The 71722-nt window shown below is 37.2% G+C and overlaps 4 protein-coding genes across 10 annotated transcripts; all 4 read right to left on the bottom strand.

The window, feature by feature from the left end:
* Positions 1–11560: 11560 nt before the first annotated feature.
* Positions 11561–15511, bottom strand: LOC122025447 (vacuolar cation/proton exchanger 3-like). Of its 2 annotated transcripts, none has more exons than XR_006123714.1 (13): positions 15288–15511; positions 14860–14913; positions 14500–14751; positions 14336–14403; positions 14213–14241; positions 13849–14045; positions 13551–13763; positions 13228–13368; positions 12950–13066; positions 12816–12869; positions 12420–12514; positions 11843–11942; positions 11561–11772 (listed from the first exon to the last, which is right to left on the bottom strand). XR_006123714.1 is itself a non-coding variant. In XM_042584253.1 (13 exons), the coding sequence occupies exons 1-13, from the start codon at positions 15297–15299 to the stop codon at positions 11741–11743; spliced, it is 1386 nt and encodes a 461-aa protein (XP_042440187.1). In that variant the 5' UTR covers positions 15300–15509; the 3' UTR covers positions 11561–11740. The 2 variants fall into 2 exon arrangements, 1 of the variants encoding a protein (XP_042440187.1); XM_042584253.1 differs by having other exon boundaries at positions 12420–12536; positions 15288–15509.
* Positions 15512–17567: 2056 nt separating this feature from the next.
* LOC122023955 (50S ribosomal protein L27-like) lies at positions 17568–19555 on the bottom strand. Its single transcript, XM_042582403.1, has 4 exons — positions 19355–19555; positions 18315–18404; positions 18102–18226; positions 17568–18012 (listed from the first exon to the last, which is right to left on the bottom strand). The coding sequence occupies exons 2-4, from the start codon at positions 18391–18393 to the stop codon at positions 17782–17784; spliced, it is 435 nt and encodes a 144-aa protein (XP_042438337.1). The 5' UTR covers positions 18394–18404; positions 19355–19555; the 3' UTR covers positions 17568–17781.
* A 2151-nt stretch (positions 19556–21706) lies between these two features.
* Positions 21707–39844, bottom strand: LOC122025691 (histone acetyltransferase HAC1-like). 6 transcript variants are annotated; one of them, XM_042584531.1, is made up of 19 exons: positions 39452–39844; positions 38965–39144; positions 38584–38874; positions 34674–34779; positions 34125–34428; positions 33565–34032; positions 32649–32944; positions 31035–32567; positions 30101–30397; positions 29709–29987; positions 27455–27583; positions 27147–27347; positions 26902–27044; positions 26498–26810; positions 25383–25522; positions 23497–23575; positions 22981–23373; positions 22524–22741; positions 21707–22426 (listed from the first exon to the last, which is right to left on the bottom strand). In XM_042584531.1, exons 3-19 carry the CDS (start codon positions 38751–38753, stop codon positions 22324–22326), a joined length of 5172 nt encoding a protein of 1723 aa, XP_042440465.1. In that variant the 5' UTR covers positions 38754–38874; positions 38965–39144; positions 39452–39844; the 3' UTR covers positions 21707–22323. The 6 variants fall into 6 exon arrangements, with proteins under 6 accessions (XP_042440465.1, XP_042440462.1, XP_042440464.1 ...); XM_042584528.1 differs by having other exon boundaries at positions 31035–32944; XM_042584530.1 differs by having other exon boundaries at positions 31035–32944; positions 33565–33984.
* Positions 39845–41601: 1757 nt separating this feature from the next.
* LOC122024595 lies at positions 41602–48489 on the bottom strand. The gene is made up of 8 exons (XM_042583250.1): positions 48088–48489; positions 43764–43911; positions 43538–43688; positions 43035–43160; positions 42877–42957; positions 42584–42776; positions 42240–42507; positions 41602–42148 (listed from the first exon to the last, which is right to left on the bottom strand). Exons 1-8 carry the CDS (start codon positions 48319–48321, stop codon positions 41907–41909), a joined length of 1443 nt encoding a protein of 480 aa, XP_042439184.1. The 5' UTR covers positions 48322–48489; the 3' UTR covers positions 41602–41906.
* Positions 48490–71722: the final 23233 nt, after the last annotated feature.

Genomic DNA, 71722 nt, shown 5'->3' with positions numbered 1-71722 from the left:
TTTTAATTTTTAAAACTTTCCTTTTTTAACATCCACTTTAAGAAAGAGAGCTTGTAAAATTTTATAAGAGGATTTCTTCTTTTATAAAATTTTATAAAAATTATTTTTCCTTCTTGATGATGTGGTTGGCCGCCCTTGCTTGGTGCCCAAGAAAGGGCCGACCAATCAAGACAATCAAACCATGTTTGATGATTGAATCAATCAAGAGAAAAGAAAAGGAAAAATAAAAAGGAAAAACAAGAGGAAGATTTTAATTTTTGTAAAATATTTTCCCTTATTTGCCTTGGGCAAGTAATATAAAAGAAGGGGAGGGGAGGCCTCATGAGATAACAATTCTTATTCTCTTGTTGGTGCTCCTCTTGTGACCGGCCTCTCCCCTCTTTCTTTTCCCTTGCTCTCTTTTCCTTGGTGGTGGTGGTGGCCAAAACATAGAGGAGGAGAAGCTCTTTGGGTGGTGTTCATCTTGGAGGATCATTGCCCACACGACGTCCAAGGCGAGGCGAGGAATACGGCAGAAGATCTCAAGGTCATTAGCATATAAAGAGAAGGTATAATTAGTAATTTTCTTTCGCATCATGCTAGTTATTTTCTTTGTATGAATTCCAAACACAAGAGGCATTAGATTCTAGTTTTCGAATTTGTTATTCGTGTTTTTGTTTTTTTTTTCGAATTTGTGATTTGATTGTTCTTTTTGGTTAAACCTAGAGTTATATAAGGAAATTAAATATTAGCTTTCCTTAAAAGGCTTTGTCTAGGAAGTGGTGGTTGTTCTCATATCCAAGAAGGCCTAGTGTCTCACCATGTTTAACTTGGAAGCCAATTTTGTAAATTAATATATAATTGAATTTATAATGTAGGTGGATTTGGATCAATATTGTTAAGTTCTGCTTGCGATCCAAGTCTAAACCATTAAGAACAGATAAGTTAAATTTGGAATCAATAATGTTAAGTTTCGTTTGCGATTCCTAATTTAACTTCTAAAGAACACAATAGGTTATTTAGGAAAGGTTCGACACTTGTACAAAATTTTTGTACATTGGAACCGGTACGATCTTCCTAGGATTAACCAACACGGAAGAGAAGCAATTTGTTGTGCTGCCGATTATACTTTCGTTGTCGCCGACGAAGTGTTGCTCTACTCAGACAATTTCTGTGCTGCCGGAGAATGGTTTCTCCTCCCATCCATGTTGCTGCATCACCGGAAATCTATTCCGGCCGAGGTTTTGGTTGTTGAATAGCTTGTTTCGCTGCTGAAACTACTGTTCCGGCCAGCAACTCTTGTTGTTGGAACTCAGCCCTTGCCAAACCCACTGTCCCTTAATGGCAGTGGGGTTTTGCCTCCAAACAGCAGCATCCGATGTTGCCATTCATCATGTTTCGTGTCATTTGGTTATCTTGACCACCGAACACGAATCGAACCATGATCCCTCTCTCAGATCGAACCATCTCCCACCTCCAGTTAGTACCGAAGTGGAGACACGATTTGGACTTATTGAAGTCATCTTGAAGATAGCTTAGAGTTGATACAAGTAGAGGCGAGGCTCCTCGTCACTTGGTTGATCTCCTTCCTACTCCGAATCATCCGATGGAATCTTCTACGTATCATCCATCAAGTATACCTAGCGTAAATTTACTTTCCGTAAAATTTTAATTATGCAATCATGTCTGGCATATTGTATCCTTGTATGTGTGTGGTGTGTGTGATGTAATAATTAGGAATTATTATTGTTTTTATTTTTCGTGCACATGTTTACGAAACATGTTTTAGCACGCACCTACATCGGGTTACCCAACACAAGGGATGTTTCAGAATCTGGTTCGTCTATTTTTACCTTTAAGGTAATGTTGTGCTTTGACTCCTTCTTTAGATTTGCACATGTAGACTCATGAATTTTAAAAGTTAAAAAAATTCTTCTAAATTACTTACCTCTACGTACCTAGAGATAAAATATGCATCTACTAGGATTGACCATTTAGGAGTCCTAGGAAAAGTGTTAAGCACGTACCTTACCGAATCTTGGTTGATTACCTTTTCTCCAAGATTCGTGAGTCCGGTGATGAGTTCTTTGATCCTTGAGTGGAGGTGTGCGATGATTTCTCCTTCTTCTAACCGGAGGTTGCTGATCTGGTTCCAGAGTAAGTCTCATCTCGCGAGTTTAACCTCCGAGGTCCCTTGGTATAGTTCCAGGAGTTTCTCCTAGAGCTCCTTGGCTGACTCATAGGCTTCGATCCAGTTGACTTCTTGAGGCGTTAAAACTCTCAGCAAATGAAATTCTACCTTGTCATTTGCCACAACGTTGGCTTGCTCTTTTTCCGTCCATTGATGTTCTTCTTTATCTTTCCCTTGTTGATCCTTTGGTGCTACGAAACCATACTTCATTACTATTAATAATTCAAAGTCGGTTTTAAAGAATACCTCCATCTTCTTTTTCCAAATCGCGAACTCCCTCTCAAACTTAGGCAAGTAGATGCTCGATTCGACCATCGTCTTCTGTGCTTCAATCGACTGTTAGTCATTCTGAAACGGTTGGACTTTGATATCACTTGTTGATCTCTTGAGGCTGGCAAGAGGGGGGTGAATTGTCCTGCATAAAATAAAACAGGCAATACCTTTTCTTAACTCGATCGGGCTTTATCAATTACACACTTAAATAAAATATAAATCAATAAAACAAGTACGAGATAAAGGAATTTTTACTTGGTTGATAATCAGATGATTGCTACTCCAAGGAATATAATCTCACTATCAATATCTCTTTCTCGAACAGAATTTGGAGGCGGAGAAGTCTTGTACACGAAAATAATGTTTAGAAATGAAAATTTGAAAGAGAATTGAAGTACATAGTGTATTTTGCTCGACTTCTTGTGCTCCTAAGTTCTTGTACATTTTGACACAAGGATCAAACCACAACAGGACCTAACTTGACTTGATTGATTACATAAAAACTACCACGGAGTACTTATAGAAAGTTCTAGTTGTCGCTAGGTAATGAAGTCCTAGTAGGTTGGTTGGACCGAGGGGCAAGAAGACTTGATAGGTTAAGAATCGGGCGTCAAATGGATAGACTTTCCGCTTAAGGGGGGGGCCCTAATGTCCTTCATTTGAGGGGGGAGGGGGGAGGGGGGAGATTGTTGGGGTTACAATGTTACAAATATGGTCCTATATTGAAAACACATAGAAAGAATTATGGACTTATAAGGAAAAGATATTTTCATTGATATGAGGCATTTTGGGTATAGCCCAAAAATAAAACCATGAGGGCTTAGGCCTAAAGTGGATATTATCATACTATTGTGGAGATATCTTAATTCTTTTGGTACTAACAATTGGTGTAGGAAGCACCAGATGATCGAACCTAAGTTTTGATTATGACAAAGGGTTCAAAATTAAAGTTTCTTATTATCTAACAAGTTGAACTAAGTGTGCAGAAAAGTCCTAAGTGATCTTAGGCATAGGAAAGTTCTAATTGAGGCTAGGAAGGTGAAAAGCCCTAGCTGTAGTTAGGCAACAAAGTATTGGTCTGAAGGACTAGGTAAAGTCTTGGCGGATTGAGGACATTGGGAGAAATTCTAGGGTCAAGGATGCTAAGTAAAAATCCTGGGGGTCACGGACACCAGGTGGAAGATTGGATGGGTCAGGGATTGGATATCCAGTATGAAGTCCTGATGTCTTAGACGCTGAGCAAAAATTCAGACAGTCTAGAGGGATGGTCTGGAAAAAGATAATCTCTCGTAAGAGGAGTATGTGAGGGTGCATTCCCCGAAGAGGGAACAGTTGGCGTCGATCTAACCTAGAGTTTCAGTGAAACTCAAAGTCAGGATCGAACAATCTGAAGGCTATCAAAACTTATTATATTTCATATATTATTGCCTGAAGTAACTTTATTTTGTAGGAAGAAGAGGTTGTAAAACAAGTTGGTCCGAGCACCCCGAAGGGATCTGGGTGCCCAACAACCCTATTCGAATTCTTCTTTTATAGATTGCTGAAGACGCCTTCAACCCCATGGAAGGCTCTTCTAGCTGTAGATTTTATCCCCACAGTCTCGGACTCGATAACTTTCGTAATCTGTGAAGTTCATCCACCCGAAGGGGCCTTTAAGGCACCTTCGCTCCCAGCTCCAAGGCACCTTCAATCACATGGAAGACACATTCCAATACTGTTCATCCGAGCTTTGCTTTTGTGCTTCTTACTTCCTACAAGTCATGTTAGTCTAAATACCAAATATACTCTGTAAAACAAAGGTTAGCACAATAAAATAATATGATAATAAAATGTTTGACAACCTCTGGACTATTTTGTTCTAACTTTCAGATTTCCCGTGAAACCCTAGGTATAGTCCTCTCAACGGAGAATGCGTCCTCACCTACATCTCTTAGGAGATTATATTTTGAAAGACATGTATTTCAGACTGTCTGAACTTTTGCTCAACATCCCAGACATCAAGACTTTATGCTAGATGTATGATTCCCAATTATTCAGTCTTCCACTTGGTGTCAGCGACCCCCAGGATTTTCACCTAGCTTCCTCGACCCTATGATTTCGCCCCGTCCTCGACCTGCCAACACTTTGCCAGTCCCCTAGACCAAGACTTCGTCACCTATCCACAGCTAGGACTTTCCATCTTTTGCCTAGCGTCAACTCGGACTTTCTTTTCCCTAAGATCACTTAGGACTTTTCTTCACATTCAATTCAACTTATTTAAACAACAAGAAACCTTAACTTTGAACCATTTTCCATTATCAAAACTTAAGTTCGATCGTCTGGTGCTCCCTATACCAACAGTCTAAACATCATCTAAGTGAGCAAAAGCTAGAGAATGGTTAACACGAAAGTTGACTATTCCAGGTGCTTTGGATGACTCAAGGCACTCTAGATCCAGGTGACCCAAAATATCAAGGCACCCCAAATCCTTTAAAGATGTTAAGAAGCGGATAAAGATAGTATCTAGATCAGTGGAACTCGAGCCGCCTTCAGTGAACTCCATGTGCCTTCAATGTCGATAGATCGACATAAGACCATTGAGATGAGGATGACGACTCAGCTGATTAGAGGTGCCTCCAGTCATCTAAAGCACCTTAGATTTGCCACATTATAAAGCGGTTACTTCGAGTACAATGGCTATAAATAGGCCATGATGCTCAAGGTTTAAAGATAACACACTTGGTATTTCAATTTCCAAGAAATATACTTTCAATTTTCTTCCTTAAAAGTTGTAAGGGACTACTCTGCCTCTGACCTTGCTTGAAGAAGGAGATATTAGCGCACTTCCATTGCCTTGGATTAAGAACTATCTAGTTGCAAACCAAGTAATTCCATTGTCTCTTTTTATGCTATTTTATTCTAACTTATAGTATGTATCCTTGCTAACTCGGTTAGTAAGAGAAAAGTTAAATTTCACTTGCAGAGCTATTCACCGCCTCTAGCCATTCCACACGGTCTAACACAAATATCCTCTTATAGCTCACCCTCCCTTCGGTCGGAAGCTCACAAAATCTCGAATTAGTGGTGTCCAATAAATCTCCATGACTTTTTAGTCAGCTCTCTGATGAACCTTCGAACGTCTCTCATTGACTCCTTGATCGGAATTCTCTAAATACTTCCCAATCGAGAATCTCTGAACTATTCTCCTTCAAATATCTCCAACGACTTTTCGGTTGGCTCTCCAATGAACCTCCGAATGGCTCCCATCGACTCCTCAATTGAGATTCTCTAAAGACTTCCTATTCGGGAATCTCTGAACAGTTCTCCTTCTAAATTCTCCAATGACTTTTCTATCGGCTTTCCCATACTCGACCCTATGTAGCTGTCGAATAACGCCTTTGAAGCCTTGTTGTAACCTTACTTGGATACCTATCAAGTCAAAATACTCTTGCAACCACAAAAAGTACTTCTTGAAGATCGGTCATCGTTCTTTTTCTCATGCCTTGTAAGCTGCTAGCTCGGTCCTTGCGATCTCAAGCTAAATGGTCTCCTCTCCTCGACTCTTTATTTCTTAGTAGCCAGCGCCTACAGAGTTTCCGTGGCTTCTATGACCAAGTCAATTGACCCTCTAGATCGGCAACACCTTTTTCCAAACCCATGATTTTGTCTTCTTGTTTAGAGACTCGGGTCTCTTGCACCATCACTTGGGCCTCTAGCCGCTCATGTTCTGCCTCCAACAAGGTCACTCGGGTATGCAGAATCTCTTGCTCCTTGTTGGTGATCACCTCTAGAGTAGCCTCTAAAGTTATGATGTTCGCCCGAACTATTCAAGTTCCTCTCTCAGGTGAGATGATAGACCCTCTTGGAGTTGGGCTTCCTCTAGAGACAAAGCCGCCTCATCCTTAGCCATGCCCACCGCTCAGGTGGGTTTGGCTACCCGAGCCTCCAAGTCAACCAAGCCACCTGCTACTGTAGCGATTGTATATGCTTCACCAAGTGGGAGACTCAATGTGAATCTCCAAGTGCTTAACCAGAGTTGTAGGAAGGAGAAAATTATCTCGATAATACCAATTTCTACCGCTCATGTAGGTTTAGAATGCTTACCCGCATGATGGTTCCATTTGAGTAGTGAATAACCTCCAATGTATCGAGGATCTTCACCTCCTCAGCATAGTTGCTTTCTCTTATTTGGGATAGATGATTGGCCCAAAGCATGTTTTTATCCGCTCGCCTTGATTTAGAAGGTCTCAAATCTGAGGGCCTCAATTCTAAGGGAGGTTTCGTGGCCACTTTGAATGGCTCAAAGGTAACTTCCCTTCCATATAACATAACACTATGGCGAACTAGGGTTCTTGTCGACATCTCTTCTTGCACCCCAACCGGTAGGCTTGACCTTGGTGTGCTCGACCAATGTGGACTTGGCATTAGCAAAGGTGTAGCAGTTCAATTGGGGGATTCTCCCAAAATGATAACGGGCCTAAAGGCATAACTTGAACTTTGGGCGAGTAAACTCTCCAACTCGACATTGCTTGGCACTTTCGTTTCTTGAGCCATACGGGATCTTCAACGGCTGGAGTTGAAGTCATTTCTTCAATCTCTCCTCAATGGGAGTCATCATTTTATTCGCTCGTCGCCGTGAGGTAGCTCAAGCCAACTCCATCGTTTCATCCGCTCATCGTTGTGGGGTCACTCAAGCGGGCTCCATCACTTTGCCCACTTATTGCCTTGGAGTCATTGGGATGGGCTCTGTTCCTTCTCCTATGCTGCTAGAGGCTTCCACCTCAAAGCCCGCCCCCATGGTCTTTCATTCCGATCGCAGATTGGTTGAACTCTGCCCTATTACCGACATCTTTTGAAACTATAGGCGTGATCAACTCCATGGCCACTCGGCTCCATTTCACTTTTGGTTGATTAAGGCGTGTAACATGATGGAACCTACATTTGAAGGAAGCATAAATTAGTTTTCAGAAATGAAAAATGTGGTGAAAAATTTACTGAACGATTCAGTCAAATCGACAATATTCAGGCTCAATCGGGCTTGATATAGAAGCCCTTCATTCTTGGTAATATTTGTTGCGTCAAAGCGCATATCAATCAGGATCTTCAAGGCCCTCTTGTACTTAGGATCCTTCTTGTATCGATCGAGCGACAATTGAGTCGGCAGCTCCACTTGCCATGCGATTAGAAGGAAAAGGAGGTCGACGACTTCACGAAGATTCATATTCCTAATTGCAAACCCCCGATGGGAATCATGTTGGTGCAATTTTCCCTAAGTTAAAGTTGATCAGGTTGACTAAGCTTGAATTGGCTCAAGCTTGAATCTTGATGTTTGAGTTTTGATATCTGAGTTTTGATGTTTAACAATATATGCAGATTGCTGGTGTAATTGTCCATTTGGGAGATTGACGGTCAAAGGTTGACCAAAAGTCAAGTAGGTCAAGATTAACTGGATACTTGATTGGGAAGGTCTTAACTGGAGGTTAGTCATGGGAAAGACCAATCGAAAGGTTGGCAGAAGAAGGAGAATAGAAGTGGGTCAATGTTCATCAGATATTTGGTAGGAAAAAATCCTGGTGAGTGAAGTCAGGTGAAAAACTCTAGTGAGTGAAGATAGATAGTGAGAAAGTTCCAGTAGGGAAAAGTCCTAGTGAGTGAAGTCAGGTGAAAAGCCCTAGTAAATGAAGTCAGGTAGTGGGAAAAGTCCTAGTGAGTGAAACCAAGTGAAAAGCCCTAGTGAGTGAAGTTAGGCAGTGGGAAAAGTCTTGGTGAGTGAAACCAGGTGAAAAGTCCTAGTGAGTGAAGCTAAGTAATGAGAAAATCCTAGTGAGTGAAGTCATGTGTAAAAGTCCTAGTGAGTGAAACTAGGTAGTAAAAAGTCTTAGTGAGTGAAACTAAGCAGTGAGGAAGCCCTAGTGAGTAAAATCAGGCAGTGAAAATTTAGGTAAGTCAAGGTTTACTGGATATCTAGTGTTTAGAAGTCTAAGTGAATCATGGAGAACCTGACACTTGGCACGAGTGGAAATCTAGGTGGATCAAAGGATTGACCTGATATCTGGTGAGTGAAGTCTAAGTGGATCATGGAGGACTGAACACTTGGCATGAGGAGATAAAGTCCAAATGGGTCAAAGATTGATCAGACACTTGATGGTGAAATCCCAGTCGATCAAGGTTCACCGAATGTTGGGCAAGCGAATCTTAGACTTGATTAAGCTAGTCAAGGTTGGTCAATAGGTTGGGAAATCTATTGAGCTAGAGTCCCAATTGATTGATTAGGGAAGTGTCGCGAACATAGACAGTCCAATCGATCAACTGATCAATTAAAGATACGCTAATCAGTTAGTTGATTGATTGGAGGCTTTTCTTACGAGAGCACAGAATGTGGTTGGATCGATCGGTTGATTAAGTAAGCCACTCCAATCGATCAGGTGATTGATTGGGGCTGGTTTCTCGCGATGCACAAAAGGGAGGTTGAATCGATTAGGAAGGAGTCAAATCAATTCCAAAGTTTTCCGTGAGAACACAGAGGCGTTCTGGATTGATCAATAAATCGATTAAGCCTCCCCAATCGATTAATTAATCGATTGGGATATGATTGTTTTGCATGTTTAAATGGGAATCTGACACAACAATCAATTGGGATCGAACCCAATCGATTGGGAACCCTAAAGCGCACAGATAAAAGGTGTTTTCGTCGCAGCTCGACCTAATCTTTTCTTTGAGATCTTCTTCGTTATTATCGCCAGTTCTTGAAGCTTCTTGTAAAAAAATGTTGCTACACTTCCAAGTTTCAAGAGGTGTTTACAAGCTACAAGAGATCAAGTAAGAAGAGATTTTCCATTTATATTCTTGTATTTACTTCTTGTTTGAATTGTATTCTTGTTAAGAGCTTGTACGAGATTTCTCCACCTCTGGAGTGTTTCTGAGAAGGAGTTATTTTATAGTGGATGTGTGAGAGAGAGCCGTATCCTTGGATTAGTCACCTCATTAAGGTGGATACCAAATAAATCAAGGTGTTAGCATTTGCTTCAAGTTTTTCACTGCAAATCATCATCAACATAGTAATTGGAGCTAATCACCCCCCCCCCCCCTAGCTCCTGAAGTGTCCCAACAAAGCACGCCAAAGATTCATACTCCTAACACGTGGCAACACAAATATGACTGTCTCCCAACATAAATCATTTAGTCAGTCGGCCTTCCGCCTTGTTTGACTAGACACAAATGAGAGGCTTGTGATGTGGTGGATATGAGAAGCCCCCACGTGTCCACCAAAGGTTAAGTATTATACTTAGGTGGAGGGCAAAGTCAAGGTAGGCCAACAAAAGGAAGATCCGTTCAAGTAGTCTTTTGAGCCCTGATCGAACGCTCTCTGTCTCTTCCCGATTGATTATACCGATCGGACACTTCCGACTCTCCCTGGTCGGCCTTTATAGGGTAGATCCGCTCGGGTAGTCCCTTGGACCTCCAACCGAACACTCTCTGTCTCTCCTGAATCGGGCCTCACAAAGTATATATCCGCTCGGGTAGTTCCTTGAACCCTGATGGAACGATCTCCGTCTCTCCTTGGTCGATACTTCTCCTCGATCGGTCAAACCGATCGGACGTACTTCGCTCCTCGATAGGACACACCCTGTTATCCCCGATCGATTCGTCTAATTGGGTTTGCTCCATTATTCCTAGATGATCAAGCCGATCGGGGGTGCATTTCTTGTACCGACTGGACATGCCTTGCCCATTTCCATAAAGCCCTGAAAGTCTGGCGTTATTCAATTAAACAGGCCCCTAACCTCTAGCCCAACTATCCTATAGCTATGGGCCTTATGGACTAGCCTATCATGAAGAACGACGCATGTATTAATACGATATGTGAATTATTAGAGCATGTGTGGTATCATCTCATGTATCATGATCCGGAGGACTAGTAGATACGATAGGATATCCTCCTTACTGTAGTGTGATACACGTCCCATCCGTGATTAATACGTCATTAATACATAGAGATATCTAGTGGTAATATTATAAAAATGGGTCCAAAACGAGGACGGGGATATGTGATAATCTTTGACTATACTCATTTTCTTTGTTATTCTCCATATTCTATGTGTAAACTTAATCATCTTCTCTCTATTTTTCTCCTTACGAGGCTTGGCGTATTCTTCATTGGATCTCTCCTTCCTAACAATCAACGACTCTAGTCCACATCGCCACTGACTCACCGATGGCTTATCCTTTGAGGTCTCGAAGCAAGAACAGTGTTGTAATTGGAGCCGCAGCGATTCATAGTCGGTCGTCCGGGAGCTAGACGAGGGCTTTGTCCAAGAGGCCCTCATAACCAAGGTCGTCGACCACGCCAGCGAAGATCATCTAGAGAGGGGAGAGGGCCTCCTTGAGTCGACGGAGTCAGAGGCGGTCCGCTGCCTTGGTGCGCTCGACAGTCTCCTGGAGGTGCTGCACGACGAGCTCGCAGTCAGTAGTCGAGGAGAGTACGGGGCCAAAGGCTGAGGAGATGGTGTGGTCGATGCGTAAGTCGAGGGGGCAGGCAATCACTGGAGCGGGGAAACAGCTTCAGAGACGGACTAGAGTGCGACGACGCAGGCATCGAAGTTGGAGAGCAAGGCTTGCATGCGGGAGGCGAGGCCGGACCCGGATCACGAGGCGTGTGGTGTTAGGCCAGCACGACGGTGGAGACGTCCCCTGCCATCTCAGACTGTCGATTAACTGAATCAACGAGGGGAATCGAAGGCGGAGAGGTCGACGGCGACAATCAACGACGAGAAGGCCAAGGAAGGAAACGGTCAGCCGAGGCTTCGAAACGCCATTTGCCGCTTTATTCTGTTCTGTCAAGTCTCAAGGTTTAACTTTTCAATTTGCCCCCACAATTATCTTAATTTGAATATGCCTTAAAATTTTACAATCAACACCCTGCCCCTCCCTAACCTATCCATAAGTCATAGTTCTATAACTCACATATTATTCACTCCTTACAAATATTTGAAGATAAGAGTTGCTCCAAACTAGTGTTTTCAACTAGATCAACCTCACTAATCCATAATCCATCATAATCAAATCAATTACAAGGATTTAGAATATTAAAGATTTTGAGAAAGAAACAAAATCAATTAATCAAATACAAGGAGATCATAGCATAACTCTCATTGAAGGATATATATATTTTTTTTCAATCTATTAATTTACATGTAATAAATAAAGTGTGCCTAAAACCCTCCCACAATGTCTCCTATTACGCCAAAATGGGCCACTCTCTACTTCACCAAGAGGATGGCTCCTTGTATGCAATTAAACTTTGTTATAACAATGAGTTTAGTGACTTCCATTTCCTGGCTCTTTATCTTCTGCATAATTAATTTTCACATAAATTAAAATGACCATATATATATTATTGATTTTTCTTTAAGAACTCACCATTGGCAAGAGAAGGATCGACATGTACAAAAAAGCTTGCAGCTACAATTAGATAGCAAAGGATCAGCATTAAACCTTTGAAATAGTTTGAAGTTCCATCCTGCAGTAAATGCATAAGGTTAGGGTGTATCGTAAAAAGACACTTTTGAAAATAAGTGGACTCATTAGTTTAAGTCATTCATTCTACGCTAAATAATGGAATAGTCTGAATTTCATATGAAAAGTTGCAGACTAATAAACGGCTTATAGAATGGGACGAATGAACAAAGGTTAACTTGAACAAAAGGGTTTTGGATTAGCAGTCATGTTTAATAAGTTTTGGGTGGATTGTAATGGATATCCGATATTGCGAAGGCTAAAATAGTTCAAATGGAAGTCTAATCCAACTTGAAATGTTAGACTTGACATTGTTTAGAAGTGAAAGATTGACTGGGGAGGAACAACTTAGTTGAAGGATTAGAACTGAAGGACGAATTCCTTCTTTCTTTGATAAAAGTGAGCAGCAACCATTAGAATCGAACTATTGTTCACTTGCATCATTTTTAAAAAATTAGCAGACGAATTGACATCTCAATACCTGGAGCATGAAGGTGACAACCAATACTGTTATAAACAAAGTCGCCGTCTCAAAAAGTTGAAAATTCAAGTCCATTGGTTGTCCCATGATCCATCCTACTACCACACAAAAAGGAATCTGCATCACAAATGAAGCACAAACAAAAAGAAAAAAAATACATGAGACGAATGATGAGTCGGCAAAAAACTACTATTGTTTCATGTGCCAACTAACAAGCAAAATGATAAGTTGCACCCTCCTCGGTTGACATGAAGCAATTTCTAAAACGATGAATGAAACAATTGAAGACCAATTATGAAATTTCATTGGAGTTCTACAAACTTTCTGAAAATTATGAGCAAAGAACAGTATGCAACTCAATGCTTGCATAGCTCATTGAAACTGAACTTGGCTTACCCCAAACATAGATATCTGAGTAGAGGACCCAATAGCAACTCCAAGAGAGATGTCCTGGAAAATGAAAATTATTATATTTGTACAGTAATTTAAGTTTATCGTGAAAGAAGATTACAAAGTGATAAGAATCATACGAGCTTGTCTTTCATGGCAAACATAATAGAACTTGCATGCTCGGCAGCATTACCGACAATTGGGAGCAAAATGACACTTATAAACGAAATAGGAATGTTCCAGGCAATTGAGGCACCCTGTGAAGTCAAATCCATTTAAGAGAGGTAGATGTTCGTGTTAGAGACAAAGATGATGAAATCATTAATAAAAAGGCAACTAATCTTGGATCAAAAAGAAAATCTTGAATGTTGATTTGAGGGAAAAAAACAAACAAGGTGATTGAAAGAAAAATAGGTACCTCAATTGCATCCACCAGGTAATCAGATAGCACTGAGATCCAAACTGTCAAAATTCCAAGCCATATGATGGCTTCCCATTTTGAAATCTCGGGGGCTTCATCTTCTTCATCTTTTGTGATCTCCCCATTTTCACATCCTTCCTTCAGAAAGCATGAAACGAAGCACATTATGTCAATTTCAAAGAAACATTCCTATCTGAACATCATAACAAACATAAACTCTCCTGAAATTAACATATAATTCTACACCAATAACTTGCATTGGGGAGATTTTGAACCATGAAAACTTATTTTGAATTGAAAGTTCTGGAAGTAGCACTAACCTCGCTTATGGGATCGTAGGATACATTACTGCTTTTTAATTGGAAAGCAAGGTAACAAGCATAGGCCAGAAGCATTATGCAACTGCTAAATCTAGAAAGAGCCATTTCTGATTTGCCATAATGTACTTCTGTATGTGTATAATGAAGAACAGCAGGGAAAAGTAGCCCCATTACTGCCATTAACAGCAATCCTGAGTTCACTGCAGCATCTGCCTGCCATAAACAAGACAACAAGCACTTTGATTGTCACTGGATCAACAATAATATTTAAGACTAGATGTTGGATAACAATATGTACCTTATCGAAAACTTGCTCTTTGTTCATGAAAACAATCCCTCCAAAGAAGAACGCACACCCAAGAACAAGCAACATGTTTGATAGAATAGATCCTAATAGTGACTGTTGAACGACTCGTACCATCCCACTTTGCAGTGCATGGACTGATATTATTAACTCGGTTGCATTTCCAAAAGTAGCATTCAAGAGGCCCCCCACTGCATTTGGAGTTTCAAACCTCAGATAAGGCGTTCAACCTTGAGAGGAATTCTTTCTTGATTATGCATTAAATTAGTAATATCATAAATAATTAATCTCTTTTTGTTTTTAATTTACTTCAAAGACAAAAAACTTTCTCAAGTAAATAAAGATAAAAAATGTTCACCTGTTGCTCCTGTGAAAAATACTAACTGCCTGCAATGAAGAACAAATCCAAATGTATCAGATATTAGGGCTGAAAATGCAGCATCAAGAAGCTGTTTCGACAACCTAAACTAAGTTTTCTTACTCAGTTGCGAAACCTAAGCGCTCTGCCAATGGAATGATGCCTAACAAACTGAAAAGGAATACCCATCCCTGCACAATGCCCAACAATAGAACCACACAAAAAATCAGAAGCTGCTCCTGCTAAAAGAATTGACCGAAGAAGGCTTTATAGACGAACCGACTAACTTTATCATCAGTCATGTAGCTGATAAGGACTGCTAGAGGTCCAAAAGGAATCAATACATTTATCTTGGCTGTGAATAATATTATTTTCAAGCTCCTCCAGAAGTTAGTCTTCATGATACTATCCGTTCGTTCAATGGCAGAAATAGAACCATGCTGAACTCCATTCATGCCGATAGACTTCGTTGGAAGATCCAGACTGACAAGGCTTTCATCCTCGAAATCATGTTCTGATCCACCAGACGGAGGACCAATCTTTGTAATCAACCAAAAGAAAGAAAGAAAGAAAGTGTAAGCAACAACAATTTTCTGGTTTGATAAACAAAAACAAATTGGGAAAAAGTCTAACTCAGGAGAACTCACTTCGAAGGAGGCAGGAATTATCGCAAGCTGAGTTTTTGTATCGCCTTCATGCATCTGCAAAGAAAGATTGGTTGAGAAATCCAAAGACAACAACTCTAGATTTCTCACGATGGCAATTAGGCAAAGTAGTTGAAACCTATGGTAATACATCGAGCAACCCTAACCGATCCGATAGCCCAAGAGCGAATACGAGATCGAAAGATGAATTACACAAACACATTCCTTTCACCCTCTACCAAAACGTAACCCACATTCCCATAAGTCGATATATTTTACCCCTACAATGTTCGAAAGTGCGCAAAGACTTCATATCAATTTTTTCGCCATACAAGACCATAAAAGCAAAGGAAACAAAAACAAAAACAAAAACAAAAACAAAAACAAAAAAATACTTCCGGAGATGATTGAGGATCGAAATTGAATCGCACCTGTCCGGCCATTTCTCTGTTCGATTTCCGCCAGCCCAAGCATCCAGGCGATCTAGGAAGCGATTAGAAGAAGAAGAAGAAGAAGCCGATTGAAACTGCTTAACCGATAGGAACGACGAAAGGAAGAGGAAGAGGAAAAGGTGGAAGTTAACTGGATTGAAGGCATTGGCTTTGTTTGGGAAGCCATGAACTCGCTTACTTTAATGGACGGCCAGCGAGAAGAGAGATACGCCTCTTTTCGTGCGTACCAACAAAAAAATCGATAATAATATTAAATACTAAAATACTAAAATAATAATTTGAAAATCTTTTTTTAATGGGTACTAATTTGGTGAGTTTGATAAAAAAAAATAATAATAATAACCCTAATTCCAACTCCCCTTCCACGGACCTTGATTAACGGTAGTTCAACGGGATGATTTAATGACTAATACATAAGATATTATCATCATAAATTTTGAGATTCGAATCTTGATATATCTGAGATAAATATCTCACTTATGTACTAGTCACTATTCTCAGTACTAGTAATCGTCCGTTATTTACCTCCTTTATATTGCTCCTGAGATGAATTAATGGGGATACTAGGACAAACATATTTATCTTTTTATCACCTTGATTAATTGAGATACTTACAATTCAATCCTTAACTATATCACGAATTTATAGAAATTTTTAAATAAAAAAATTCTAAAAAGTGGACGGATCCTCTGCATATAGTTAATTCTACCGTAGAATATCAATTACTCTACACCTAGTAATTAAGTTGGTGTTCTGAGTACAGATAATCTTTGTTCAAAAAAATCAATTAGTTAACAAAAAATAATGGGCAAAAATTAGGCAGGCTCTGATTTTTTTTTTTTTTTAGAGTAACAGGCTCTGATTTTTATTATTGTTAAAAGCATATTTATTTTTTTTCCATTCTAAAATATCCTCACTATAATTAATTTTGATTATAAAATTATTATGAATATTATTATTGACTATGATAGAAATAAAAATAAATAATTTCCTTTTTTTAAAAAAAATAATTTTTTATTTAAAAAATTATAAAAGTGTAAAAATAGAGATAGAAAATACTTTTCAGAATTTTTTTCAATTTCCTTAAATAGCTTTTACCATGTTTTGTTTGACAAATTGCGTGCCCCTATAAATGTAATTATGTTCATTTAATTATAAAAAATATATAAAATAAATATTAGTGGGCAAGATTTTTTATGAATAAATTTATTTATTAATTTGTGTAAAATTAATTATTAAAAAGAACATATATACAAATATTTATGAATAATTTTATAGATTTTTTTTAAAAAAATCAAATTTAATATTTATAATATGTTAAAAATAAAAAATTAACAACTCAAGTTCAATAATTATATTTATGAAAATATCCGTGAAGAATATTTATCAACAATTTTGAATTCAACTTGGGCTTGATAAATAAAAAGCTTACTGACACGGGAAATATTAAAAGTGAAAAATTTTTGATTTAATAAAGTATAGACGTAATATATGAAATTTAAATTTAATAATATTATATGTAATAAAATGATTATTAAAATACGAGATGATTAGTTATCTAAGAGTTATAAATGAGAGTTTCAAGTAGAATTATTAAAATGAAAAAGATTATAAAATATCTTTAAAATTTAAAAGGAAAAAATTTAACAATGACAATTAGACTTATTATATTTATATGGAACTAAATATTAGACAATGACATGATCATATAAATAAAATATGAGAATTATATAGAGATGAGAATATTAAAATAGATATGTAGATATAAAAAAAAAATAGATAAATTAAGAAATAAAAATATTAAAGAAAAACTGAAGTTACATTGAGAAAAAATCTTGAGAGAAACATTTAAAATAATATAAATATGTACTTAAATAATTAATAAATATTTCAATTAAACGATATAAAATTATAACAAATACTCTAATTAGATGATACAATATTTATACTTAAACTACCCATATCAAACGACGAAAATCAAAAAAACATAATTAGTAAAAATAAAATAAATTAAAATTCATTTAAATATAAATAATAATATAATAAAAAATAAAACTCAATAACGAAAAAATCTATAATTAATCCCATATAAGGAGATAAAACTTAATTATTATTGTTTATAAAAAAACTTAATAATCTTTTACCTATCATCTCAAATCTCATAAACACCTATATTTTGCACAACATTTATATCCTTGATAGATCATTAAAACATTTTAATATCATAAAAAAAATTATGAATTAAATGAAAGAATCTAATTGAATCAAACAAAAGCATTCAATTCATCATGATTGAATGATTTTTCTCGAACAGTTTTTTGCTGCCAACGATCCCCTCAACAGTTTGTGCCTTTAGGGTTTCATCTATGAATTTAAAGGCAATTTTCAAATTATTCAAACATTAATATATCATGGCAAACACACAAAAAAAATGTAGAGTTGATACTTTCGTTGAATGTGTGCTTCATTGTCGCTAGCATAACTGGCCGGAAGGTTGATCGGCTTTAGTGTAGATGGGGTGAAGAATATGGCCATCTTTTGGATCAACATGCACCCACTTCCGGCCGCTAAGCTTATTGCGCTCAAACCGGACTTGGCCTTCTTTCAGCGCGTACAGAGTATGATCCTTTCCCATTCCAACGTAATCTCCAGGGTGGAACCGAGTACCTCGTTGACGAACGATTATATTGCCAGGAATCACCTTCTGCATAATATCCAAACAGATGTATTAAAGAGATCCAAACAAAGAAAAATTGGGTTCACATGTTGTGTAGTGAGATAAATTTTGCTAACCTCTCCTCCAAACTTCTTCACGCCAAGGTATTTGGGGTTTGAGTCGCGCCCATTTTTTGTTGATCCTGCAGACTTTTTCGTGGCCCAGCGTCTGAAGACCAAGTTTAGTCCGCCGCCAGATGCCTCTGTATCGTAATGGATATAGAATGAAACGAAGAATTAAAACTACAAGCAAACAATGAAGATGCTGAATTTGCAACTAAGATAATTTACCAGTAGCCCCGGTGTATACAGTAGCATTTGCGATGAGATCCTTCAGGCCCACCCGTCTACACAAGCTTGAGAAAGACATTATGTACACTCCTGCAATAAACACAACCATTATTCATATTTCAAACTGTTAATCTACTCTAGCTGATGCTTGCTTTTCCAACGTTTGAATTACAATGTGGAAAAGGTATTCATTCCTACAACTGAGATAGTATTGGTTGCTGACAATCACCAAATGATTGTCGATCAGTGTACAAACCGCACGAGATGGTGGATGATCAATGTTCTGTGAAGATGTGAATAAGAAATGATTTTTCTTGAAATGAAATGAAATGCAGTGTATAATAATAAGATTTGGAAAAATATACATATATAACTCTTGGTCTAATTTTTCCATTATCATATCATAGCAACAACTTTTCATATTATGTCAAAGCTCTCAAACAAAAAGCCATCGCCCTCATCAAGCAGTCATCCAATTGTATCGTTCGATGGCAATATTTTTGCCACTGATTTTCCATAAAATGTTTTATTCTTCAGAAGAGTGGACTAATTTTTTTTTTCAATATTTCAAATGCAAGATGATTACCATAAGCTTCCTTTCGAAAAGTACTTAACATTTTTCCCATAGGCATTACGACTGCTAATCTCCATAACAAGTTTCATAAAATAATCGACAATAATTAAAGATAACAGCAGAATTGAACTGTTAACTAAACCTAATCAGTCGTGTTACCAATCCTAAGTCATCACAAAACACTATTAATGCACAGAAGGAAAGGTCAAATCCTCCACTTGAAGGACATGGAAAAATCATCACTAGGGTTCACTAAGAGAAATTTGATCCACCGTTTGCAGAAAATCCCTAAAAAGTTTTGCTTCCGTGCCCCTCTCAGGAAACATCCCCCGATCGACAAAATTCACATCCAAAAGGATGATACTCACATCCGACCAACCACAGCCAGCAATATGGAAGAAAAAAGCGACTAAATTACTCCATCATAAGCCACACGGTTTAGAAGAATGGATAGAGGATCTTGTACCTCCAAGAGATTTTTGTATTTTCCCAGAGCTCACAGCAGCTACACCACGGAAACGGAAGAAGAAGAAGCGATCAGCGGCTACCAGGAACGTCGACGAGTGGCGGAATGCACAAGGAAGGGAATAGAGGGAACAGGCGAAGGAGAGGCGTCGATCGAAGCTGAGGAGAGAAGAGAAGGGTCTGAATGGAGTCGGCGCTTAGGGTTTAGTCAAACTTGGCTCGGTCCAAATAACCAAATTAGCCCAAAATTACAACTAATTATTTTTTTTATAAAAAAAACAACGGAAAACATCTATTATATATGTATTAAAATAACACTTCACTTATAAGTTTTTTTATCCAAATTATGTCTTTATTCTCAAGACATTTAATATTAAAAATATAAAACGGCCAAAACAACTCTAAGATAGACTTTTTTTTTAATTAAAACAATTCCAAAATAAAGCATATATATATATATATATTAAAACAGGACTGTATTTATAATTTTCTATCTAAAATATCTCTATATTTTTCAATCGGTCTGATAGTAAAACATAAAGCATTAATTAAAACAACTCTAAAGTAAAATTTGTTAAAATCAAAAAAAAAAAACGACATCCCAAATCTGTTTTTTCAAAAAAAATCAGCATCACTCTCATCATTTTATTCTTCTGAAATTATCTCTTAATCCAACATTATTATACAAATTACTGAATAATTTCTATAACATATAGAAGTTACTCGATAGTTATTATTTACTTAGAGTGAATTTAGGATTTAGAATGATTAGAAGTTACTGGATAACTACTATAATGTATAAAAGTTATCTAGTAGTTGCTACAATGTGTTTAGGATGAGTTTAAGATTTAAAATTTATATCAGGTAGAAATTACCACTACAACCTACTCGGTAGCTGTTATAATATGTAGAAGGTATCCAGTAGTTGCTACAACCCAAAAGTTATCTAGTAACTGTTATAACATGTAAAAGCTACCCCAATAACTACTACAATATATAAAAGTTACCTAATTATTATTATAATGTGTAGAAGCTATTTAATAGTTGGTACATGTTTATTATTTAGTGTGGATTTAGGATTTAAGATATTTGAACACTATTATATTAAAATATTACAATTTGGTCAAAATTATTTATAGTTTATCAAAATAACTTTAAAACGATGGTAGAAATTATTTTAATATAATAATATTCAGATATTCAAATTTAAATCTTAAATTCTAAAGTTAGATTAATCACGCTATACATTATAAAAGTTATCGGATAAAATTATCCTGTGATGATTTGTAAAACCTAGAACGGTCTTTTAATTTTTTTCCCAAATTTCTTTAGTCAAAACAATTTCAAATTTTAGATATAAAATTATAGGTAGAGATAATCTTTTAATTATATGGATAAAAAAATATTTTTTTTATAAAATCACAATTAGAATATCCTCCTACTCAAAATTATTTAAATAAAATTAACACGGTAAATTATTCAAATTAAAGATCCCGTTTTGATTAATGGAAAATATAAATATTCTTTTAACGAGCAAATATCATAATAGACGTTTTGAGTCATATATATATATATATATATATATATATAGTTTTGATCTCCTGCGCGACGAACTGTGCTCGTCGCGCAGGAGATCAAGCTTTGTTTTTTATTTTTTATTTTATTTTTTAATATTTTAAATTAAAAAAATTAATATTTTTTTATATAAATTTTTAATACATTAATATATCCCCTCAACATATTACAATACTCAATAAATATTTAAATTAATTTTATTTTAATTTTTTTTAAAAACCAAACACTATAATCTAATTAAAAAACTTGAACCCTAGAGGTAAAATCTAAAAAACAAAATAGCTTTGATATTATAACCCAAAGCCTGAACTCTAGAGGTAAAATCTAAAAAATAATAACTTTGATACTATAACCCAAAGCCTGAACCCTAAATAACTTTGATACTATAACCCAAAGCCTGAACCCTAGAGGTAAAATAAAAAAAAAATAACTTTGATACTATAACCCAAAGCCTGAACCCTAAAAATAAATTTTTTAAAAAATATTTTAATTATTTTTTTAATTCAAAAATTTTTAAAAAAAATAAAAAGAGAAAAAAAAACACTGAAATCCTGTGTATATATATATATATATATATATATATATATATATATATATATATATATATATATATATATATATATATATAGGCAACAAACATTATCAACAGACACACTGAAGAGATTTATTATTAATTACTCATTATAACTATTGAGTTATATTATGTGTTCTAAATCCATCATATTTAAGCATAAATATTGACAAGGACTTCTAGATGATAGAATATGCAAGTAAAACATAACACAAACTCAAACTCTATTATTAAGCATAATCAATCAGATATCCAAACCCAAGTTGGATAGATTGTCAAGTATCTATTGTCATTCTATCAAAATATACAAAACCAACGAGCACTGGCTTTCATTATCAAACATAATTTACATGCTCTAACCTGACTTATATAGGTGGACTCATCACAATTACCCGATTTGATTCATCTCTAATCCTAAACAATTAAAGAGGCTACACAACAAACCAACCAACGAACATCTATGCAACTGCCAATCCAAATAAAATGAATTGGTTTTTTTTTTAATCTTTTGTCATATTCAAGTGAAACAAAAACTAAGGAGATGTGGGCAAAAAAATGCTTCACCCTTTCACCTCCCAAAATCCCTAGCCTAAAATATGTAAAATAAAGGGAAGAAAAATGAATAATGGGTGAATTAGGGACCGCTATCCTACACCTACAACCAAAGGAATGGGGTTATGAAGGATAAATCAAAGTGTTCCCCTTCATGGTGGGTTTCGGTTGAAGAATAAATTAGTTGATGTGAAGGCAGCATCCAATCTGCGGCTTCTTTGATTTCCCTTGATCTCCTAAGTGAAAATGGCTATTTACAGTTAACTGGAGTTTCAGGAAACTTCTGCAGCTCGCTGTCGCATCATTTCCATGACAGCAGCCCTTCGTCTTGATTCAGACTGTTGCTGTAGTCTTCTCAAGTGCTCTCTCAGATCTCTGGAAATGTTTGGAAAAGAAAGGACACCAGTTAACCCAGGCAGTAACCGCAAAGGGAGTGTTTGAAGGCAGTAAAAGAGGAAGAGATGTTTGGTACCTGCAGCGCGGCACGCTGCACTCGGATTTGTTACATGCTCGGGAATGGAGTTGGAGGAGATACCACATCCTTTTACATAAGAGGCAACCTCCTGAAGCGCGTGTTTTGCACTGTATTCCATGGCGGAAGAGGCTCTTAACTTTACGGCAGTTAGGATATTGGCACTGGGGGATCCGACACTGGGAGGCATGGACCAAGAGATCTAACATTTTCCTGAGCTGCAATAGATAAAAGAAGCAAATGAGATTAGTATAGCAAATAATTTGATGCATGTTATCTGTCAACAGAAAGCAAAGCAAGATCATCTTATTCAACTCGAATAGAAGAAAATGGCAAGTTTATCTATGAGAATGATAGCAAAAGGAAACATAAAAGGGGAATGGAAATAAATAAATAAATATATATATATATATATATATATATATATATATATATATATATATATATATAGGATTACCTGTAAAACACGGTTTTGTCGAGCTTCTTTGTTTTGTGCATCGCACTCAGCTGTCGATGGATGATTTGTTAACTTGTGGGGATGATCAATGCCACCTTCTTTCTGATAACATCCATTGCAGACATCAAAATCTGAACAAGTTTCACAATGCCAGCCTTGCCCAGTTTCGATGTCATGTTGGCAGACATTACAAGTCATGACAAAGGCTGGGGCAGTTGGATTATGGAGGTGATACAAAACCATCATTGAGGAATGCTTTGCTCGGCGAAGAGTGTCATATTGATAATGGTTCCCTTGACAAAGGCTCAAAAATGCCTGTCTGGTGTCAAAAAACTCACTCTCCAAGATCTCATCTTCATCCTTTGTATCCATCGTTACATCGTTTATTTCAATCTGAAAACATTATGTTACCAATATAAGTACCACGGGAATAAGCATAAGCAAACAAAACCACCAAATCAGCATGCACAAGAACATACCAAATGCAGTAAAAAGTACACAGGAAGAACAACTCACTGGACAAAGCACATGCTTGTCTTGAGAAGTTATTGGATGTCTTTCCCTTTCATCAAATCTCTGTTCCAATCCATTGCACCTAAATTCAAATCCATATAGTCAATTGAAGGATTTACAGAAACATCGAATTACATAAAAATCACTGAATCATATAAGACAATTTAACAAGATAAACAATGTAAATCATGTACAAGCTATTAGCCTGAAATACTAATAGACTAGATATAAATTTTGATTTGTAAGACTTGTACGCTCCCATCAAAACCATATTGGACAGCCTTGATCGAGTAAAAACCACCTTAATTAGACAGCCTTGATTGAGCAATATTCAAGTAATCAAAAGCCATAACAGCATCTGTTGCTCTATTTTGAGATTGGACATATTTTTCCATGAGAAATTTGAATTTTCAAGCCAAAGATAATTGATCAAGCATCTGAGTCCATTTGCAACCTAAAGCTTCTATATTGCTTTGCAGCATATAACTACTTGATAATATTTAAAGAAAAGAATTAAAAAGTGTTTGCAAGTGACATGTGATAGAGACATCCATAGTACAAGCGTTGTATGCGACCTCCTAGGTGCATGTATATGCAATTATGTTTAAATAAATATTTTAGGGGGTGCTTGGTTTGTGGAAGGGAATGGGATTAGGAATGAGATTCATTGAAGTAAGAATGGGAATGAGGAGTTTTGAATCCGTGGACCCCACCATTCCCATTCCCCCCATTTTACTTGGTAATGGCCAAATCCCATATTTGGGGGTTTGAATCCGTGGGCCCCACCATTCCCATTCCAAATATTAACATTCCAAACACTAACTTTCAATCCCTTTCCCATTCCTCATTTCCATTCCCTCCAACCAAGCACTCCCTTAGACTTTTCTATATCAAGAAATTTTTTTTTGAACAATTAATTAATATGTATTTTATGCCTGACCAAAGACATGGAATAATAAAGGCAAAGTGCCTAACATTCAATAGGGAAACAGGATTTATTGTACAAATGAGTTGAAGAGATATAACCAACAATAATTGTAGTTGTGAAGGATTACCATCATTGAATTACTTATAACGATCACATTACATGCTCTGTCACTAAGTTCTATTATAAACTATGAGTTTAGATTCATTTGCTCTCAAAGCTTTTAGAACTAAATTTAATGTTAAGAATGATCAAAATGTATCCTCCTATAAGATATCCATCATATAATCAAATTACATCAACCAATGAATCTTTCATTCTTGGTTTTTGGGTTCTTTGTGCTATGATTAAATGGAAAATAAACAGATTGCTTACCTTCTTCACGTCTAGTTATTTCAAAATATCTATTTAATTTGGATCAAACTAATATATTAGCTAGGTATACATTGCAAAATAAAATTAAAACAATATGTGACTGCTGAATTCATAGGTGGGCACATTGATATGGCAGCATCAGCCACATACAGTTTCATAAAACAATGGTTTGAAGAGTTTTGTGGGTCTCATAAGAATTTGGTTATGTTTCCAATAAGAGCAACTTAGGGTGAAACAATTCAGGTTTTACATTGTATGTAAACTCATGTAATTGTTTGACCCATAGGAGTTATCTTTCGGTACTATGATGACTCTTTTGGTACTAAAATAACAAACCACAAAAATGTAGCAATCTCCTACAGAAGCCTTTAGAAGATTCAAGCCTTTCAGAGTTTCAGTAGCATATAAATTGGTTACTCCAAGGTGTACATGAGGTCTAAATTGGTCACTCTTTGACAACATTGAAATTATATCAGTTCATTACAAAAAGTTGAAAAGTAAGCATCTGCAGCAAAAATAATATGTCAGGTATACCTTTGATTAATATACCAAGGAAACAAGTAAATGATGCTTCAAAGATGGCACTTACTTAGCACATAGTTGAAAATTTTTACATTGATTGCATACCCAGCGTGTCCCAGATACCATCAGTTCACAGCAATGCGTACAAGCATGCTGCAAATGAACCATGATAAAGTCTTCCTTCATAGGATATATGGTTTCACCAAGCTGCGTGAGAAAGAGAAGGAATAAATAGGATATTCACAACAATATTTAGTTTTTCAAAAGAAATGCAAGTTATCTGTGACAGAGATGAAAAGTTAAAAAAACAAAGTCCCACCACATTCTAATAATTAATCTAGGGTATGAAGAAGGTATAAAGCATTGACATGGGTATATGGCATGTATCTGATAAATAAATCTCAAATTGAGTGATACGGAAGTCAATTTGCTGCAGTAAAATTTTTGCCACCTAATTATACCAGACATTGGTCTATTGCAAATCACCATCATAAACATCAGTATAAATATCAAAATTCAATAAGCATTATGGAGATATTGAGATTAAACACAAGCAAAAAACCTGGAGCATCAGAAACAAGCAAGCAATAAATAAATAAGAACTCCATATGTGACAGAGAAACAGAGACATTATTGCTTTTTCGAGACATACTCTTCTAAAATTCTGATTGAAGCATTTGACATACATGTAGACCTCTCTAGCCAAATTAACAAATATAAAAGTTACTAAGTGCTTTAAAAATATACTGGAAAACTTAAAGTCAATGCGACTCTCAGACAAACCAACTAATATAAATGATAAACTTTGTATTACTTTTTTCATCAATATACCTGAAAAACAGGTATTCTCGCCTTGAATAATGTATTTGAACTATAGTCATATAGGTTAGTATTGCTGCTGGCAAATGAGTGCTTTTATCTCTGCACATTTTTGGCTATATTGACAAGTCGCCATTAAGAGATTCAGCAGTCGGGACAAGATTAGTAATTTATCTACTTTGCAACTGGACCATACAAGTTTCCTTGATGTTTAATCATATATGACCTTTAGAAAGTATGCTTTGAAGAAACAAGTACCATTACCTAAAGGGTATACTTTGAAGAAACAAGTACCGCGCATTGAAGAAACAAGTGCCACTACCTAAAATGATAGGCAACTAGCAAATAAGAGAAGCATAATACCTTTTGCATCAGCAAAGCATCCTTGGAAGCATTGCCAGAAAGGTCAATATGACCAGCAGCTTTCAAAGCCCTTTTTGATATGGTACTTTTAGTTTTCCCTTTCTTTTGTTGCTTCCTACTATCATCTTCTAGACAAAGTTGATTGATCATATCCTCTGCTGCACCAGGCCAGTAGTCTCCATCAAAATAAGGTAGACGAGCTGCTGTAACCTTAGTCTTGCACTCCCCAGTATTTACAAAGAAATGATCATATAAATTAGTGACATCAGCAACCACATTCTCCTTGGTAGCTTTCCGAAGCATTGCTAGATACCTGAGAAGACATAGTCAATGATGCATTAAGATTATCTCAAACAATACAATATTGGAAACATAATATTTTATTACAAAGCTTTAAACCATACCATTCACGTAGTTTGTCAGATTTTGGAGTCTTCTGAATCTCAGGGTGGCAATAAAGGATATAGTCTTCACCCTTAAGAGGAGGACAAGCCCAAATATAGCAACTGGTAAAACCACGTTTCTTACAATACTCAAGATATCCTATCTGATGTAAGAAGAGGAGAGGTTTCAATAATTGCATAATCAAATACATTTAATTATAAGAAAAAGTTGTAGGAAAATCATTAAAACAATTAGAATATAATACCAAAATTTCATGATAAACAACAGTGCGCAAAGCCTCTCCCGTCACTGATATCGTATCAGGTCTGAAATATTTCACTGAGTCTAGATATGAAAGATATACTCTCCGCTGGTTGGGGAAGGAACATTCTGAACCAAACTCTTGAACATACATGGCAAAGAGGCAAACTTCTACGCCTTCAATCTTCTGGAACAACAGTAGAGCCTGTACAAAATCTATGTGAGCACAACTCTACAAGTTGTCATGATATTTGAACTTATGCTGATGATAGGTGTAAAGATCATTTGAAATATTTAAAATATTGAACATACCTTGGATTTATAAGGAAATTCCTTTGGATAATTTTCTTCTTGAAATATCTCTAAAAACCGTCGCTTCACTTCCAGCTTTTTGTCAACTGATGAGACAACTCTAACTACAAGTCCTTCTGCACCCGGGACCTAGAATTTGCCACATATTTGAATTTTTTCAGGTAAAGAATTAAGAATAGGAATTGTTGTAAAAGAGAATTAACTATAAAAGGCAAACAAATTTAGAGAATGTTGTGATTACACTTACTAAAAGGTATACAAACAGATTGTTCCCCCAGCTCACGCTAATAAACATATCATCAAATTCAACTTAGGAATGACAAATTCTAACCAAGCATATAAACTTAAGTTGTTCCTTAGGCTTCACACATAAGCAAATAGGTCGATAATATAAAAAACATAAGCATTGCCTCTTCATCTTCTTCTATTGCTTTTTCTTCTTCGTCTCCTTCCCATTCATCCTCTTCTTTCCTCTCCATCACACCAAGTCCGCATAATCAACGTGTCAAGTTGTACGTCAGTATAAGTAAAAATTGGAGCAGAATCATCCCAAACGTGGGACCAAAATAGTAATAATTGTATAGATTGTGGCACAATCAAATACTTAATGTAAGCAATAAAACAAAATAAAAAGTAAATTACTCATTCCTTCTTTTCAGAGCTACAGTTGAGCAGCGATTGAAAATTGAAATGTTAAGATAGATGATGCAAATAAAAATAGGTCATTTTAAAATAATACCCCAATCCAATGTGTGGTTAAAGGTCTAAATTATATTTTATTTTGAATTTGGTTTGTCCTAAAATGAAATTTCATTTAATTTAAATTTTACTATTTCAGTCAAGTTTTAAAATCTCGAGACATGCCGGAGTTTCAATTTTTTACTGGAACAATAGTATTTCGGTATTTACTGGAACAATACATTTAGACTCTTTCACTCAGCATGGTACAAAATTTCAAACTATCATTCTAGTACATCTATCTTACTTTGTACGTTTTTAATAAAAACAAGTTATTAGAGCTAATAGTTTTTTACTTTGGTCTAAAATACAAAAAAAAATATTTTACTTATATTATTTCCATCACACCTAACCTAGTTAATATGAATTTTAATAAGAACAACCCATATTTTACTTTTACTATTTCTGAAAAAATCGAGCCTAGTCAGTATGAGTTTTAGTAAAAATAACTCATTGTAGAATGTGCAGCCTATATAAGGGCCTTCAACCCATGCTTCCATTGATTCAATAAATAGTTTAGAATTCCCTTTCATATTTCTTGTTTGTCTCGTAAGATTGCTAACTGAGACAAGAAATCCTATGAGATTGAGAAATGATGCATATAAATATTTTCTTGTCGTACACCAAGTAGTATCTACTATCGAGGGGTTGTGGATCAAAGTATTTGGACTATTAAGAACTAATAGGCACAAAGAAATGATAATGCTAAGACATTGCGTTAACTAGAAATGATAAAATAAAAATATCTAATAAATGATGAAATGAGAATATGGTAGCTGGTATATGGATATGCTTAAAGGAGAACAATATGACATATAGTTAGGAAGAATTGAATCTGTTAGAGTGAAGGAGTAAGGCAAACCAAATAAAACTTTAGTGTGATTTAATTGATTGGAATATTACTAATAACATAGATTTGCATAAACCTCAATGGGCAAGATTCGTGTAGATGACCCCAAATAATTGGGAACATACAGCTAGATGAAGACTATTATTGTTTTTATAAGATTTTTAGCTTGTAACAATCAAATATTTATATGATTATAATGAAATCATCACTGACTTGAGTGAGTAATTTAATTGATTGCACCTAATGAAATTAACTTCAATTCAAAAATTACTAATAGTGAATGGTGGATCTAGGATAAAAATGATTCTTTTTTGAAGGGGAGGCAATTTTCCTGAAATTTATATTTTTCAACTTCCACTCAGCAAAACCTTTCTCCTACTACTAAACAACAAAAAATAAGCCACCCTTATCCAAAATATGTTCAGTTAAATGCATGGAGTCTTAAGACATGTATATCAATAGCCACATGAACCTTCTTGATATAACTATTAAATTGATAAAAGAATTATTCAAATAAGATGGTAGTCTATCAATTGATGGGAAGATCAGGTTAATTAACATGTGACTGTATTCGGAGTCATAACTGCCAAGCATAAGACCCAGATACGGAAGGAGTTTTAGTAAAAAATAAAAAAGATAGAGTAGGGAATTAGTCATCGGAATAACCTCCTCTATGTTTTTGCCAAGCAGTCTAGCTCTATCCATTCTCTCTTGCTTGAGTCGCTTGAAGAGTCGTTGTTCTATGTGATCACTGAGGATTGTTGTTGGAAGATCTTTTGCACCGAGAACAGCACTCTGGGGTAAAGGTTTGTGTTCACCATTTTCTATCTCCTTTACATAACAATTTGGGCAAGTATATTCAGCTTGGCCTCTCTCATTTCTTCGGCCATTAAAGAGAGAGCATATTTGATGTTGCCAAGCTTCACATTTATCACATTGTACCCACTACATGAAACATCAGGAGATAAAGCATAATCACAAAAAGATAAAAGGAAGAACAAAATACATATTTTGAAAGAAAAATAAGAAAATCAAGATCTACGGTCTCAAGATTTTACCCATTCTTCTGTTTCCTCATCATTTTTCTTCTTTTCAAGCTTTGCCTTGAGAAGTGTAGAGCCTTCAACTGCTATAGTATCACTACGAGCCTCATTATAGCATGGGATGCAAAAGTAGTGACGGGTTTCACCACTTCCAACTGTGTAGTACATAGCATTCCGCTTTATCCTTGCACCACATATTGAACAATATAGTGGAGTTGGATCAAATGTAAGCTTTTCCACTGCACAAAGTTGACACGAATTCTCATTCATTGAGTGTCCTATTGCTTGATTCTTTTCAGCTTTAGCCTTACTCTGTGACAGCCAATTTTGAAGATATGAGAAAAAATTGCAAATAAATAAATAAATAATGCGGTAGAAATGTTTCTAATAGCTTTCATACTGTGGCATTATTTATCACACAGAAAGAATATAGTAGGTAAGCAACACAAGAAATTTAGCAGCTAAAAATGCTTCCAAGCAGCCTGATACCACCAACGAGAAATAGAAATGTGATTGGAAAGACAACTAGCCTAGTGTTTACTTCTACAAAGTAATGTCTATAACACAAGCAATGTGAAGATCCAACAATAACCATGAAAGATATAATGCATAACTAATCAAGTCCTCTCCTAATAAAGAAATTTTATAAGTGCAGAAAAATAAGAACAGGATATCCAGAGATTATTTTACTAATTTGTACAAATTCCTTTTGCTTTTTTGCATTCTTTTCTCAAGATAGCCTGAGCTAAAAAAAACTTTGTATCCAAACCCAAACAAGCATATCATATTTTGCTATGTAAAATATGCCAAAGATACATGATGGAGAAAACAACATTATAGTTTCTGAAAGCCCAAACAAATATAGTCTACTAATCATCATAATTTTGAGGAAGTAATTTGATAAAACTTTATGATGATAGCAACAGATTTTGATTGTTCAACAGCTAACCTGGCCATCCCATCGCCTCAGACTATGAATATGGTCCCTGATTTGTTCTGGAGTGAATAGCTCAGTTAAGGAAACACCTTTTATCTTTGGCTTCCCTGATTTACTTGCAGTTGCCTGATCAGTTGACTTCTCAAAGTTTTCCTGCTTGATATCATTTCTTGCCTGATCAATCTTCTCTTCAACCATCAAGGTTTCTTGCTTAACAATACACTTAACATGATTAGAAGCATTAGATTTCATATCAATTATTTTAATCTGGTTTTGTTCAATGCCACTTCCATTGGTTGTGAATTTTTCGTGTCCAGTGCTAATGAATTGTTCAGTCTTTGTATCAAAAGTTTCACATTTAACGGACATGACCATGTCAGTTTGTTTGCAATTCTGAAACTGTGCTTCCTGGAAGCCATATGAATTGTCCTTAGAAGAATGCAAGGCTGCAGATGATCCATTGTTAGTAACAAGAAGAGATGCATGCTGAATTTTCCTGCATTTAGCCAGCTTATCATCAGACAGTTCAGCAATCGCTCCATCTCTCTTGATCCTACCATTGTCAACATCCATCTGGCTTCCTGGTACAACATCAGCTAAAGCACAGGTAAGTTGCATCGTTGTGAACCTAGACTCCATATCACCAGTGATTTCATTAGAATCTCTTCCCTTGCTTGTAGTATTGGAGGCAACAGCCTGACTCTCTGAACCAGCATCAGATAAAGCACGAGCAGGTATTCTACAAGATGCCATAAGGCTATGAACCGACACACATACAGGGCAATTAGCTGCTCGGCAATAATGAAAATGATGAAGAAGGACCCTACTAGGCTTACAGCGGGCATATTCACATGAGTCACTATCGCAGCAGCGTATGTGAGTTATTAACTCTTGTACTCTTAAGCAATTAACTTCTGGGCATTGACCCTTTGGAGAAGGGCAACGCCGAGCATGGTGCAAAAACAACAACCACCTAATTTGCTTCAGATAATTCGATTTACCTACAGATTCCTCCAGGCCAGGAGCTAATCTGCTAGAAAAATGGGGCATCATTGTAGCAGCGCTGGCATTACATCCCTGAAGGGACATGTGAGGTTGCTGAACTTCATTTTTAACTGTGATTTTCTGATGAAATTCCGAAGGCTCTTCACTTGAAAGCTTATTCAGCACTTGTACCCCTCGTGAAGGTTGAAGTTGAAATTGGTCCCTTGTTTGGGATTCACTAGACTGGTTGTTGATACACCTTTGAAAATTATCAACCAAAACATTTGGGTGCAATGATTGTTGTGAACCCTGTGGAATCTGAACAAGAAAATCTTCAGACCCAGATAACGGGTTGACAAATTGTGCTCTAGAATGGACATCAAAAAAATTAGATTGTGATTCTGATGCTTGGATCTGCTGGGAAACTTGTGAATGCAATGCCCCAGAAGGGGTCATAAGTTCATGCCCTGGCATTTGCTCATCTAAAGAAGTTCCTGAAGTCTGTCTCAGTGTGTCAGGTGGTAACGATATTTGGTTTTGTTGACTTTGCTGCTGCTGTTGCTGTTGTAACAATAGCAGTTTAGTTTGGTTTTGAAAGAACTGAGGATAAGATGAACTAACTTGTTGCTGAGATTGCTGCACCTGTGATTGTGATTGCAATACCTCATTTGTCAATTGTGATGCATTTAGATTAAATTTTTGTGAAGGATCAATTGTGTGAGGCCTTATTTGTGTGTACTGTGGATTTAAATTTGTTTGATGGTGTAGCAAGCTTGGATTTGTTCCCACTCTTGTTTGCAAACTACCACTGTTGAGATTATTCATAGCAGATAATACAGATGAACCATGGCCATGATCATTATCAGATCCTGATATATCAGTTACTTTCATAGCATAAACATTGACTCCACTAGACAACATTTGCTCAGACAATGGCACTGCATACATTACAACAGTATTACAATTTATAAGGTACACTTCCAGAAACAAAGTAGGTGCAGCAAATTTGCATGAAGATTGTTGTATACGCATAAGAAAGTAAAATCACTGCCAGTCTGTTGACCCAAGATACAGGTAGATTCAGTTTAACATGGTGCTCAGTTGAACATAGAATCTCCTCCACGTAGTACCTCCAAGGTTAACAATAATGACATTAAAATTTATTTTTGCATTTACTATGTATCAAGAAATTGACAGAAAATTTAATAATATTGTTTGCTTTTTCCAGTATTCATAGGTAAATATATAACTGCATTAAAAAATCAGGTACTCAATTTCCTGATTGATTGTTGGACTCTAAGATTACTAACAAGGAGATAACATAAAAAACATGTTATGAACAAAAATGGGATATTGTTTAAGCACACATGCATAAATTAAGTCTAAAAACCACCATAGCATTCCACCACTTGATCCACACATAAATACAATATCACATAAACGATTAGATCCTGGATATGTACAATCTGATTACTAGTACGAAGACAGCATAAAAAATCAAAAGGTATCTGGAAAATGGAAAACTCAGGATAACAGATTCTCATACTGATAGCATTACCTGGCATTCTAGATTGGTGTATTTGCTGATCAAAGTGCTGTTGCATAGGCCCAGTCTTTATCAATCCCTCTAAATTAGTAGACCTGTTAAATTGCACGTTGCTCCCAACTGAATCCAGACCACTATTTATGACTCCATTTGGCATGCTATGCAGTAAAGTCTTCTGCAGATTATTTGACCTGATACCAGAATCAATCTGCCCTCCTAAACTATGTAATAAGTGGTTGCTTGGGTTTCCAACATTCCTTGTCTGTTGTAATTCCGAAGGTATTGTAGAATCACACCTGGAAAGATTAATTGCATTAGAAGATTCTGAGACTAAGGATACAGCCTGTGGATCTACATATCCTGGTGTTGGAATCATCTGACTAGATTGCCTTGGCATGCCAGTGGAGTTTGAATGCATTATATTTCTTACACCTGAACCAAGAGGAAAGTCAGTACCTTGTCTCCGATGGCAATTGGAAACTGCACAGAAGAAAAAGTCTCATCCCTGTACATATGAAACCAAAGAGAGGCAAACGGCAAATAAAAAAGATGGAATACGCAGACTGAATTACCATTAGCCAAATGAATTGAGGAATTGACATCAGTCAGACCATTCCCGGTTGGTTGCAAATTTCCCACACTTGTTGCTGGAGAACATTCAACACTTGAACTACTAATTTTGGGCTTCTCAACTGAACCAGATATTATTGATTGTACATTTCTATTTTGCTGTATCCTAGGCATTGGAATCATCATGCCAGGGGTAGAAGAAGATCTAACTTGCTGTGATGCACGTTGTTTTCTGTTAGAAATACTCCTTATAACGGCAAAGAAGCGATTTTCATCCGACTCCGTATACAAAGTCAAATACTCATCCTGGCCAAAGTTCAATGCGTATTGCAAAACTTGTAAGGGTTAGCATAGGAAAGAAAATGATGACTATACCGAATAAAATAAAAATAGAAAAAGGAGAGAAAGAGAGAACCTTTAGCATTAAAGTCAACAAAGAGGCCTGTGATAGACCTACTATACTTAAAAATACCATGGATTTGGACTTCAAGATATTGAGATAAATTGAAACTGTCAAGAAAATTAATATCTTCGTAAAGTAGAAATGATACCTTTGTTCCAGTATCTCTGAACATACATTCTTCCAAGCGTTTGACTATTTCTGGTAACTTATGCAGCCAGTCATTAGACTGGCTTCTTCTTTGAAGAATATTGTGACTGCAACAAGTGAAATATTTCTAAAACTAGTCACAACTTTTGACAATAGCAAATATTTGATTATCTAAATGAAATTTGTATAAATATTCCTAACATTAATAATTTAATATAATAATGCAAATCATGAACATCCATCCTGCATTAACTATAAACAGTTTTTTCATTTCAAGATTCCTACATCCTTGCATAATGATAACATTTTGTAAGGAAATTACTGTTGAAGAAAGTTGTAACCATTTAGCATTGCCTAACATGCTATGTGCTAGTCAAGGCAATCTTGCTCTGTTCGATTGAGATAACAAAATTGCATCCCTTTGTCCTCACATTATAGAGTAAGGTTACTTTAAAAAGACAATGATGACTAATCCAAGAGAATTTATTAGTATAAGCCATGGTTTAAAGTGTCGTGCCGAGACGATCGAAACGGGCGAAACATCTCGTTCCACTCGGCGACCGGCACTGACACGACCCCGACACCAGACCCACTACAGCTGCGACGTGTTGCGACCCCGTGGTCACAACAGAGGGGTCACTCGACCCCACAACAGCGGCAGAGGGGTCGCATAATCCTTCCACTGCCGCCGCGGAGGCATTGTGTGACCCTACAGTCGTTGTAGAGGGGTCGCACGGCCAACGCGGTCGCCCCGAAGGAGTCACGCAATCCCCGTGGCCATGGCTGAGGGGTCGTGCCACCCCGCGGCAGTGCCAAAGTCATGCAGGCTCGCGAGTGGTGTCGGATTTCAGAATTTTTTTAATTAAACTTAGGTTAATTATTTTAATCAACTCCTAGCTATGATGGAGATAATCTTAAGAGGTTTTATTAAACCCTAATAAAATTATCTAATTAATTTTATATTTCATTTATTTTAATTTAAAAATTATAATAAATTTTTTATTTATTTATTTATCTATTTTCATATCTTTTCCTTTCTTAAAAGATTATTTTTATATTGCTTATTTTTTAAATATTTATGTTAAATAGTTTAGTTTTTAATTAATATATTTTATATTTAAAAAATACCGAAACTATATCGGCACGGCATGACACGACACCGAAATCATATCGTTCCGATCTAGGACCGAAACCTCGGCACGGGTCGAAATTTTAAACCTTGGTATAAGCATACTATGGCTCTTTCACTACCAAGATCAACAAAAAAAAATAGTGAAAAAAAAACATTAGATATGTTAAACCTTTACTTTTTGGCATGTTAGTTTTATTTTATTTGTATTGCCACAACCTATGTGCTAATTAAGAAGGAAAAAATTAGAGGAAAATATGCTAAAGCATTGCAACATCAGCTTCCTGAATGAAGGTAAGGAAATTTAGTGAAAAAAATAAAGAGGGCAAAGAAACTGATAAAAGGTGTGCTAAAAAAGGAAGAGCAAGAAAGAGAAAAACAAGGAAGACAGTGATTATTATGTTGCTCACTGTCCATGTTCTACATTATCAATTCTAAAAAACCATCTATTTTAAGAAACAAAGAAGCATAAAACTTATTGCCTACTTTGGCATTGTTATAGTAGCAAAGATAGTCACTCGACTGATATGGGAGGTAGTTGAAATTGAACATTTTATAGAGGTAGTTTTAGGTGACGTTTGGTTCTCTCCTAGGAATCAGAATGAGAATAGGCATGAGCTTGGGTATCATTCTTAAAAATAATATTTGGTTAGTTGAATATTTTCAATCGGAATGAACCAAAATTTCCATTTTTACCCTTAAAGGAAAATAAGAGAAAAAATTATATGGAAGAGAAAGTTGAATGTGAGAGAAACATATGATGAGAGAGAATGATGAGAGAGAAAGTGTGATGGGAAAATGAAGAGAGAGAAAGTGTGATGAGAAAAAATGAGGAGAGAGAGCGTGATAGGAGAGATTGAAAAGAGAAAAAGTATGATGAGAGAGAAAGTGTGTTGAGAGAGAAAGAGTGATGGGAAAACTGAAGAGAGATAAAGTGTGATGAGAGAAAATGAGAGATTGAGGAGAGAAAGTATGATGAGAAAATGTGACGAGAGAGAAAGTGTGATGTGAAAAAATGAAGAGAGGGAAAGTGTGATGAGAGAAAATGAGGAGAGAGTGTGTGATGGAAGAAAATGAAGAGAGAGAAAGTTTGATGAGAGAAAATACGGAGAGAGAGTATGATAGGAGAGATTGAGGAGAGAGAAAATATGATGAAAAAATAAGGAGAGAATGAAGAGAGAGAAAATAATGAGAGAGTATGTATGATGAGAGAGAATACCGAGAGAAAATGGTAGAGAATGTGTGTTGAGAGAGAGTGTGATGGAAGAAAATGAAGAGAGAGAAAGTGTGATGAGATAAAATATAGAGAGAGAGTATGGTAAGAGAGATTGAGGAGAGAGAAAAAAAAAAGGACAGCTCGGTGCACGAAACTCCCGCTATGCGGAGTCCCGGGGAAGGATCCATTGTACGCAGCCTTGCCCTGCCTTTTGCAAGAGGTCGTTTCTAGGATTCGAACCCGTGACCTTTTGGTCACAAAACAACAACTTTACCGTTGCTCCAAGGCTCCCCTTCATTAAGGAGAGAGAAAGTATAATGAAAAAAATAAGGAGAGAGAAATAATGAGAGAGAGTGTATGATGAGAGAGAATACAGAGAGAAAATGGTAGAGAATATGTGATGATAGAATGAGGAGAGAGAAAGTATGATGAGAGAGAACAAGGAGAGAGAGTGAAATGAAAGAAAAATTGAACAAATATACTAAGGGTATTTTCGTCCCAAACTTAATTCTTATTCTCATTCTATCAAAATCCAAGGGAGAGGGTGGGTTTCATACATACCCAAGTTTTTGGATTTCATTCCAAAATTTTGATTCCATTCCCATCAACTAAACACAAGGTTTGGGAATGAATCCATTCCCTCATTCCTAAACCTCTAAACCAAACGCCACCTTAATTCTAATTTGCAAGGAATGAACATCTAGGCAAAACTTGAACATTACTAATAATATAGCAAAATAGCCTTAAATTGAGTTCACTGGCGGATAAATTCATGCATCAACTGCCAGATAGTTGTAAGTTGGAACAAATGCCTTTTTGCCACTGTGAGCGCCTTGAAAATGCTCACCTAGAAGTTCTTATCGGATGCTCAACTAGGTGGCAATGGAATGTAGTGGTCTTGACAATCCTTAAGTGATTTGAGTTGCAACCTTGAGTTGCATGTACTAGTGCCTTTTGATATTGTTGGACAAAAATTGATATAGTCAAGTTGCAATCATTTAGATATGCCTGCACATGCTTATTTGTGTGCAAGAGCCAGTTGCCTCCAACCAGACATGATTCGCCCAAAATGACCATAGCTCAGCTGAAGTGCCGTGACTTGTGGAAATGTCCACTCCAGAAGTAGTAGATCATGAGATCTTTAGGTAAGTACAGGTAGAACTTTAAGTACTCTACCCATGTTTTAAGCAAGAGATTGTGTGCCAATATGCTGATGTCCCACTGCATGGCATCTGCACCTAACAGACCTGTGCCTCTTCCCTATTGGCTAAATGATGTAGCAGGTATGCAAACTGATTTTTGCAATAGCCAAAAAAGACTATCATGAAGAGTTAAACATTAACTGCCTATACATTACCATCCCTTTTAGATATGCTCCATGGGTTGAATTTAAATCCTTCAGGTTCATTATAATTCAAATTCTAGAGTTTAATAAACCGATAGTAGAATTATAATTACTTGCAATTTGAACGTGAACATGTGTAAGTACATTCATTGCGTCAGTTGCCAGGTTAGTCAAGCTGGACTAATAATAAAGTATTTCAAGATATAGGACGAATAGCTTACATTTTTTGCTGCATTCTTATACGGAGTTGCAGAAATTCAGAATCCACCTTTCGAGGATCAATATTCTGCATTTGAGATGCCATTGAATTGTTGATCTGCTGGGGCAGACCGGGCATTTGCAAGCCAGTTTGAGAAGCCGCCTGTCCAGATATATGAGCATTGGATTTCATAGCCTTCTATCCACATGCAAATTTATGATTACTGTCTAGACTTATTGCTTGAAATCCCAGTAAGTAACAGAGTGATGCCAATCAGAAACTGGCGTTAGATCATGTGGAACAGTAAAAGGGCCTACAACAAATTTGAAGAGCATAATAACTTACCATCATTCATAGAAAACATAAGTAAAGCCTCTTAAAAGAAATTGAGTAGAATAATCACCTATGAATGTGAGATAATAATGATAACAAAACGGATGCGACCAAAAAACCTCCTTGCTCTGCTCCCCTCATCTTAAATTCAGTGCAATTAGTCCATTTGAAGCTTGTCAAATTGAAAAGAAAAAAAGGAAGAAATAAAAGTGCTGCTTTATTTGGGAACCAATCAGAACTCTTTGAAAATCTGCACTCAAGAACAACAGGAGTAAGATGAATATAGTTACCAGAAGTCGTGCAATAACACAGAAAAATAGGAGGAAATAATCGGATGGAATCACATTGGCCTCTTCGTTCGATTTGCAATGAACAAACTGCTCAAAGTTATAATTTACATTCAAAGAACAAAACAATCAAACCAAGTAATCAAGTTCATATTGTGTCCGACAATATAAAGAGAGCAACAGACAAAGCCCTAATGTGCCAAAGGCCGACCAAATTCCACAACCGATAAAAAGAGACATCGATAAAAGAGAATCAGCAAAGTAACTAACCTATACGGCTAGACCGGCATCCCGATTGGTAAATAGTGAAACTTTAGGTCTTGTTTCAGCGTTACGAACCCATCGGCCAATCCAATCTCACCCCTGAACTTCCTTCTTCCCGCCGTCAGCCTCCTCCCGTCCTTGATCTCGCTTCCCCGCTCGCTGCCGCCGATTGCAGGATCGACGCGTCGGCCGTCGAACGAAGTTTAAGAAGTTCGCCTCGCGATTTCACTCGCCGCTGCTCCAAGAACGCCGCTTGCGATGGATTTGGGAGCCCCCGAAGCTGCAGATCCTTCGATTTAGATTTCGTCGACGCTCATTTCCGAATCCATCACGTCACACGCAACGGAATCCATGAACCGAACGGAATCGCGGTGAATCGATACGACTCGGCTCGACCAATTTGGCCCGATCAAAAATTACTAAAGAAATTTGAAAATGTTAAATTATTAATAATGTCAATTATAATTTTTTTAAAAAAAATAAAACAAATATATAAGATATTTTACCTAACCACGTTTTATAAGATTTTTTAAATAAAAAATTAAAAGAATTAAAAATATTTATATAGATGAGTATATAAATTAACCACATAATATACTGTATATTTATTATTATTTTTTTTATGAAGATGAGTTGTCAAACAAATTAAGAAAATCTTGAAGGTAATGAACAATCCTTATGAGATAAAGGATCGGATCCTCTAATCTTTTTATCTTCATTTATTCTTGGATCAATCTCCACCTGTTAATAATTGGGGGGTCATTGTCTCCCACCAATATAAAGATTAGATCATGAATTAATCTAATTTTTACGGACTAGAGGATCCATCCCCATGAGATAACCAACCAATGGAAAAAAATGCAAGGTATAAAATTATAAAATTTTTGCAACAACAGTCAAAAAGAGTGACACCCCAAGCTTCAGGGTAGCGATAAGGCATCTATAAATTAGAGTGTTGGGTTGTTAGATAGTCCGTCATGAAAGTTATTTTATTTTTCTTCATACGTTGGACTGCGGAATCGTTCGTTATGAAAATTTTATCCCGACTACGGCTAGAAAACTTTCATAAAAAGATATAAAATGAAAAGAGCGGTAGAAGGAGAAAAAGGAAGGAACAAAGAAAAGCTACATGTGTACAGTCTAAACACTCATGTGGTTTTGCTTTTCTTTCATTTCGCTTGCTGGTGTCATCGCATATAAATAGTCAATTTGTGAATATGGAACGAAGTGAGTCAGCAGCTCTAACCATAGAGTCAATATTGTATTATAATAACTATGAATCATAATTATTATAACTTATAGTAATTATCACACGTAGCTATTATTGGAGGACAACGGTGACATTGTTGGAGACGCTGAAGGAGGACAACGCCGGCAAGGTGAGATGTGGGAGCTCACCGGAGAAATGATTGTCCTCAAGGTGGAGAAATGCCGGAGAGCGAGTCGTTGATGATGAAGTTCTTGCCATTGAGCCAGAGCCTCTTGAGCCGCGGAAGCAGTCATGCCAATGAAGTTCTTGCCATTGAGCCAGAGCCTCTTGAGCCGCGGAAGCAGTCGATGGTGATTGGGGCCGGAGAACCTGTTGCTGGGCATGAGAATTGTCTTGAGGGCATGGAGGAGATTGAGGTCGAAGGGGAGGGGCACTGGAGAGGGAGTTGTTGACGAAGCTGAACGAGCGAAGGACGGGCAAGGCGAAGAGAGCGCCAGCGTTGAAGGAGACAGAGAGGGTCATGTCAGAGAGGCGGAGGACGATGATGACGCCAAGCCAGGGGTAGTGGGTATTGCAGGGCGGTGAAGGATTGGCGGTAGACAAGAACAGAAGGGCAGCACCATTAATGAAGGAATTCTTGGGGAGGGCGGCACCAATGCTGGAGGCCGGCGGTGTGAATCGGAGGCGGAGATGAGGAGAAGGGTAATATTCAATATGTATTTTAGGATGATAAAATTTTCCAAAATAATATATATATATATATATATATATATATAAATTTTTAATCTACCCAAAATCGAATAAAACAACTCTTAGTACCTCTCAACGGGCTCAATAGCAAACTCTCAAAGTTCATGACAATCTCATGGCCGCAGACTGACCACAATTCTTCTATCCAACTTGTTGAACAGACCCTAAAGATTACCGAAGTATCATTTGGAGCAAGTAGAAAATGGCAACCATTGTATGGAAGTTTTAGTCTATACAAAAAGTATAATCTCGAGTCTTTAAACAGATCTATCACGACAGAAAGAATTTTGCTAATAAATTCGGGAGATATACAGAATACAAATTACGCTAGCCTAAAACCGCAAGTATATTATTTTTGCTTAGGGGCCATTTCAGAGAGATATTAAGCCTATCTCGAACGATACAATACTATTACAACTACGATAGAAGAACACAGACATGCAGGTAGGTCTCCATCGAGCAGACCCACACTATAAACAGGCATAGACAGGGTAATTCTATCTAGTTAGACCAGACATGGATTAAACCTTGCTTGTTGCCGGTGTAGATCTCGTTCCGTTCCTCGTCGTAAAAGAGGGCAGTGACATCTTCCAGACACTCCCTGATGGTGCTTCTGATGGTAGAACGGTTGTCATCTCTACGCTTTCTAGAAGCGATCTGGAGTGTGGGATCAAGCGGACATATTTTAGCTATGCATTTCCCAGTGAGAATGTTGCTCATATTGATGGAGCCAACAGGAAGTGCTGTTTGAAATTGGCACAAGACAAAGATCATATTATCAGACAATCGGATAGGAAGCAGTACTTCATAAGTTGAACGGATCGAGCATGATACCTCCTTCCTTGTCGTCACACCCATCTTCAGATTTGCAGTAAGAGATTATCAGGTTCTGATCACTGGTAATGTAAATGTTGTTGGTGTTACAATCAAGATGCCACAGTTGATGATCTTCGAACGAAGTAACTAGCTCCCCGCAGAAATTCCATACTGACACCGTCCTGTCTCTGAACGTCAAGAAAAGATGATTCTCATAGAGGAAAATGAATGCGGAAGGGGTCATGAACTCATTCCTGCTAACTTCAACAAGTTCGGTATTCCTCACCTGCTTTCATATCTTCAAGGTGTTAAAAGATGAACGAACAAATCTGAACGAACAAGGAAAAGATTTAGCAGTTTACATCGAGAATCTGTAGGTTCTCATTTTCTTGCTTGACCAAAAGTTTTTCATTGAACTGTTCAATGAAGTCAACCTTTTTGTTGCGGTGCAGCAAGTGATTAAAAGATTTCAAGACTTTGCCATCTTCGATTGAGAGTATTGTCAGTGGTACATGGCTCAGAGTTCTTTGGTAAATTAACAACATGATGCCAGGGCTGCCAGAACTGATATATTAGGAGACAAAATAGCAAATAGGAAAATGGCGATCTCGAAAACATTTTTATAGATATTAATTTTAGTGCAAGAGCTTGAGACCTTATTTTAATTTCCTGGATCTCCTTGTCGCAGATAGAGTAGAGAAAGGAGTAGTTTTTTAGGTCGAAAACCTTGTAAATGCTGAAAACATATGAGACTCAGAAGTATGCTCCTACATAAATTTACAATGATGTTATACCAAAAATGTGGAAGCTTACCCATCCTGGGCTGAATAGGTTAGCACTTTGCCATTTACATCATCGAATTCAACAAATCCTGGCCATTTTAAGGATTCAGTTTCAAAAAGAGGATACCCGGCATCCAACTGGTTTCTCCTAATGTATCTGCAAAGTTTATTCGACACTGACATCATTTTCTCAAGAGAAATCACATTCAAATAGCAAATTTGACAGATTCTAATAGAGACATCAATTTGAATGGATAAGAATACAGGTCGTGAATCACAATTAGGCACATAAATTGTGGTTAACATGCCAGAGCAACACAAAGAAACAGATTATGTTATTCGTCAAGGAAAACATATTCATAAACTTGTTGGCTGGTATGATTTGTGATCATAAACAATAAATAAAAGCCAATTTATATTCATTTCTATATAATGTGTATGTTTGCTCTCAACTAAAGTAAAGAGATGCCGAAGATTTATTCACGTGCAGAAATTCTCATTGCCCGTGGATTCACATGAGAAAGAGTTGCTTACTCAATTGGAGTTGTCCTGCATTTCAAAGAACTGAAATGATCTGATGCATAAACTGACACGGTGATGAGAGATTCATTGTTCTTATTATAAAATAAGCTCCTGATGACTTCATCAGGGCTTATGTTCAAGAAGCATATCCGTTTGTTTGTTGCTGCAACAAGAAGAAACAAAAGTCAATCACAATGCAAAAGAAGAACCAGCTATTAAGTCTGAGTGGAAGATTTACTTCTACTAAAAGCAGCACAAAGACCCGATTGAGCAAGAGCAAATATAAGATCATTTGCTGCGACAATCTCAATAATCTTGGACCTCTTCTTCAGAAATTGCAGTTTCAGAAACCAGTGGATATTAGGGTCGTATGTGTCAAACTCTTCCTGTTATACCCAAAAGAGAAATCATAAGATAAATTCTGAAATATTGCAAGGAGATTAGCTGCACAATGCAAGTGATAAAATCTAAGAATAGCTATCAGTGTATGTACACTCTCATTCAATGTGATAGAGGCAGCAAATAGAAGTCAATGTGCCAAATAATGAAGACTATCGAACAGTACTGTTTGTTCACCAGATAGATAACTCCAGAATGTTGTTTAATCCTACACAAATAAAAAAAGTGTGCTCCTTTCACATTGGCTATCCAACATATAATTAATATTTATCTCATAAGATAGTAACAAAGGTAGTTTTGCATCATATTTTAATTTGTTTAATGATGTCTTAAAATAGTTAAGATTGAACACCATGCAATATTCACCAAATCAGCTAAATAAAACATCAGCTTTGGATCAAATTTGTAGAATTAGGAAACAAAATGATAAAAAATAACTAATTTTATCTAAAGCATAGGCATATGACTAGGTAGAACTAAACTGGATTTTTGCATTCTTTCCAACTTGAGAATTCATGTCCTCAGCGAGGTCACAAGGTTTTGAGGCCTCCAATCAATAGCCATCATCAGGCAGTTCTTGCCAATCAAAACACCTACCCAACCTAAGACTAAATTTTCTCTTATATAAAGTACAACTCCCTCACATAAGAAAACTTACCGATTAAGGCCCCGATTAAGTTGGCAAGCCTGAACAAATTATTCAAAATACTAAAGAAAATCAATAGTAGTTCATTCATCCAACTTTTTAAGCACCCTCTCAGTAGTCCACAACTTTCCGTGTGAGGCCAAACCAACATGCAGCGTCTTATAAAATATATCCACCTCCTTTTTCTTACTTTTTTTTTTCCAATAACCAATTCATGCATTGACTAAATTCACCAATAAATTATATGTACATTCTCTACAATGAAGTTTCATGTATCTCCCATCTTTTATCAAAATCTCCATTTTAGTGCATCATGATATGTGAGTTCTAAGAGGGAACAACATGTACACGCATAGATTATGGTATTCCATGCAAGGTTTGAAATATCGTTTCAAATAGGGTTTCAATCTAGAGTTCGATTTTTAGTCCAAAACGAAATGATTCGTCAATGCCGTATGGGGCATGTAGACATGGTTTTTTAAAAAAACTACATTTGAGCAACATAAGTGACCACCTAGCCGAATTTTGAAGGGGACCGCGTGGTGACTACATATAACATATACAATCTACATATGTAGTCAAACAAAATTGGCTTAAAACTCCAAATTTAGCAGCTTGTAACTTTCAATTAAATAATAATTTTGCAAGAAATAAATCCACTTGGTATCAATATAAATATCTTTTAATATTCTAGTACAATATGTCTCCATAACCGGCATATTGCATATACATTGCTACACGGTGTACTGCCTACAAGCTCTTTTTGAAATCTTGTAAAATGTAGTGTTGGAAGCATCAAGGAGTCAGAGGAAGGGGCTGCAATGAAGAACCGAGATTGACCCATTTTGGGCCCTATCTATTATAGAAGATGAAGAAGAAGAGGAGAAGGTTGCGGCTTAAAAAGAGGACTCATCATGTGTTGCCAATGTAACAAGCAATCCTAAAAGCTCATATTTCCCCTCACATTGCCAGTACTAAAGGTAGTCATGAAAGCATTGCGCCTAGCCTCATATGAAACCTCACCTTGTAGAAGCAAAAGAACAACACGGAGGCTTGCCCTCGAGTCTCATCGATGAGGCCTAGTGTGATTAGACTTAGAGAAGTTGCAATCGTGTGAAGCCTTGCACCTCACCTCCGCATCTCAATTTGTGTAGCAATGCGCGTCAATCTATGGGAAGATATGTTTTGCCCATACAAGTCGGACCCATTGGAGCCTAATTTAAGATATTAAGTATTGGTCCGCCAGTCAAGCGGCACATAGCTATATGTAAAACTATGTTTCTGTGTACCCATATTAACAAAAAAACAAAAGGAAACAAACTCTACTCTAGTCGATTATTATATAAATTGAAATACATATTACCTCATCTAACTTATTAATATTATTATCAATGAGCTTATTAAGCATATTGAGTCAAAAAAAATATTACATAATATATATGTTATAATTCATATTAGACAAAAGTCGAGAGGGAAAAATTGTGAGGCGCATGAGATACAGTAAACTACAACTGGTGAGCATATAATTTACTCAAAATTGTTTATGTAAGGACTAGCAGCCCTTGCAGCAAGTACTCCTTTAACAAGACTTTAACTTAGCAGTGAAGTTATTTCTATGAAGAAGCTACTATTTTTACTCCAGCATAGTAGTCCAACTTCCACTACCACGAATGAAACAAAGCTATTTCTATGAAATAGCAACTATTCTTACTCCAGCATAGTAGTCCAGCTTCCACTACCACAAATAGAAAAGCCTGGGTTAAAATACTTGAAACTTTGGTTTAGGAGAATACTTCATGCTGTAATAACTCAAAAAAGACGGGGTTTAAATACTTCAAACAAACTCCTTTAACAAGACTTCAAACTTAGCAATAAAGCTATAGCCACTACTTTTATTCAAAGCATAATATTCCATCTTCTACTACCACAAATAGAATATCCTGGGTTTAAATACTTTGAGCTTCAGTTTCAGAGAATACTTCGACATATAGTAAATTTTTTAAATAATAATAATAATTAAGGCAAAGTGATATGTTCAAAAGAACCAAGAAATATATGTCTCCTTCATAAGTGCCTAATTCATTGTGATCCTCACACATCAAATGCTTTCAAACTTAACATTGCAAAGATTTTACTTTGTTTAGAGATAGTCTCCTTTTGATGGTGTTAGCAACCTGGTGTATCTTTTATGACTTAAAAATATTATTTCAGTTGGGCATTAATTTGTTGACTTTCAGTTGAATTATAGTGAAAATTTTCCATAATTACTGCCCTCTACGGTAGTATTACTATCTGGAAATTTCTTGATTTTGGATAACATTACTGTTGAAATAGGTTTGTGCAATGCTCAAGTGCATCTCAACATCCAAGAAAAGTCAATTGGATGTCTGTGCAACTCTCCTCCATGCTAATGATGGAATTGGATTAGGATGCATTTGAAACCAGCTTGTTTGACAATGTTTTCTCTAATTACACCAAATGACATGCAATCTTAATCATAGAGAACGTATCCAAGACTACCAAATATGCATGTGAAGAGACTAGTAAACATGCACATAAGGAAGGAAGAACTAATTTATTTGTAAGATACGTGGACTCTGAAATTTCCTAAGCATCATACAGATCTACCTGAAATTATGAAAAATAATAAATGATTCCAGACGGAAACAACATGAATTCTCGAACCCCAATTGAAATACTCAAGTGCCAGACCAACACCATCATAGAATTGCAATAGTTAAACAAACATGATGTAAATTGCTCAGCCCAATGACAATGCCTGACCCCACACTTGACTTGGAATCTGACCAACGCTCAACCCTACCCCTGAATATAAGTCAGTGCCAATTCAAACCATAGAGACCCAATCTGGCATGGAGACTGATTTTTTTTCTGCATCTTGAATGCTGCAATTAGTTTTACTTATTTCCCCTTAATTTTTTATGACTAGTTCATTATTACTTGAGTGTATATTGGTAGTAAGCCCCAAAGGAGGAAAGGTGAAAAATTTAACAAAAGAATTGTTTTTCTCCTCAATTGTGTTTTCTCTTGGCGGATTCCAGGGTATTAGTAGACCATTACTTTCCTCTCGAATGGACTCCAGCATGATGAATATGGATTTATGCTAGTAATCCCCTTCCCTTGCACACTTATGATAGCTTTCATTTTTTTCCTTCTTCTGATTTTCAGTGTTTTATAGAACGCAAATAGTTGGAAACTTATGTTCGTTTTCAATCACAAGTGTTTTGCTAAACCAGGAAATTAGCTTCCAATTTTCTATTAGAAGCAATCCTTCAGATTCTGTTCACTTCCACAACTCCACCAACATCAAAGGTCTTGGCATAAATGAAGAAATCCACCCAGTGACATAGTTTATTTGTTCGAAATCATAATCTACATAAAATTTTAAAATGTCTAAATTTTTACAAACTCGGTCGACCAATACAGCACCGAAAGACAAAGCAATAGAAAGAAAAGAAAAATCCACCCGACCGAAATGGGTACGAGAAATTCAAACCTGGAGCTGGATGTTCCTGAACTTCTCGGGCGTGACGGCGGCGCTGCCACGGGACAGCTGGGGGAACCCCCCGATCTCCCGTCGCTGGAGCTTCCTCACTGTGTTGAGACACTCCTGCCGCTTTCGCTTCTGGTCCGATCCCTCTCCTGCGAGCAACTTCCAACCTTTCTTCCTCGCTGTCACCCGGAGCCGAATCCTCAACGGCGACTTCTTCAGGTGGTTCTCTATCACCATAGCACGCCGCCACAGACTCCGGAACCGGGGGCGAGGGCGAAGGGTAAACGCCGAGAGCTGGTGAATTCACGGGAGCGAGAGCGAGAGCGAAAGTTAGGGCTAGGGTTCAGCGGAGCTCAACTACGACTACGCGATACACTGCACGGAGAGAGAGAGATTTGTATAAAAAGCATGAAGTTTTTTTTCCCCAAATTGCGAATGTAATTTGGCAAAAAAAAAACAAAAAAAAACGCAATTTAATAAACGCTGTAAAAGTTTTCCAAGAAAAATACTCATTTTAGAATTCACCTTTTCTTATTTTCTTTCCCATAATACCTTTATTTTATTTTATTTTTTAAAATAAAATTTAATCTCTAATCCCTCCTTAGGAGCATTGGCAATCTGTGAGGATAGACTGGCGAGTTAAAAGAGAATGATTAATTCCAATCGTTTCTTTAATAATAAGTCGCACTCGAAAATACTTAAAGCAATTCTAATAACCGGATTTATTTAATATCTATCTTAATGGGATGATTAATCTAAGAATCTACATAGAATATACTCTCTATTATAAAATACTCATTCTCAGAAATACTCCGAAAGTAAAAAAACTTCGTACAAGATCACAAACAAAAAATACAATACAAATAAGAAAAAAATACACAATATAAATGAAAACTTTGTTTGCTTTCATGTAACTTGTAAACGCCTCTTGATCAGTTGGAAAGTGCAACAACACTTGTCTATCAAAGCTTAAGGATCAGCGGTGAAAAGTGGAGAAAAAGAGTTGCGCTTGAATCTTCATCGACGCCTTTATATCCCGCAGATTAAGGCCCTCAATCGATTGGCTTTACCCCTAATCTATTGTCACATTAGATCCGAACACATCCAATCATCCAAACCTCACAATAGCTTTTTTCATCGTCACTTAATCGATTAGTCAATCGATTATGGATCTTCTTAATCGATCACCCAATCGATTATGAAACTCACTGTTCGCTTGCGAGCTTCTCCTGATTGATTACCCAATTGATCACGTTCTCACGAGGAAGCTACTGTGTTTTACAAAAAACTTCTCTTGATCGATCAGCTGATCGATCAAGAAGTTATTATTTGTCACTAAGAAATGTGCTCAATCGATCACTTGATCGATTGGTGTAGATCTTGATCAATTAACCAATTGATTCAACCACCTTCTATTTCACGAAGATAGACTCCCAATTGATCCGCTAATCGATTGGATTTGACACAATCAATTACCTAATCGATCACCCAGCCCTAACTCACTTAACCCGAGTCTAGGGTTCCCTTGCCCAATCTTTGGTCAAACGTGACATGTTGGGACTTCTCCACTAAGTATTTGGTCAACCTTTTAACCAACTTGAACTTTGCCAACTTCCTGTTGGACCTTAGATCACCTAGTGTGGTCCTCCTTAACCCACTTGGACTTCCTTTTGCGTAACTGCAGTTAGGACTTTACTTTGCCAACGTGTAGTCTCCCTTAATCTACTTGGATTCCCTTTGCCTAACCATAGTTAGGGCTTTCCTTTGCCAACGTGTGATCCTCCTTGATCCACTTGGACTTTGTTTATCTAATTACAGTTAGGACTTTCTTTACTAACGTGTGGTCCTTCTTGACCCACTTGAACTTTCATTGCCAATGTGTGGTCCTCCTTCACCCACTTGGGTTTTCTTTTGTCTAACCGTAGTTAGGACTTTCCTAGCCAACGTGCAGTCCTCCTTGACCCACTTAGACTTTCCTTACCAATTTTGCGATCCTCCCTAATCCACTTAGAGTGTCCCTTTACCTAACCCTCGAGTTAAGACTTGCCTTGTTTAACCTCTAGTTAGAACTTTACTTGTCAAGTATTGGTCCTCCTTGACCTACTTGACCTTTCTCACATATTATCCAACAATATATTGTCCAAATATATTATCCACAACATATTGTCTGAACTTTGAAACTCAAGCAACCTTAACCCGAGAAATGATTGCACCAACAATCTCCCAACAAAACGGTTGTCTGTTATCATCTCTTTGCCTCTATCTAGCACCGTAAATAGATACGGTAAGCCTGCGATAGTTTGAGATTAAGATTGAGCTTTGGACCTTCGTCACTCCTCTCCTCTAGTTGTTCAAGAAAGATGACGACATCGCGATCCTTGTCAGTGACTTCGGCCTCTACTTGATCACGCAGTTAATCGCCTATGTTCTCAACTTCCCCATCTCCAAGTTCCTACATGTGTAGAGCAAGGTCCTAGTCATGGTCGACGTCACCGACATCGGTTTAGTCTTCCATGTTGCCATCACTTGGCTCCTCATTGACCACTTCGTCCTTAGTCTCCCCGGTGTGGCGGTGTCGCTCAACTTGGCCTGGTAGATCGTGGTGGGAAGCCAGTTTGCATACATTGCCATGGGGAACTGCCCTAGCGCATGGAATGACTTGGTTCCTTCGCCGAACTTGGTTCCTTCACATGACTCTCCATTAGATCCTGCATAATGCTCTAGTAATTAACATAAATATATATATATATATATATATATAATGAAAGATGAATCGATCAATTCAAAACTGCAACTCGACATCAAGCGAATTCTTTGCTACATATCCTTCAATTGCTTTGCTATTTTTTTAATTTGTAGCCTCAAGTTATAGTATTACATGATATTGATAGTTTTGGTTGGCCATTTGAAGGATGCACAAATTACAATTGTTGTCATATTATGATACTACATGATACTATTGTTGTAATGTATGTTGTTATTGTAAAACTCAATAAAACTGTTGTTGTTATTATTATTATAATTTTATAATGGGATAGTTGGCAATTTACTAAACAACATAAGTTATTATGTATTTTTCTCGATCATCTATGTGGTTTTGGAAATATTCAACAACATAATCTTTCTCTTTCTTTTTATTTGTCTCTCTCTCTTCTTTTTTACTTCACTTACTTCCTTTTTACTTATCTCTCTTCATTTTTACTTTTCATCTGAAGAAAATCCCAAACAATTTTTTTTTACTGTCAACAACATAATGGAGTGTGCTGTTGATTTTATGCTACTAAAAAATTAACAACACAATGTAGTTGATTTTTTAAAATCAACAACACAACATTGTACTGCTAATCTTTCAGCAACACAATGTTGTGTTGCTGCTAAAAATAAACAACACAATGTTACATTGCATATTTTGAAAAATTAATAACACAATATATTATGTTGTTGATTTTACTGTTGATCTTAAAAGGCCATAACTTTTGATTTGGATTAAACTCCTTATAGCCTCAAAAATTCACAGAATCTAAAATGGATACAATTGAACTTGTCTAGGTCCATTATTGGATTTTGACCAAAATCCAATAATAGACCTAGACAAGTCCGATTGGAACCATTTTAAGTCCTATGAATTTCTAAGACTGTAAAGAGTCCAACGATACTTCCATTACTTCTTTTGGCTTCTCCAAAGGTGTTAAAATTCTATTGGAACAATCAACATTAAATCGTTGGGCCTGATATAATCTCATATCAGGCCCATATTAGACTTAATATGATTCCATATTCTGCCCATTAATGTTGTTGCTGATCTTCACGCACATTATAATTTTGAAAGGTCTTAACTTTTGATTCAGTTTGAATCATAAAATGTATAATAAATCAAATTGAAGTTTATTCAAAGATATTTGATTTGATATATTTTGTGTCTTGTAGATCAACCTAAGTCAAAAGTTATGACCATTTAAAGTTGAACTTGTAATTGTAGCAACTATGGTTTCATTAATGTATATGTTGGGTAAATTTTGAGAGACTATAACTTTGACTTAGATTGATCCACGAGATGCATAATATATCAAATCAAAAGTATCTGAATGAGCTTTGATTTAATATTTCATGATTTAATTTAAATCAAAGGTTATGATCTTTTAAAGTTTACAGCGTGCATGTTATTGAGCTTAGAAGATCAGCAACAATGTTGGACCTGATATAATTCCATATCAGATCCACATTGGGATTTAATGTTGATTCTTCCAATAACATGTTAACAACTCCGGAGAAGCCGAAATAAGCAATGGAGAGCATCATTGTAGTCCTTGCAGCCTCAGATATTAATTGAAACTTACTAATGGACCTAGACAAGTCTAATTGGACCCATTTTAGGTTCTGTGAATTTCTGATGCTGTAAGGAGTTCAATGATGTCTCTATTGCTTTTTTCAACTTCTCCGGAGATGTTAAAATGTTATTGGAAGAATCAATATTAAATCCCAACATAGGTCTGATATGAATTATATTAAGTTCACGTTGGGCCTGATATAAATTATATCAAACTCATGTTGGGCCTAATTTGAATCCATATCAGACCCATGTTGGGTCTCATATAGAATTATATCAAGACTAATGTTGTTTCTGATCTTCTAAAATCAGCAATATGCACGTTGTAAACTTTAAAAATTCATAACTTTTGATTCATGTTGAATCATGAAACACACAATATATCAAATGGAAAAACATTCAAATATCTTCAATTAATATAGTGTGTGTCTTGTAGATCAACCAGAGTTAAAAGTTATCGTCTCTCAAAATTTACATAGCATACATGTTGTAGTGGCTATGAAACTGTATCTACTACAACTAATTATTCAATTTTAAAAGGTCCTAACTTTTGACTCGGATTGATCCACAAGATACACAATATATCAAATTAAAGATCTTTGAATGATCTTCGATTTGATATATTGTGCATTTTATGATTTAAACTGAATTAAAAGTTATGACCTTTTAAAGTTTACAATGTGTGTGAAGATCAGCAACAACGTTGGGCATGACATTATTCATATCAGACTCACATTGGAATTTAATGTCGATTGTGTAGATCCAGATAGGCTGGAAAGGGGGGGGGTGAATAGTACTGAAAAGAAAGTTAGAAAAATCTCTCGCTTTGAACTTGGCAATGCCACAATGTTAATTGAAACAAATAGGTAACATAAAAAGAATAGCAAAAAGTAAGAAGGCTAAGGAATTTTACTTAGCTGCAACCTATGTGGTTGTTAATGTTGGATGCTACTCGGAAAACCTAATGGTTCCACTGTACAATAATTTTGTACAAAGGTCTGAACCTTTTCCTAGCTACCATGTGTTCTTTTAAATTAAACTTGGATCGCCTGCGGAACTTAACACGTTTGATCCAAAGTTTAATCTATTTGTTCTTTTAGGTTTACACTTGGATCTCCTGCGGAACTTAACACTTTCGATCCAAATCACCTAGGTTATTAATTCTATTAAATATTAATTTCCAAAATTGGCTTCCAGTACTGACGTGGCGAGGCACATGACCTTCTTGGATATGGGAGCAACCACCACCGACTAGACAAAGCCTTTTAAGAAAAGCTAATATTTAATTTCCTTAAATAACTTTAGGTCAACCGAAAAGAACAATCAAATCACAAGGAAAAAGAAAAACAAAAGAACACAACATCGAAAATAAATTAGAAATACTAGAATCGAATGTCTCTTGTATTTGATATTATTTCCAAAAATAACTAGTATGATGCGGAAAAGGAAAAATACTAGTTATACATTTTAGAAAGACTTCTTGATCTTCTACCGTATTCCTCTTCTAACCTCGGACGTTGTGTGGGCAACGACCTTCCGAGATGAGAACCACCAAGCACCTTCTTCTTCCTTGCAAGTTTCGGCCATCAAAACTTCTCCTAGGATGAAGAGGTTCGGCCACCACCACCATGCTCCAAGGGATGCTAGAAACAAAGTTTTCTTTCTCTCCTTCTTCTTCTTCTTCTCTAAACTTGATCCGGCCACCATATGAATTTCCACAAGAAGGATGAGGTTCGGCCATCAAAGAGAAGAGAGGAGGAGAGGATGGCTGGCCACATCAAGGAAGAAAAAGAGGGAGAAAAATAGAATAGAGTTCTTGTCCTGAAGGCACCTCTACCCCCTCTTTTATAATCCTTGGTCTTGGCAAATAAGGAAATTTTAATAAAAACTTCCTTAATTCCTTTGTCATGAAAAATAAATTTAATTGATATAAATCAATTTCTCTTTTATTAATCAACATGGACGACCACAATAATCTAAGCAAAGGAAATTTAATTCAATCAAGAATTAAAACCTTCCTAATTTGTTTCCGGAAATTTTAAAATAAAATTTCTCTAATAATTTTTATCCCTTCATGATTGGTTTATAAAAAGAAAATTTAATAAATTAAAATCTTTCTTTTAAACATGTGGATAAAAAGAAAATTATCTCTAAAAATTAAAATCTCTTTTAATCTACAAATAATGAAAGATATCAAATCTTTTCTTAATCTTTTGTAGAAACTTATAAAAGAGAATATTTAATTTTTAAACTCTCTTTTAAATCATGAACATGGTTAAAAAGGAAAGTTTTCTTAAAATTTAAAATCCACCTTTTAATCAACAAATAAGGAAAGATTTCAAATTTTAAACTCTCTTTTAAACATGTAGATGATTTACAAATAAGGAAAGTTTTTACCAAAAATCAAAACCATCCTTTTAATCTACAAATAAGGAAAGAGATTAATCTCTTCTCTTAATCTTTTGTAGAAAGCTATAAAAGGAAATTTTTAATTTTTAAACTCTCTTTTAAAAACCTTGATATGCACATAAGAAATAATTTTAATAAAAATCCTTTTAATACTCTAGTGGCCGGCCACCTAAGCTTGGGACCCAAGCTTTGGCCGGCCAACAACTTGGCTCATCCACTTGGGTTCCAAGCTAGCTTGGCCGGCCCCATTGGATGGGTAAGAAGGTGGGTATGTGGTGGATATAAATCTCTATATACAAGAGGCTACGATAGGGACCGAGAGGAGGAATTGATTTTGGTCTTTCGATGAAATTAAGCATCCCGTGTTCGCCCCGAACACACAACTTAATTTCATCAATAATAATTCATTCCACTAAAGAACTATTATTGAACTACCGCACCAATCCCAAATTACATTTTGGGCTCCTTCTTATTATGAGTGTGTTAGTCTCCCTGTGTTTAAGATAACAAATATCCACTAATTAAGTAAGTTACTAACAACTCACTTAATTAATATCTAGCTCCAAGAGTAGTACCACTCAACTTCATCATCATGTCGGACTAAGTCCACCTGCAGGTTTTAACATGACAATCCTTATGAGCTCCTCTTGGGGACATTCTCAACCTACATTACTAGGACATAGTTTCCTTCTATAATCAACAACACACATTATAAGTGATATCATTTCCCAACTTATCGGGCTTATTGATTTATCGAACTAAATCTCACCCATTGATAAATTAAATAAATAAATATCAAATATATGTGCTTGTTATTATATTAGATTAAGAGCACACACTTCCATAATAACTAAGGTCTTTGTTCCTTTATAAAGTCAGTATAAAAAGAAACGACCTCTAATGGTCATACTCAATACACTCTAAGTGTACTAGTGTAATTATATAGTTAAGATAAACTAATACCTAATTACACTACGACCTTCCAATGGTTTGTTCCTTTCCATCTTGGTCGTGAGCTACTGTTTATAATTTATAAGGTACTGATAACATGATCCTCTGTGTATGACACCACACACCATGTTATCTACAATATAAATTAATTTAACAACTACATTTATCATAAATGTAGATATTTGACCAATGTGATTCTTATTTCTAGATAAATGTTTATACCAAAAGCTAGACTTTTAGTATACATCCTAACAATCTCCCACTTATACTAAAAGACTAAGCTGCTATATCTGCTGCCATACATCTGATTCCCAACCTTTCAACATGCCCATCAAAAGCTCTTGCTTTAATGGCCTTAGTGAAAAGATCTATAGGTCATCATCTAGGCAGCAACAACTTATCCTCGTTTATACGATTTCTCGTATTGGGTGGTACTTACGCTCTATTGTGTTTACCTGCCTTATAGACTCATGGTTTCTTCGAGTTTGCTACTGCACCACTATTATTACAATAAATTATAATAATCTTTGGACAAACCAGAAATCATATCTAAGTTTATCTTGAGGTTATTGAGTCATTCAACTTTTATGACTACCTCAAAAGTTTGCCATATACTCAGCTTCTATGGTGGAGTCCGAAAAGCACCTATGCTTATCACTCTTCCATAGTTATGACTTTACCTCCTAAAGTAAACACAAAACCCCGAGGTTGACTTACTATTGTCCCTATCCGATTGGAAGTCAAAATTCGTGCAACCCACAGGGACCAAATTAACTGCCTTGTAAGCTAGCATATAATCTCTAGTGCCTCTAAGGTACTTCAATATATGCTTTACTGCAGTCCAATGCCCTTGTCTAAGGTTACTTTGATATCTGCTAACTATGCCCTTGGCAAAACAGATTTCTGATCTCGTGCATAGCATACATTAGGCTTCCGACAGCCGAAGCATAAAGAATTGCCTTCATATCCTCTATCTCCTTTGATGTCTACGGAGACATTTCTTTAGATAAAGTTACTCCATGCTAAAAAGGTAAGAAACATTTCTTGGAGTTTTGCATGCTTAAAACGAGCAAGGATTTTTTTGATATATGAAGCTTGGGATAAGTAAAATATTCTTTTCTTGCGATCCCTTATTACTTTGATCCCAAGAATATATACATTCTCCCAAGTCCTTCATATCGAATTGTTTGGACAACTATACTCTTACTTCTGACAACATTTTGATATTGTTTCCAACTACCAAGAATGTTATCTATGTATAGTACAAGAAATACCACCACGTTTCCATCACACTTTTTGTATACACAAGACTTATCCGGTTACTAAATAAATCCATAGGTCTGGATTATTTTGATAAACCGGATGTTCCAAGACCTTGAAGCTTTACCTCAGTCCATAGACTGATTGAGCTTGCACACAAGATGCTCTTTGTCCTTTGCAATGAACCCTTCTGGTTGCTTTGTATGGATGCTTTCTTCAAGACTTCCATTAAGGAATGCTGTCTTGACATCCTCTTGCCAAATAGATAAAAGAATCCGGATAGACTTAAGCATGACTACCAGTGAAAAAGTTTCCTTTTTCATCAAGCCTTGCTTTGAAAGTTTCCACCTTCCTGTCTATCCATCTTTTCCTATTCAGACCTATTTTCACCCAATGGTTTTTACACCATCTGGTGGTTCTATAAGCTTCCAGATTTGATTAGAATACATATATTCTAATTCTGTATTCATTGCTCTTTGCCAAGATGTTGCATCTTTATCTTGGAGTGCTTCATCATATTTCCGGGATCAGACTCATGTTCATTTGGGATCAAGTCCAAAAACTCTCCCAAAACATGAATCCTTTTGGTTGTTTGACAACCCTCCCACTACGATGATGCACTGTCTATAATTGTGTATCAATTGTGATACGTGTTGCAGTTTCTTGTGATATTTCATCTTGTACAGTTGGTACTAGATTAGACATGTCCTTTATAATTTCTTTAAGAACAAATTTACTTATGGGCTTGTGGTTTATTACATAGTCATTTTCTAAAAATAGGTCATTGATGCTAACAATAACCTTCTGATTTTTAAGACTATAAACCTACTTTCATTTCTCTAGGATAACTTACAAACAAGTAAATTCCTGTCCAACTTATCATTGTCTCTCTTCAGCATATGTGTTGGACTACCTGAATCCGAATATGCTTCAAAATAGGCTTATGCCTATTTAGCAATTCTATATGAGTAGAGAGTTCTGACTTTGGAAGGTACTATGTTCACTTCCGTTTCCAGAGTATATCCTTAAAATGAATTTGGTAATTTTCCAAATAACTCATCATCAATCTACTTATTTCCATAAGAGTCCTATACCTTCCTTTTTCTACACCATTCTGTAGGGGTGTACCAGGTGCAGTTAGTTGGGATTGAATCCCTACTTCTGATAAGTGACTCCTAAATTCTCCCAAGAGGTACTTGCCACTACGATCTCACCATAGTGTCTTGATACTTTTACTTTGACGTTTCTCCACATCAGCCTCGTACTCTTTGAACTAATCAAAGCACTTAGACTTGCGACACATCAAGTAAATGCATCTGTATCTTGAATAGTTGTCTATAAAATAGACGAAATATTCGATACTAACTCTTGTCATAGGATCACAAAAATCAGAATGAACCTATTCCAATGTATCTTTGGCTCCATACCCCTTATACTTAAAAGCTTCTTGGTTATTTTTCCTTCCAAGTAAGACTCGCAGGTTGGAAAGATTTCCACTACCAATTAACCCAAAAGTTCATCAGCTACCAATGAATCCTACTCAAGTTAATATAACCTAGCCCTAGATGCCAAAGATATAATTGGTTCATTTTCGAAGGTTGCTTTCTCTTAAAGTTTAGAAGATATGTTACTAATTTCCATTTGTTGCATCGTGGGAGTTATTGGATTTATAAATTGCCAACCAACGTACCAGAACAGATAACTTCCCTCTTTTTCTTAATAATAACTTTGTTATTAAAAGAGACAGAATATCAAGTTCTTTGAATAGTTTAGAAACTGAAAACTAGTTCTTTCTAAACTTGGTACGTAAAGATAATTACTTAAAATCCATATTTTATCAAAGGATAAACATCTCCCACTGCAACAGCTGCCATTTTATAGCAGTGCCCATGTGGACGGTGTTTTTATTTTCATTTAGTTGTCGGGTTTCCTGGAACCCTGCAATGAATTGCGGACATGATTAATGGCATCTGTATCTACACTCCAGGTTCTGATAGATAACACCACTAAACATGTTTCAACTAATGAATTAAATACACCTATATTGTTCTTTAGTTCTAAAAAGACAGACTACCTTAATGTCCAAGTCTTATTTCCAATCATTACAATCGGGACTACTAAGTATTTTCTATAGTATAACAACTAGGGAATTGACAAACATTTTAAATCCTAAGAATCACAAAAATATTTGGTCAAGATCAATTCCTTAAAATCCTCATGAATTTTGTATGCCACGATAGTGTGGACGTATACAAAATCAAAGAAAAGATTTTATCCATTAATTTTATTATCTCGTCAACTTTACTTTATGACGAATAAAATTAATAGTTGATCTTTCTTTGATCAAATATTTGGTCAAAACTTTTGAATTTAAAATAACATTGATTTCTCAAACAATATTATTTAAATTTACCAACACCTCAAATACCGTGAATTTTGCATGCCACGATAGTGTGAACGTATACAAAATTAAACATTTGTAAGAGGAGGGGTTTACCCATTAATTATCTTGTCAATAAATCTTTATGACAAATAAAATTACCTCAAACACCATGAATTTTGTATGCCACGATAGTGTAGACGTATACAAAATCAAACATTTGTAAGTGAGTATTTAATTTTATTATCTTGTCAACTTATTTATTTGACAAATTAATAGTTGGTTTTCTTCAGTCGCACAAATAATAGCAGTGACTCCGATGGGGAGGATACTATTAGAAGTGCCTAAGTGTATACCATTACTTGACACTAAGTCCATTAATAAGATTGTGCCCCTTCCGATGGGGAAGATCACACGCTCTTAATTAACTTCCTATAGTCATCCAAAATGGAAGTTTAATCTAGTGATCCGCAAACAAGCTCATCCGATATGGAGGAAGGCACTCAGAGCCAACGCGCAAGCTTGTTGCATCACTTATAAACCAGTAATGGAGACCGTGGAATTTATTTAAAAAAAATCCCTCTCCCACTTAGTTATTTAAAGTGAGGAATTTTGACTATGCTAGCCTACTTAACATGCATACTAACAAGCACACACAGCACAACATAAAAAGCAATAAATAGAAAAACTAATTTTCAACTATTATGGCTTTTATCTATTGTTGTCCTCCGTGTGTCGCCAACCCTAGCTGCTGCCATCTTTGGCCACCGCCACCGGGTCTAGTTGTCGCATCCATCTTGCTCCTTGTTCCGCTGCGCCTCTGATCCTCAAAAAGGTTCCACGCCTTGCAAGATTCGATCCGCGAAATAAATAGAATTTTACATTTTTCGATCCTATATTCCTCGAAGGAATGTACATGTATCTAGATCAAAAAATAAAATCCTAATAAAACTAAATACAGCTCCTGCTGTATTTTATAATACAATCATGCACACACAATAAAATGCCCTTGACATGTCCAAGGGTCCAATCACACACACAATATCTATAAGCCATAATAGTTGGATCATGCATCTACAAAGTTAGCACATCCTACTATTATCCTGCCTAAATTATGTATGACATGTGCATAATTAAACTAATACCAAATACACAGAGGCAAAACCCTAGCTCTGATACCAATTGTTGGATGCTACTCGGAAAACCTAATGGTTCCACTGTACAAAAATATTGTACAAAGGTCTAAACCTTTTCCTAGCTACCATGTGTTCTTTTAAATTAAACTTGGGTCGCCTGCGGAACTTAACACGTTTGATCCAAAGTTTAATCTATTTGTTCTTTTAGGTTTACACTTGGATCTCCTGCGGAACTTAACACTTTCGATCCAAATCACCTAGGTTATTAATTCTATTAAATATTAATTTCCAAAATTGGCTTCCAGTATTGACGTGGTGAGGCACATGGCCTTCTTGGATATGGGAGCAACCACCACCGACTAGACAAAGCCTTTTAAGAAAAGCTAATATTTAATTTCCTTAAATAACTTTAGGTCAACCGAAAAGAACAATCAAATCACAAGGAAAAAGAAAAACAAAAGAACACAACATCGAAAATAAATTCGAAATACTAGAATTGCATGCCTCTTGTATTTGGTATTCTTTCCAAAATTAACTAGTATGATGCGGAAAAGGAAAAATACTAGTTATACCTCTTAGAAAGACCTCTTGATCTTCTACCGTATTCCTCTTCTAACCTCGGACGTTGTGTGGGCAACGACCTTCCGAGATGAGAACCACCAAGCACCTTCTTCTTCCTTGCAAGTTTCGGCCATCAAAACTTCTACTAGGATGAAGAGGTTCGGCCACCGCCACCATGCTCCAAGGGATGCTAGAAACAAAGTTTTCTTTCTCTCCTTCTTCTTCTTCTTCTCTAAACTTGATCCGGCCACCATATGAATTTCCACAAGAAGGATGAGGTCGACCATCAAAGAGAAGAGAGGAGGAGAGGATGGCCGGCCACACCAAGGAAGAAAAAGAGAGAGAAAAATAGAATAGAGTTCTTGTCATGAAGGCACCTCTACCCCCTCTTTTATAATCTTTGGTCTTGGCAAATAAGGAAATTTTAATAAAAACTTCCTTAATTCCTTTGCCATGAAAAATAAATTTAATTGATATAAATCAATTTCTCTTTTATTAATCAACATGGCCGGCCACAATAATCTAAGCAAAGGAAATTTAATTCAATCAAGAATTAAAACCTTCCTAATTTGTTTCCGGAAATTTTAAAATAAAATTTCTCTAATAATTTTTATCCCTTCATGATTGGTTTATAAAAAGGAAATTTAATAAATTAAAATCTTTCTTTTAAACATGTGGATAAAAAGAAAATTATCTCTAAAAAATTAAAATCTCTTTTAATCTACAAATAAGGAAAGATATCAAATCTTTTCTTAATCTTTTGTAGAAACTTATAAAAGAGAATATTTAATTTTTAAACTCTCTTTTAAATCATGAACATGGTTAAAAAGGAAAGTTTTCTTAAAATTTAAAATCCACCTTTTAATCAACAAATAAGGAAAGATTTCAAATTTTAAACTCTCTTTTAAACTGTAGATGATTTACAAATAAGGAAAATTTTTACCAAAAATTAAAATCATCCTTTTAATCTACAAATAAGAAAAGAGATTAATCTCTTCTCTTAATCTTTTGTAGAAAGTTATAAAAGGACACTTTTAATTTTTAAACTCTCTTTTAAAAACCTTGATATCCACATAAGAAATAATTTTAATAAAAATCCTTTTAATACTCTAGTGGCCGGTCACCTAAGCTTGGGACCCAAGCTTTGACCGGCCACCAACTTGGCTCATCCACTTGGTCTTGGCCGGCCCTAGCTTGGGTTCCAAGCTAGCTTGGCCGGCCCCATTGGATGGGTAAGAAGGTGGGTATGTGGTGGGTATAAATCTCTATATACAAGAGGCTACGATAGGAACCGAGAGGAGGAATTGGTTTTGGTCTTCCGATGAAATTAAGCATCCCGTGTTCGCCCCGAACACACAACTTAATTTCATCAATAATAATTCATTCCACTAAAGAACTATTAGTGAACTACCGCACCAATCCCAAATTACATTTTGGGCTCCTTTTTATTATGAGTGTGTTAGTCTCCCTGTGTTTAAGATAACAAATGTCCACTAATTAAGTAAGTTACTAACAACTCACTTAATTAATATCTAGCTCCAAGAGTAGTACCACTCAACTTCATCGTCATGTCGGACTAAGTCCACCTGCAGGGTTTAACATGACAATCCTTATGAGTGTTGATACGGTCTGACCTGGCTGCTGTTTTGATGTTGACACTGATTTAAGTTTGTATCAGATATTAATTAAACTCTGATTGATTACTGATCAATGTTGATCAGGTAGAAGGGAAAAGTCCAAGTATGGAAACTTGGCACGTGAAGTCGGAGAGGGCCCGGTACCTCGTTCTCCGGATTAGGTCAGAGAGGGCTCGGTAGCTCGTTCTCTGGACCGGACGAAGTCGGAGAGGGCTCAGTAGCTCGTTCTCCGGACTAGGTCAAAAAGGGCTCGGTAGCTCGTTCTCTAGACCGGACGAAGTCGGAGAAGGCTCGGTAGCTCGTTCTCTGGACTAGGTCAGAGAGGGCTCGATAGCTCGTTCTCTGGACCGGACGAAGTCGGAGAGGGCTCGGTAGCTCGTTCTCCAGACTAGGTCAGAGAGGGCTCGGTAGCTCGTTCTCTGGACCGGACGAAGTCGGAGAGGGTTCGGTAGCTCGTTCTCTAGACTAGAAAGGCTTTAGGGTTTAGGGCTGGGAAGCGCCAAACCTACCTTACATAGGCATTGGATCGGTCTGTTGACCGATCCAGTGATACTATGGATATCTAATCGGTCAACAGACCGATCCAGTGATACTGTGGTTATCTGATCGGTCTGGTGACCGATCAGTAACCAAACAGTAGCTTTCTGTGGGTTATCTGATCGGTCCGATGACCGATCAGTAACCAAACAGTAGTTCACTGACCGATCAGTAACCAAACAGTAGTTCACTGTAAGTTATCTGATCGGTCTGTAAACCAATCAGGAAGCGATGGGATTCAGAGGACAATAGGGGATCGGTCTGTGGACCGATCCACCTATAGGCTGATCGGTCCATAGACCGATCAGAAGCCTCCCAGACCGATCAGGATATGTCCTGATCGGTCCAGAGGGCTATGGATTGGTCTGTTGACCGATCCACAACACTGTGTCTGTTTCTCTGCAACTTCTGATTCGTCTGATTTAACCATCTGGTGTGAGCTTTTTACGTTGCAGGTTGCAGGTATCATGCAGTGCTTAAGTTCAAATTAAGGTCTATCAGAGGAATAAGACAAAGTGGTTTTTCTACTGTGTTTGGCTGCAAATGGTGCAATTGGAGCATCAACGGTTACTGGCGATCTGGCTGTGTTCTGGTTGCAATCAGCTTGACTCTTGGCTATTGGTTCGAGCTCAGAGACACCAGTGAAGACCATGGATGGTATTGTTGTGAGTTCAGAGAACCAGATGAGGAGGAAAAGTGATTGGCGACGCCTGAGTTGGAAGCAGCGATTCGGTGCAGGTTGCAGTGATTCGATACAGGCAAACGCAATGGAAAAGGCAGAGGCATAAGAAGAAGGAGTATGAGATGTTCGAAGAACAACCAAAAAAAAAAGGAAAACTCTCAGTCGATCAAGCAAGAGTGCTGTGTGTTTTTGAGCTCTTGGCTAAGGAACTTCTTCTGGTTTTGCGCTCTGCTTTCATCGTGGCTGTAAGCTTATTTTTCATTCCCTTTAGCCACTAATCCCTGTAAGTCTTGTGCTTCATTTAAATATTCTCTGAGACTTTGTGGAGAGGTTACTCCACCGAGAAGCAGAAATTCTTAGCCGGAATCTATCCGGGGTGTGATCTACCGAAAGATCAAGGGATCGTCCACCTTACGGACACGCCGAGGAGTAGGGGCAAGTTATCCCCGAACCTCGTACATACTTGTGTTAGTTGTGAGTTGTTTCTTTTCCTTGTATTAGTTTTTCTTTTGCATATTTCCGCTGTGCTAACAAACTTTTGTGAGAAGATTGTTTAAGTTTTAGAGGAGGCTATTCACACACCCCCTCTCTAACCATCTGAAGGTCCTAACAAGTGGTATCAGAGCTTGGTGCTCTTCATCCGGATTAACACCCTAAAGAGCAAGAAGATGACTATGAAGGAAGGGTTTAGCACCAATCGCCCACCCTACTTTGACGGAGCGGACTTTCAATATTGGAAGAGCCGCATGGAATATTATCTCAAGACCGACATCTCCATGTGGTTCTCTGTCAAGGAAGGGTTTACACCTCCGAAGGACGAAGAAGGTAAGGAACTTGACTCATCAAGGTGGTCCACCGAGCAAACTCGCAAAGGACAAGTCGATGCCAAGGCGGTGGTCACTCTACAATGTGGGATAGCCAAGGATCAACTCGTCAAGGTAGGTCCATTCACGAGCGCAAAAGATTTGTGGAACAAGCTCATCGAGCTCCAAGAAGGAACCCGAGACTCTCGGATCGCCAAGAGAGACTTGTTCCTAAACCAACTACAAAACCTCACCATGAAGGAGAATGAGACGGTAAGTGAACTACACGGAAGGTTCAAAGAAATCATCAATGGTCTTCATTGCGTAGATGAACGCGTAGAGAATCGCGATCTTGTAAGGTATGCTCTCAAAGCCTTTCCGAGGAATGCCTTGTGGTCATCGATGGTAGATGCCTACAAGGTCTCCAAGGACCTTTCAATTGTTAATTAGATGAATTCTTTTGTGAAATGGAACTTCATGAACTTGCTAACAAGGGTCAAAAAGAGAAAGGTATTGCCTTAGTTACAGGAGAAAAGAGCAAGGATGGAAGAAGGAAGAAGGAAAAGAAGAAGGAAAAAGAGATTCCTTCATCCTCATCCTCCTCCGAGTCCGATGATGAAGGTGGATCATCATCAAGCGAGATGGCCAACTTTGTAAGGAGAATCATGAGAAGAAGCCGGAGATACAAAGGGAAAGGTAAACCTATCGATCAAAATGTTGATAAAACTAATGTTACTTGTTATGAGTGTAGCAAGAAAGGACACTATCGGAGTGAGTGTCCAAAACTCAAGAAGAAGGAGGAAAGGGCCAAGAAGAAGAAAGCTCTCAAGGCTACTTGGGATGAATCCTCCTCAAGCTCATCGGAGGAAGAGAAGAAGGAGAAAAGCACACGTCAATTAGCGTTCATGGCAAGGGAGGAACCGGATTCCGGGAGTGATGGTGACACAAGTGACACCTCAACCGCGACTTCATCATCTTCGGATGATGAAGAGGTAACATCTCCTCATTTAGAGAAATGTTATAAAATCATTGCACATTTATCTACTTTGCTTAAGAAATCAAAAACTCAAATTAAATCATTAAAAGATGAAGTAGAGCACTTGAGGGCCCTTAGGGAAGATGAGGTTGATGACCTGCATCTAGAGGTCCTTGAGGATGAAAACAAAGCCTTAAAGGGTGAAGTTGAGAAACTCAAGAAAATACTTGAAAAATTCTCAACTAGCTCTAAGACCTTAGATATGATTCTAAATGCCCAAAGGGCGGTCTACAACAAGGCTGGGTTAGGATATCAACCTAAGGAGTCTAGTTTCATTTCACTAGTGTCTAGAACCCAATTTCATAGATCACATGCTTCTAGGGTTCATGAGACTAGGAAGGTTGTGACCAAGGCATGGGTTCCTAGGTCTTTCATTGTAGATGCATTAGGTCCCAAGATTTGGGCACCTAAAACGTCTATTTTTCGTGTCTTGTAGGCATTGGTCAAGGGGGAGCATCTATCAACTTGGTTTGTTGATAGTGGATGCTCCAAGCACATGACCGGGGACAAGTCACTCTTCACTACCCTTCAAAACAAAAACAGAGGTAATGTATCTTTTGGTAATAATGGTAGCCTTAAGGTTATAGGAGTTGGAGATATTCATATATCCGAATGTCTCCAAATCAAAAATGTCCTTCTAGTCAAGGGGATGACCTTTAATCTCCTAAGTGTCAGCCAATTATGTGATACGGGTTACACAATTGAGTTTCATTCAAATCAATGTCTGGTCAAACACATTGACACACTTGACACGGTACTAGTAGGCACAAGGGTAGATAACATTTATCAAGTATCTTTTAAAAGTGCTACTAATGCCTCTGCTAAGTGTTTCATGTCAAAAGAAGAAGAATCATGGCTTTGGCATAGGAGGTTGGCCCATGTGAACATGAAGAATATTCGAAAGCTAGCCAATAAAGGATTAGTGCGAGGCCTACCAAGCATCAAGTACCAAAAGACAAAATTATGTGATGCATGTCAAAAGGGTAAGCAAACAAAAGCGTCTCATAAAGGTAAAAGCGCTGTAAGTACCTCTACTGCTTTAGATTTATTGCATATGGACTTATTTGATTGTAGTAATGTCATTTCATTGAATGGTAGTAGATATTGCTTAGTGATCATTGATGACTTTACTAGATATACATGGACTTTCTTTTTGAAAAATAAGGATCAAACCATAGATATTTTTGTTTCCTTTTGTAGAAGAACTGAAAATGAAAAATCAACAATAATTAAAACAATTAGAAGTGATCATGGTGGAGAATTTCAAAATCATAGATTTTTAGAATTTTGTCAAGAAAAAGGATATAGGCATGAGTTCTCTACTCCAAGGACCCCACAGCAAAATGGGGTTGTGGAGAGAAAGAATCGAGTCTTGCAAGAAGCTGCACGAAGCATGCTCAATGAGTACTCACTACCGAGCTACTTATGGGCTGAAGCTGTAAATACAGCTTGCTATGTGCAAAATCGAGTCTTGATACATAGGTTTTTAGGAAAGACTCCCCATGAACTTTGGTTTGGAAAACCCCCTACAATTAAACATCTTAGGGTGTTTGGTTGTAAGGTGTTTATCTTGAACACCAAGGATCATCTTGGAAAGTTCACGGCTAAGGCTGATGAAGGAATACTGGTCGGGTACTCTCTCATCAGCAAAGCCTAACGAGTCTACAACAATAGGACTAAATTGATTGAAGAGTCCTCGGATGTAGCATTTGAAGAAATCCCCAAATCAAATGATCGATCGAGGGATGTAGGAGAAATTCAATTTGAACTTAGAAGGCTAAGTTTGAATGATCAAAACATAGAAAGAGTCGAAGTTGACTCCGATGACGATGAGCAAAGGCAACAAAGGGCTCAGGCTGATCCTTTGCCTGATACTGAGTCTTTGTCTGTGCCTAGTGAGACCACTCATGAGGCACCGCCGATGCCAAGGCAATCCAGGATAGCCTCTAGTCATCCCCAAGACCAGATTGTTGGAGACATCCAACAAGGGGTTAGGACTAGATCATTCTTTAGAAATGAGTCTAATGAGGTCGCCTTGATCTCAGAAATCAAACTAAAATTAGTTGATGAGGCATTGCACGATCCTGACTGGGCCATAGCTATGCAAGATGAGTTAGGTCAATTTGAAAGGAGCCAAGTGTGGGACTTAGTTCCTAGACCTAAGAAGACCACCATTATTGGAACCAAATGGGTCTTCAAAAATAAGTTAAACCAAAAGGGAGAAGTCGTAAGAAACAAGGCAAGACTTGTAGCCAAGGGCTATAGTCAAGTCGAAGGTCTCGATTATGATGAGACTTATGCTCCCGTGGCCCGATTAGAGTCCATTCGTTTGATGCTAGCTTTTGCTGCACATAGAGGCTTCAAGCTCTATCAAATGGACGTTAAATCGGCCTTCTTAAACGGTTTCATTAAAGAAGAGGTCTATGTTGAACAACCACGGGGGTTTGTGAATACCGAAGCTCCAAACCACGTGTACAAGCTCAAGAAAGCTCTTTATGAGCTTAAACAAGCACCTCGAGCTTGGTACGAAAGGTTGTCAACTTACTTACTAGAAAAGGGTTTTGTAAGAGGTCAAATAGATCTAACCCTATTTCTGCGTAGAGATGGTGAAAACATATTTGTAGCCCAGGTGTATGTCGATGACATAATTTGTGGCTCAAATAACAAGGGCTATTTGAATGAATTTATCACTCACATGGAAAGTGAGTTTGAGATGAGTCTGGTGGGAGAATTGACATTCTTCCTTGGACTTGAAATCAAACAAACTCGAGATGGCATCTATGTCCATCAGACGAAATACACTCAAGAGATGCTCAAGAAATTCAAAATGAGTGACTCTAAGGAAGTATCCACTCCAATAGCGACAAACACTCGCCTTGACAATGATGAGAATGGAAAATCAGTTGATCTAACGCAATATAGAAGCATGATCGGTAGTCTTCTATATCTCACAGCTAGTCGACCGGACATACTTTTTGCTGTGGGCATGTGCGCTAGATATCAAGTCTGTGCCAAGGAATCTCATTTAATTGCAGTTAAGAGAATCCTGAGATACCTTAAGGGCACAATTAGAGTAGGTCTATGGTACCCTCGTACGGAGTCTTTTGACTTGATAGGTTATACCTGTTGGAACCCCAAGGTTGTTTTGGTGTGATCAACAAGTTAAGTTAGGTCCTGCGTTGTATTTAACCTTGTGTCTAAGTGTGTAGGAGCTTAGGAGCAAAGGTACTCGAGCAGAAGACGCAGCTAGCGAGAAGGACGGCACGCGGTGCGTCCGAGGGACGAGGCGCTGCGGAAGAGTACACCGGCGGACGAGAAGGAAGTGCGCGCGATGGTTCTGAGGTACGAAAGCCGGAGCGGAAGATTGCTCGGGGAGCAAGAGACGCAGCTAGCGCGAAGGTCTGCACGGGGTGCGATCGAGGGACGAAGTCTGCGGATGAGTACGCTGGTGGACGAGAAGGGACACGCGGCAATTCCGAGGGACGAAAAGCCGGAGGGAAGCACGCTCGAGAAGACCGGAAGATGGGTTTGGGTGAGCCTTATTCCGGATGTCAGAGATCACCCAATCAAGCGGATCCGGAGCAGAAGACCCGGACCGAGACGGGGACTTAACGGAGAAGTGGTCCCGGACAAAAAGTCAACCGCAGTTGACTTTTTGCTCCGGGGCGCCCGGACCCTGATTTTGACCAAGATCGCGATTTACGCGATCTGAACGTTGGGGGATAAAACTTTATCCCCCCCAAGGCGCCCGGAGCCCTTCCAGGCGCCCCGACCAAGGCTATAAATATAGCCTTGGTCCATAAGCTTTTAATTAGTTCAGAAATTGTAACAACACTTGTGTGCTTCCACTGCAAAGAGGGGGTAATACCTCTCAACCTTTCTGAACCGCGGAAGAAGAGGAAGAGAGAAAAGAGATCGCGTGGAACAACAAGACAAAGACACACAAAAGAGAGCAAACACCAGGAAGGAGAAGAAGAAGAGAAAGAAAAAGAGTTACCGTGGTTCGGCGACTTGCCTACTCCACAAAACGGCCGAAGCTTTATTAGAATTCTCTTCTACACAAGAGAATCACATCTAATGATTCTTGTGTTTTCTGATCTACAATGGGTTTACAATGGTCCCTATAAATACTGCTAAACCCCCCAGACCCGATAAAAACGTAACAGAATTTGTTATGAAAAACATAACAAAATTCTGTTATATAAAATCTTAACAGAATTTTATTACGAAAAATCTTAACAGATTTTTCTTCCATGACATCCCTTCATCCAAATATGAGCCACTCGTCAACAATCTCCACCTTGGCGAATATTCACCCCTTCGAAGAATACGAATATCTGGACAAAACTCCATCTGGATCTCTGGGTCTGGGCTTCCTTCCTTTAGCATCTAGAGATATGGATCAAGTTCAAGCAATGCTTAAACTTCTCTGTGGTCACTGGCTTTGTCAGCATATCTACAGCATTGTCTGCAGTGTGGACCTTCTCAAGTTGAATTTCCCCGGAAGCAATCAACTCTCTGATCTTGTGAAACCTCACATCAATGTGTTTGGTTCTCGCATGATACACCTGATTCTTCGCCAAATAGATAGCACTCTGACTATCGCATAACAACTTGACTCCACCTTGCTGAACACCCAGTTCTCTGACCAACCCTGTAAGCCATAAAGCTTCCTTCGCTGCTTCAGCTGCTGCCATGTACTCGGATTCCGTAGTAGACAATGCAACAATAGATTGTATCATAGATTTCCAACAAATAGGTCCTCCTGCCACGGTGAATACGTATCCCGTAGTAGACCTCCTGTTATCTAAATCTGCATAGTCTGCATCTACGTACCCAGAACTAAAGGATCTTCCGGTTGTCTACTGAACATGATGCCATAATTAGTTGTATTTCTCAAGTATCTGAAAATCCATTTCATTGCATCCCAATGTGGTCGACCAGGATTTGAGAGAAACTTGCTTACCATACTAACTGCTTGCGCCAAATATGGTCTCGTGCAAACCATGACATACATTAGACAACCAACTGCACTGCATAAGGAACCTTTGACATCGCTTGGATCTTGTCATCCATTTTTGGACATTGTATACTAGATAACTTGAAGTGATGCACTAGAAGTGTGCTTACTGATTTTGTATTCTTCATGTTGAACCTATCCAGCATCTTATCCACATAGCTATGTTGAGACAACCATAATCTTCCTGCAGCTCTATCCTTATGAATCTCCATCCCAAGAATCTTCTTGGCCTCTCCCAAATCTTTCATGTCAAATTCCTTGCTCAGTAGCCTCTTCAATTTGTCAACCTCTCTCATCTTCTTCGCAACAATGAGCATGTCATCTACGTATAGTAGTAAGAAAATCAGTGATTCATCTTCAAGGCCCTTCACATATATGCAGTAATCATACTCGCATCTCCTATATCCGTTTGAATCATGTATGAATCAAAACGTTTGTACCATTGCCTAGGAGATTGTTTCAATCCATAGAGCGATTTCTTCAACTTACAAACCAACTGCTCTTGTCCGGACTGACTAAATCCCTCAGGTTGTGACATAAAAATCTGCTCCTCCAAATTTCCATGAAGAAATGCCGTCTTCACATCCATTTGCTCCAAATACAAATCGTGATGTGCCACCAAAGCTAATACCGCTCTAATTGACGTATGTCTTACCACTGGAGAGAAAATTTCTTCATAGTCAATCCCCTTTCTTTATGAATACCCCTTTGCTACCAACCGAGCCTTAAACTTCACTTCTTCTCCCTCTGACATTGCTTCTTTCTTCTTGAATATCCACTTGCACCCTATAGCTTTCTCTCCTTCAGGAAGTTCCACTAGATCCCACGTTTGGTTCTTATGCAACGACTCCATCTCCTCTGCCATAGCACCCGTCCACCTGTCCTTCTCAGAGCTATGT

This window comes from Zingiber officinale, chromosome 9B (assembly GCF_018446385.1).
Source record: "Zingiber officinale cultivar Zhangliang chromosome 9B, Zo_v1.1, whole genome shotgun sequence".
Classification (NCBI taxonomy): domain Eukaryota; kingdom Viridiplantae; phylum Streptophyta; class Magnoliopsida; order Zingiberales; family Zingiberaceae; genus Zingiber; species Zingiber officinale.
This window is presented reverse-complemented; position numbering and strand designations above follow the sequence as displayed.

What these genes read in the sequence shown, in the direction of transcription:
- LOC122025447 (XM_042584253.1), bottom strand. An exon ending in TAATTCCTGCCTCCTTCGAA is followed by an intron (nt 14,752 to 14,859) that starts GTGAGTTCTCCT and finishes TTGATTACAAAG; the next exon opens with ATTGGTCCTCCGTCTGGTGG. An exon ending in CTCAGATATCTATGTTTGGG is followed by an intron (nt 12,537 to 12,815) that starts GTAAGCCAAGTT and finishes TTTGTGATGCAG; the next exon opens with ATTCCTTTTTGTGTGGTAGT.
- LOC122023955 (XM_042582403.1), bottom strand. Translation starts at nt 18,393, where the DNA reads ATGTCTTTCTCAAGCTTGTGTAGACGGGTGGGCCTGAAGGATCTCATC. An exon ending in TGTATACACCGGGGCTACTG is followed by an intron (nt 18,227 to 18,314) that starts GTAAATTATCTT and finishes ATTACGATACAG; the next exon opens with AGGCATCTGGCGGCGGACTA. An exon ending in TGAAGAAGTTTGGAGGAGAG is followed by an intron (nt 18,013 to 18,101) that starts GTTAGCAAAATT and finishes GATATTATGCAG; the next exon opens with AAGGTGATTCCTGGCAATAT.
- LOC122025691 (XM_042584528.1), bottom strand. Translation starts at nt 38,753, where the DNA reads ATGAAATCCAATGCTCATATATCTGGACAGGCGGCTTCTCAAACTGGC. An exon ending in TTGGCAAAAACATAGAGGAG is followed by an intron (nt 27,584 to 29,708) that starts GTTATTCCGATG and finishes GGCAAATTCTAG; the next exon opens with GTCCCGGGTGCAGAAGGACT. An exon ending in TCTGACAAACTACGTGAATG is followed by an intron (nt 26,811 to 26,901) that starts GTATGGTTTAAA and finishes ATGTCTTCTCAG; the next exon opens with GTATCTAGCAATGCTTCGGA.
- LOC122024595 (XM_042583250.1), bottom strand. Translation starts at nt 48,321, where the DNA reads ATGGTGATAGAGAACCACCTGAAGAAGTCGCCGTTGAGGATTCGGCTC. An exon ending in TTGTGCTGCTTTTAGTAGAA is followed by an intron (nt 43,689 to 43,763) that starts GTAAATCTTCCA and finishes TTCTTGTTGCAG; the next exon opens with CAACAAACAAACGGATATGC. An exon ending in GTGTGACGACAAGGAAGGAG is followed by an intron (nt 42,149 to 42,239) that starts GTATCATGCTCG and finishes AATTTCAAACAG; the next exon opens with CACTTCCTGTTGGCTCCATC.